Raw genomic sequence first — 72,089 nt, forward strand, 5'->3', positions numbered from 1 at the left:
TCTCCTGGAAATAACAACAACAAAAAATAGAATTGAATGTGTCCCTTGGAAACATGAAATGAAATCTTTCGTATTAGTAGTTAAAAAATTATTACTAGACAAAAATGTAAACATAAAACAAATGTTTCCTGTGGAAACACACAAATAAAAGTTTCCTCTGGAAACACACAAAACAAATGTTTCCCCTGGAAACACACAAAACATGTTTCCCCTGGAAACACAAAATAAAGTTTCCCCTGGAAACACCAACTAAAAAATGTTTCCCCTGGAAACCCCCCCAAAAAAATGCTTCCCCTGGAAACACAAAATAAAGTTTCCCCTGGAAACACCAACAAAAAAAAATTCCCCTGGAAAAACACAAAAAACAGTTTGCCCTGAAAACACCATAAACAATGTTTCCCCTGGAACACAAACACAAAAATGTTTCACCTGGAACACAAACAAAAAGGTTTCCCCTGGAAACACAAAAATAAATGTTTCCCCTGGAAAAACAAAAAAAAATAGATTGCCCTGGAAACACCCTAAAAAAATGTTTCCCCTGGAAACAAAGAAAAAATGTTCCTCCTGGAAACACGGAAACTGATTAGAATTAAATCTGTCCTTAAAACATGAAAATGAAATCTTTCAGAAGCAGAGAAACCAATACTAGACGACATCATTATAGATTAACAAGTAGTTAAACAATAATTACTAGACAAGTCTGGAAACACAAAAAAAAATGTGTTCCCCGTGCCAAACACATAAAAAAGAATGAAATGTGTTCCTTGGAAACACTAAAAATTTCTGAGATAAATTAGGAGGGGGAAACATTGACAATTAGTTAAAAAAAAATCTAGACAAACCCTGGAAACATAACAAAATGTTTCCTCTGGAAACACAAAAAAAATATGTTTCCACTGGAAACACAAAATATGACCCCCTCCTAGTAATATTATGAGAGTTCATAGTTTATATCAAATATCTAATAAATATATTCAAACATGAGGATAAAATGTTTGGAAAATTGTACTGACGGACAGAATGACAAACTAGTAATCACTAGTGAATGCATACTTGTTTGACATAAACAATGTTTCCCCTTCTATATACTAGAATCATTAAGTAAATAATTAATCAATCTATGAAAAATGAATATCACCCCTTTTCTTAAAATTTAAACATTATTAATAAATTATCTGTGATTTGTGTTACGTAATGTAATCAGTATACAGTGTCTGCGAAAATAGAATAACGGTGCACTATTTTGTGCGTATGGTTTTAATTTTTTTTTAAATTACATTGTTTCCCGGGGAAATTGTTTCTCAGGGAAATAAATTGACGACAACTTTAGTCAGCTGCAACTGAGATACTCGATTATCTCCCTTACACACTTCCTGTACAGCAAACAACAACATTGAGGATTGCAGACGATTTACAAGATTTTTGCAGCAATTAGATACTGTGCATACAATATGAACAACAATTATGGCACAACAATCAGGTAATTTGAAAAATATTAACCACCACACTGCAACCATTCATTTTTTTAGGTACAAATAAAAAATATGAGCACTGTCTAAATCACAAGCTGTTTTGCCATAAAATTTCTGGATATATACTGCCTTACTGGGTTGACTGGAGGATAAAAATGACTTTTCAATTTCCATAGAGATAAAGATAGTACAGGAAGTTCCCACTCATAAATTGTCCTGTCATTTTCAACTGAAATTGACATTCTTGAAAAAGATATTGCAAATACAAAAATGTTACTTCAAGTCAAGACCACAAGACCCAGTTTTATAAAATAAATACCAAAACAGAAATTTAAAAGTTTTATTATTCATTTGGCCATTAATTTAGTCAGACTCGTTTACATTTTCTCGCAAGATGAGAACAAATGCAGGGCAGAATTTTTTCTGGATGTGTATAATATCACTTTTTCTATATTAAAGCAGCTTTTTTTTTTTTGCCGTGCAACTATTCATTTCAGTGGCTGATACAGGAACGTTCATAAGAGGGGGCCACTCCAGTCATGGTTCCAGGGTTACCCCTGGGTCAATTATTTTTTTCACCAGCTCTTTCGCCAAAACAATATATTTTTCGCCACTCTATTATTTTTTTCGCCAAGTAACACAAACATATTTTTCTTTTAAAATTATCCTTTTTTTCCAGCCCCCCCCCCCTCCCCCAAAAAAAAAAAAAAAAAAAAAATAAGAAGTGGTTTTTGGAAAGTTTGCTATAGCTTGCTATTGCTACTTTCCACAGCCATCGGCCTCAAACTTATGGTGACAGATTATTGCCATTTATTTTGATCCGAGATAATTTAGTACTAGTGTTTGAATTCTGATTCTAAATTAAATCTTGGAAGGTTCTTTTAAATTTTTTAGTAACTTCTCATTTGACTGAAAAGATTACAGCTTTAATAAAAAAAGAATTGAATGTTCACCGACGATTCAGATGAATTTAACTTCATTTTGAAAATGAGTATCTCAAACATCGCAGATCTGCCATACGCTGAAGAGAAAATCACAAAATATCTACGCCAGATTGCGTCAGTTTCATTCATGAAACTTTCATGAATGAACATTTTCCGCTCTACTTTTACCTGTTTACTATGTACGTACGTAAAAGTTGTAAAAGCCCGAGAGTATCGAAAATATCGGGAATGAGGTGACAAGTGATAATGGTTTGTTAAAACAAAACACAGGTGATAGAATATAAAACACTCGGTAATAATATATCTAATGTCTAATGTCTCAGTAATGGACGAGTATAGGTAAATACGGTACCGGCTTTCATAATAAAGAATAATTTAAAAAAATTAAATGCATTGTTTTTGTCTAAACATCGATCGAAACTTCAAAGGTTTGATGCCAAAAATCATTTGAAAACTTTTTTAAATACATTCCAATGTGGATATAAGGGCCTTTACTCGTTCAGCATGCTCAAGTGGATCAAACTGACAACAGAAAAAACATTGAACAACATCAATTTTCTTCAATCTTCTTCCAATAATTTACATCATACCACGTCTGGTGTATTATCGCAAATTCGTATCATATAGCATCCATAGTAAAAGCAACCAGGTCAGCATCTACTTCTTGAATAACATAGCTCATGGTATGAAGACAAGTGCTGTAGAAATGATTAAGGTTCTTGAAATTATGATGATGTGTACCCTTTGGCTTGAATGGCTGCATTTCACCTCAAAATTTATATAGATTACAGACAAACATGTGCATAGCATACCCTATTTAAATAGAAATTCAATTGCTTTGTCATCCAAACACAGAGGCAATGATTACCATAATATATCAAACGAATGGCTAACAACAAAAAATGTATGAATCTAGCGTATATATATAAACCTTTTATTCATGTGGTCATACTGCTATTGTTTATATGCTCCCACCGTATTGACTTTTAACCTTGTTCTTCTGTAAGTATGTACATTCTTCCCTTACTTATAAGTACCTCCGTATATATCCCAAAATTCGTTTCTGTTCTCTTACTTTAGATTGCCTGAATCAAATTGTATGAAACTGATACGCAATGCTTATAACCACAATTCACAAGTCAACTTTGAATTTTTGTTGCGTAACTTGTACCATTCTAGCGTTTAATGCGACTTTACAAAAAGAAAAGTTGCTGGAAATTTAAGTTTCTGTTCTCTAATTAGTATAGTTTGTCTTAACCAAATGTTATGAAACTTATACACAATTCTCATTACCACAAACACTGATCAAGTTTGAATTTGTGGATTTAGTTTTACTGCTCTAGGTTTGTGCTTTGTTACAAATGAAACCAGATGCTCTGCAGGGCACAGCTTTATACGACCGCAAAAGTCGAACCCTGAACAGTTGGGACAGTATGGGCACAACATTCAAGCTCTGAATTTGGATTGCGATCAAATTGTTGTCATAACATATTGGTTTCTGACACAAAACAAATGTCAAGATCTTACAATTCTATTGCACAATACTGTATAATTAGAATGAATACACAATGTTTATTAACCCATAATTCAAATCAAGTAAAAATTTTGGTGGTGTCACATTTACAGTTCATTAGTTTATAACGTTAATGCTAGCGAAGGCATCATTTGAGTCCCATGGACATGTTCCCTATTTTTGATAAAAGCCTTTATTATAAATTCACTTTCTTTACAGTTGTATTGATTTAAGTGACTGTAACGGTCTTATTTATAAGTAAGGGTGCAGTATTTTTTGCAAAGAACCAATGCTATCCAAAAGAGTTCAAAGAATGAAAATGTATTAATAACTATAGGCCACTATAAAGGTCGTCAATAATGAGAAATGTTTGTACCATATACATGTAGAAAGCTTTAACCGATATGAAACATGTGGAACAATTCAAACAAAAAAAACAACTTGCGTGTTAATTTAGTAAAAACAAATACGAAGGACTTAAACCAATAGAGAAATACTAATTCACAGGCCCTTGAAGTTGACATGGCATGGGTACTTAACGAAATTAACAGAGCTTTCTGCATGCATATATTTCATTATTTTAGATCTACAGTCATGACAGTTTAAGGTTGCAATCATGAGAAAATATCATAACTTTTTATGATAAACATAAAAAAGAGATTTTTGAAAATTACTGACGAGACAATGGTTTAGTTTAAAACATCAAAGCTGTGATGAAATACATATTTGAAATAATACACGTCTATAACCTTTTTGAAATAATACACAGCTAAAGTTGCAAACTTTCCAGAGGTGCTATCCAGCACTTTGATTACAACAAAACGAAGCATCTTATCACTTGGAATTGATCCCTCGTGTAAGGTGTAGTCGTTACATCTCATGCCAAGCTTTTGAATAGATTTCATCATAACGAGTCGACAGTTTTCTTTCAAGTTCTAGACAATCGTAAATAAGTAAAACTATATGCTTGAAACATGTGTCACTGAAACGACTTTGAAGTACCCACTCAAATCAATGTTCTATATGAAAGTTAAATGATAAAGTTTTAAATCAGAGACCTTTCTTGTTTTTGAACATTTTTCGTCATAACAACTTTTTTATTTTCTGGACTATCATTAAAGAAGGAGAGAGGAAGCGTAAAAAATTTGTCCAAACAAATAAATCCCTTTTGTGACATGTGACAGAAGTCATTTAACCATATCATTTTGTCATATCATACAATCAACACCTTTATTAATTAGTCCTTTGATGTCCATAGCTATGAATGCAATCAGCTGATTATTGATTTTCTGTCAAAATCTTAACGAGTTCAAGGTGAATTCAGAGTATTGTCTGATTGGTAAAGTCAGAGAAACCAGAAAAAGTAAATAAACAAGATGGCTGAAAATAAATCGTTATATATATTTCTTTCACCAAATTCTTTCGCCAATGACTAATTTTAATCGCCACAATTATTATTTTTTCGCAAATGGCGAACTCAGCAGAAACCCTGCATGCTTCAATGATTCCCTATATTATTATATTTAATCAGCCAATTTTTTTCCTCAAAAGGGGGCCTGGGCCCCTGAAAAACCCTCCAAATCTGCTTTCCCATTTTCAGCCCCTTATACAACTTAAACCAGAGTTTTCCTGTAGTATCTATAGAGAAAAGATTATTAATATTATTTATTTTTTCCTTAGCTGGGCTGAGTTACTTATTTTCAGCTTTTTCCAGGACAAGTTATTTATTTCTGTCCCATATCTCTCCTTCCCCCTAGAATATCAATGTTTGTCCCTTTACAAAGCATGTAAAAATACTTTATGAGACACTAAAGGTGTTATTGTACATGTTGTATGTAACAGGTACTGCAATCCCACTTGGAGTGTACATGGTGTATATTCAGTTTGCAGTCTTTAAACATAGTCTTCATTTGTGGACACGGCATAAAACACATACTACATGTATACTGTTTAATAAAGTATTTATATTTGGCAATTTTTAATTTAAAACACAACACACGCCATATATCCCCAAGTGGGAGTGCTCTGATATAACGGAGGAATCTACCTGAACAGAACAGAACAGAACAGAACATACCTATAAAAAATCATCCATAATTTGGCCATTTTTATAAATATAAAACACAACACACGTTGATATGTATATCTAATATTTGAACATGTTGAATATTATATATGAAGTTACAACAGAGGCAGAAATTTCAAATCAAAGTGTAAACTATACACTGGCAATATAAGCTGTGTGCGTACGTTCCTGTAGGGTAGGCATCATGCAAGTTATTATTTAGAACTAAAACATAAAAGTTAATTCCTTAAAAGGGCTGGACTGCAGTTGAAAGGGTCCTCGGCATTTTATACTTCTACTGATAAAAAAATGTGATATATATATGTTGTTATGATGTTCAACATATAGGAACAATATTTCCCCTTGAAACACGTCACCTACAGACCCGTCAAACTCGAAGTGTTCTTGCAATGGTTTATTATATGTTGAGTGTTCGTCACAATTTCTAAATGAGCCAACATGTTTAAATTACGTCCTTCTTTTATCAAATCAAAAGTTGCTGAATATTTATACATACCGCATATATATATATTCAAAAGGATATGTAAACATAAAATATCAGTTAAACCTAAATTTTACTGTGTCCATCAGATATACAAATGTAAAATGCAATAGTCTATCATGTAAAAAAAACAACATTTTAAGGCATTTAATTTGATGGTGCAGCAGTTAGCATGCTTGTCATGCATTCGGGAAATCTATGGAATATTTTATTAGGGTCAAATTATGAACTTTAAAATTTTAATTTGTTTTGGACGCAGAATTATTAAGTAAAAAAAAGTACACCAATTTTTATTTAAAAGTTAAATGGAGCATATTTGAAATTGAGAATGGAAATGGGGAATGTGTCAAAGAGACAACAACCCGACCATAGAAAAAACAACAGCAGAAGGTCTCCAACAGGTCTGCAATGTAGCGAGAAATTCAAATTCCCGCGTCCTTCGGCTGGCCCCTAAACAAAAATATACTAGTTCAGTGATAATGAACGCCATACTAATTTCCAAATTGTACACAAGAAACTAAAATTAAAATAATTACAAGACTAACAAAGGCCAGAGGCTCCTGACTTGGGAAAGGCGCAAAAAATATTGACTTGAATATTTAGATAAACAGTAAACAATTTTTGTTTTGAAGGTCTGTGTAAATTCATCGTTTAGCTTCATCCAAGTCACAATGTATAAAAAGTAAACAATTATAGATCGGCCTTTGACACAGAGAATTAGCTCACACCAAACAGCGTGCAATATGAGGATCCCTAAATGACCAGTGGAACACAATTCAAACCGGAAAACCAACGGTCTAATCTATTTACAAAACATTTATTTGAATTCTTTCCTTAATCAAAAATCTTCTATTCCCTTACAGAAAAATAAGGCTTCTTGCAAATATTTGCGGCAATATTGCTGCAAATTTTCCTTTTTTCGTATGCAAATAAGTTTTCTTGCAAACAGTTGCTGCAACATTGCTGCAAATGTTTGCGGGAAAATCAGTAGCTGTGATTGTTGCAGCAATATTGCGGCAAGTTTATTAGCTGCAATGTTGCAGCAATATTGCAGGAAAATTGATTTCTTGCAATATTGCGGCAACATTGCAGCAAATCTTTTAACAATTCAATTGAAAAATTTGGAATTAAAAACTAAGCATTTAAAAATTTATGAATTAATAATTAAAAAAAATGGTCTCTGTCCTCTATAGATAGGTTGAAAATTGTCTCTGTCCTCTTTAGGTTGAAAACTGTCTCTGTCCTCTATAGGTTGAAAATTGTCTCTGTCCTCTGAAGGTTGTCGTGTTACATCTGTGTAGCTTTTAGTTCTGTTTCTCTGTACTCACTGTCCTTCAAGATTTCAAATACTTCAAAATAAAAGTTGAAGAATTTTAATTAGTAGACATAAAAAAAATAACTAAACAATATAAAGATATAAATTACTACTATATAATTTAGTTTTGGATGTAACATGTCTTCTGATTGGCTGAAGTTATTTTGTTATGAGCCCATAGACATAATTTAGTCATGTGACTGTGACGTCATCAACATTTTTTCATGGTTTTTCACAGTTTAAAATGGAATTTAAAATTAAATTATAAGAAATAACTGTGATATTTTTTTCTGTCTATATTTGTGAATATTTGTTTTTCATTGAACTATAACATAATTGGTCTTGTCTATTCTTTAAAATGATAATTTTTGTGATAAGTTGTGTATATATGAAAGCTATACATTGTCATTGTTGCCATTTGTTGACAAATCTCTTATTGGCAGTGAAATCACAGATCTCTAATTTAATACCAAACTGCTTTTATTAGAAGATTTCTTATTTCAATTTACATGTAAGTAATATTTTTTTTGAAACATACAGTCTTAAAAAGATTTTTAAAAATATCTCCCATCTTACACAATTTTGATGATATTCATGTGCATAAATCTATTGTCTAATACTTTTGCAAACTCTATTAAATTAAGAAGACTCTTTATTTATCACTATTTTGAACTGTTAAAGAGCATGCACTTATTCAAAATGGTGGACATTCAACTCCATTGTACTTACCAAAAGATGTTGTCCAAATTATGTGTAAACACCAATCTTTCTGAATCCAAGAGTCATGTCAACTGAAGGCTATCATCTGCACTACCCAGTGTCAATAGAATCAATTGGAACTTTTGGATCTGACATGTCTAAATCCATTGTAATATTCATATTACTTTCGTTCCTGATAGAAGACATCTTTGTTTGTTATATGCATGTTCATGTCCAGTTCAAATTTTGAATATATATGTTGATCAAGGTTGCTTTAATAGGGTATTGTTTCAATGTGATCCCTTTGAAATTTGCCAATATCAATTGCCTAAATCTTGAATATTTGTTATTTATTATAATAAAAAAATAATTATAAATACATTTTTTTTATCTTTGATGTTAATATTAGTTATAATGGAAATATATACAAAGAAGAAATGCTATACCCTTAATTTGGCCTCAATCTCTGTGTGTACATTAATTTATGGTACTTCCTGTCTTTACCACTACACAGAGATAAATTAATGAAAACCAGATGGGCATGGCACATTACATTTCTATCACCAGCTCATATTACTTATTGAGATGAGAAAGATAATTTGTGTAAAAATAATTTTTAAATAATGATATTAAGAAATTAAACTACAGGTGAGGCTAAATTCATTTGATGGAAAAAATTATAATTATAAAAATATTGTTCATAGAAAAATGTCACAAAAAGTGACAAAAAGGCATAATAATTAATACATATAGAACAAAAATTATTATGACTCAATTATTTAGATAAAATTTGTTGAAATAAATACCAAAGTATTTTTTCCTTATAAAATATCATATAATTGTAATAAACGTGCAGTTTAGGAATTCTTTATAAGCATTAATTGTTATTAGAATATTATTTAAAAGAAATTATTCAAATATCCATGCAGATATATCTGAGTAAAATAAAGTATGACCATAATTTTTTTTAGATAATTTGAAGTATCCATAACCGAATGTTCGAAGAGACCATATGTTTTGTATTATTTGAACCTTAAATTTAAAAAAAAAAAAATGTAATATTTTAAAATGCTTGAAATATTGGTGCATTACTATCATATCTGACATTATTAAAGAAACTTTTCTTGCAAAGTTGTTGCAAATAGTCATTCCTTAAATAATAAAAGAAAAGGTTCCTGCAACTTTCTGGCAAACAAATTCTTTCTTGCAACATTGTAGCAAACTTGCTGCAATTTTCTTGCAAACAAACTCTGTTGCAGTAACATTGCAGGAATATTGCAGGTAGCTGCAACAACCTGCAACTTTCTTGCAAACACTTCTTGCAAACAAATTTGTTTGCTGCAATATTGCTGCTATATTGTTGCAATATTGCAGCAAACTTTTCATTTCTTTAAAGGTTCCTACCTACCAATCCTTTAGTTGTATTTCAAGAAGGTGAAGTTTTTAAAATTGTTTTTGAAAGTGTTATTTAATGTTGTATTTGAAAACATCAGACCAAAGCACAACAGCAACACCATTGCACTATGCTTCCCCATCACACCACTGAGTCCTACATGTATAAAAAAGAAGATGTGGTATGATTGCCAATGAGACATTGCTTTCTCTAAGAGACCAACATGAAACAGAAATTACAATAACAGGTAACCATACGGTCTTTAACAATGAGCAAAGCACATACCACATAGTGACTAGTCAGTTATATAAGGCCCCTATATGAAAATGTAAAACAATTCAAACGAGACAACTAATGGCCTTATATTTATATAAAGAAATGAACGAAAAACAAATATGTAACACATAAACAAACGACAACCACTGAATTAATGGCTCTTGACTTGGTACAGGCACACAAAAAGGGGGAGGGGCAGTTATTCAATATAACTTCAAATTTGAATTTGATGCTTGAATTACCAGAAAAAGGTTCTATTTTTGATATTCTTGCTTAAGTTTCCCAATTTTAAAGTTTTGGCTCCAACAAGTCCATTTCAATGTTAGAGTTTTGTGCAAATAAGAGTCACTGAATATGCATAATATCATTTTCTTTTCCTGAATATACATTTATTTTAACCTGCCACTCTACTGTTTTTAAACAATTATCCATCCAATAACTTAACAATATGGTCATGGGAATTATTTTATTTTTTGTATGTTATTTATGATATTATAGACCTTTTACAGTCATTTAAATTTTGAGGTCAGAAATATTTTTTTGGTTTTGGAAAATTAATTTAACTTTTGATATAAGACACGTGTTAGATATGTTTGCTGAAAAAGCGATATTTCACTATTGATTTTTTCTAACTTTATTGATAAATGATTCTATTTTTTTGCAGGTGGAAATCCTTTATGCTGTAGCTTTGGAGAATTTACTAGTGTAAATAATATATTTTGTGAGTCAAATGCTAAAGCTGATTGTAACAAAGTTCTACCTCTGATATCATGCAACAAATCCATTGAATCTCACTGCAGACGTTTTCATATAAACTTTAAAGATGTCAATAATGAAGCTGACTTATTAAAATATTGTGGAGGATTGTTTGATATACCAACAGAGCAATGCACAATTTGTCCAAACCATAGGTACAGATTAGGCTTAGGATGGAGAAGCAGTCAGTTATGCATGCTGAAATATTGTTCAAGGGGAAAAGAAACACAAAAAAAGAAAGAAGCCTCTTTTGAAGGGAACTAATGCTTTGTGTCAGTCCCTTTATCTGTGGAAACAAAGACACCAATTAATACAGATTGGATCAGGTAACAATCTATTTAAAGAATAAGTCTAATGAACCAATATTCAAACTATGAATAACAAACCTTTGAACCTCCTCATGGGGTTATTGATTATAAATGTGATTATTTGGCCATTTGTTACTGATTATTTGATTACTAAACCAAATATTACATGATTTTTTGATTACAGACTCTGAGTTTAAAGAAATAGTTAATGATAAATGTGAGTATGGGAACTCCCCCATGTGGGGCCTTACTTTTCACTCTGTAATCATGTCAGGATTTACTTTCCCTGATAATACATTAAAACATCATCAATCAATCATATAAACCAAATCCAAACAACATAATAAATTGTAACTAACCCATGCTGTATATTATTTGTATGTATTTGACCTATGCTTTGAATGATTTTTAGTCATGAACAGTTATATGACATCCTCCACTTCAATATAAAGTAAAGTTTTGCTTACAGGGTTGTGTACTTTTTGTAGGAAAGAAATAGTGAAAGAATTAAAGGACCATGAAACAAAGGATAATAATGATTATGAATGCCAGCTGAATGTAAGAATCAATTATAAAAATATAAAAAAGAAGATATGGTGTGATTGCCAATGACTGAATGAGACAACTATTCACAAGAGATCAAATGACACAGAAATTAACAACTAAAGGTCACCATACAATCTTCAACAATAAGCAAAGCCCATACTGCATAGTCAGCTGTAAAAGGCCCTGAAACGACAAATGTAAAACAATTAAAACGAGAAAACTTACGGCCTCATTAATCTACCAAAAAGATTAACTAAAATTAAATATGTAACACAGCAAACGGCAACCACTGAATTTCAGGCTCCTGACTTGGGATATGCACATACATACATAATGTGGTGGGGTTAAATATGTTAGCTGGATCCCAACCCAACCCCTGACTTGAGACACAGGGGTGTAGCAGTACAACATAGGAACGAACTATAATAATCAGTTGGAAAAAGCTTAACTCATCAGATGAATACAAAAAGAAATAAATCTAAAAAAAAACACACTGTGGACGTGGCTTGGTACTTGTATATCCCAACAACAAAAAGAATTAGTACAGATCTGAGAGTACTCGCAGCAGTTACTTATCATGCCAGCTAGTTCAAGTTAAAATCACAAAAAAAATTCTGAAATCATTTACTTATTTTAAAGAAGCAAATCACTTACAAATTGCTTTCAAATTATATATAAACAAATTGTTTTTCATTCTTTACCATTTATTGAGACTTCATCATAACAATTGATCTACAATGAAGCCACATCAGGAAATCCTTATATTGGTGGTGTTCAAACTCCAACTTGGCCAAAAGGCCAAAATGAAGAAGAAAAAAAAATTATGGATGAGCTGTCTAGTACAATACCTTCCAGTTTTGGTCCTTTTATCATGATATAAATATTGATAGGGTTACTGGGTATCCTCATTTTTATATGATTTCCAAAAACATAGTAGATTCAGTTATTTTCCATATATATATATTTAAATGATGCAGCCAGATTGGAATTGGTTTATTTATTTCAATTTTTTTCCAGAATGAAACTTGTATTGAAAGAGATCTAGAGACAAATATGGAGTTGCACAGTCAGTTTTACCTAGCAGATCAACTAGAATACCTTATGGAAGAATCACAATCATTAGAAGAAAGTGAGAGATATGAAATTACAGTAAGTCAGCTGTTTATAATGTACATGTATATATCAAGTCATATTTGACAGAGCTTTTATGTTTTTATGCAACACTTGTTGATAAACAGGTAATATGCATAAGCCTTATCTGTCTGTACATTTGTATGTCATTCCCCAAATGATTTCCATTCTCTAACTTAAATTTTCCTCAAACAAAAAATATAGAACTTATACATAATGCTTATAACCACAAAACATAGATCAAGTTCCAATTTGGTTGGCGTTACCTTTACCAATCCTTAATTGTATGCCTCTTAAGTTATTATATCTGAACGAGGGCATCATCTGTGTCACAGTCTCAATTTATTATATAAGTGGGGTACAAAAGGTCAGCACCTATTGTGAAGCTTTCTATTTCAAATCTGACTGTTATGCCTCCGCTGCTATGTTAATGGGGCATTATGTTTTACCCATGTCTGTCTGTATGTATATGTTCTTATGAAGATCCCAAAATTGGCTTCCATTCTCTGACTTTAGTTTAAAAGTTAATGAATTATTTTGTCAACTTTGCTGTCATATAAATTCTGGTATGGAAGTGTTGAGAGATTTTTTTTTCAGAAAATTAAAAATGGCAAATATTTTGCATAGAGCTCATTAAAAAAAAAAGGTCTTATAGAATCTTTATTTTTTTAACTAGATTTTCAAAAAAAGATCATGTAATTGATATTTTGGTTGTATGTATTCTATGGCACACAGGCAGGTTAGTTGGTAAGCCAGCAGCTCTGGTCCAGTGTCTATGTATAATGATAACCTTTGAACTGTTGCTTATATTATGTCATGGTTATAGATTTAAAAGTGGTGTGATACAAAAAAAGAAAAAACAAGACTGGTTTAATTACCCTCATTGTGTTATTCTTGTTTCTTTTTGTTTTTAATTTAAGAATAAAATAGAATTAAAATAAATCTCTTTTTTTATAGAATGAAATGTATGTGAAAAACAAGCAGAAAGTGGAATGCAGCAGTCCTGGTTACCTTGCAGAATTCGACAAATTTGTAGAAAATGAATCAGTAAAAGAAAGTGAGACAACTGAAATTACAGTAAGTTTAAAACTAAAACACTTTGATGTGAGTTTAAAACTAATCTAATGTTAATATCAGCAATATTACATTATATTCAAGATGACTTATTTACTCTATCATCCGTTGTTAGTGATTTATATGTTGCCTGCGTCAGTGTCTTCATCGTAGGAGTCACAAAAACTTTTGTCACACTTTTCTCATCAACATAACATTGGGCACAATCTTTATATATGGCTTAAAGCTTTAACATTGTGTTATAGTGTGTGTATTTATTTCATTGCCTTTCAACTTCCTGTTGAAACTTGTCACTTCTTGGCAACATATTATGTTTTCCATGGAAATATAAAAAAAGAAAGATGTGGTATGATTGCCAATGAGACAATTATCCACAAAAGACCAAAATGACACAGACATTAACAACTATAGGTAACCATACAGTCTTCAACAATGAGCAAAGCTCATAACACATAGTCAGCTATAAAAGGCCTTGATAAGACAATGTAAAACAATTCAAACGATAAAACTAATGTCCATATTTATGTAAAAAAATGAACAAGAAAAAAATAAATGTAACACATAAACAAACGACAACCACTGAATTACAGGCTCCTGACTTGGGACAGGCACATACATAAATAATTTGGCGGGGTTAAACATGTTAGCGAGATCCCAACCCTCCCCTAACCTGGGACAGTGGTATAACAGTACAACATAAGAACGAACTATAAAAATCAGTTGAAAAAGGCTTAAATCATCAGATGGAAACTCACATCTAATGTTATTTTTAATCCTCCTTGCACTTTTGCTGGGACATAGAAATACTGGGTGTCCAGTTTTGTTAGTGCTCCCAAAGGAGGAATTCTTGTGAGGTTTTTTGTATGTAACTTACACTAGTAATAAAGGTTTATATCAGCAATATCTCGGACAAGTTCTAAAATCAACTTTTTTTAAAAAGAGTTGCCTGCTTGGAAATATTAATATTATGGAAAATTACCTCGTTAACACTCTCATAGGTATAAATTCATTAAATGTGTATATTAGCTATACCTCGATCAAATTTTAAGTTCAGCACTAAATGTTATAACACTTAATTTTTTTAAATATTTATAATCAGTGCAAGATTTTTTATTAAAAAATTGATATAAACATATTCTTTGTAGAGTTTTCCCAGACAGATTTTACAGATGATGAATCTCAGGGTAGTGTTTGGCAGCCTGACAGCCAAGAGTCTGTGCCTGAAAATGACTAAAAAAGAAAAGCCCTGGATTATTTTTTGACTGTTTGTGGTCTAGATCCAGTCAGCCAGCTACAATGTAATTGGGAGGAAGCGTCTGAGCGCACTAGAAGAAATCACACAAATACAGCAACTTCAATCTTTCAAGAAGTTTTGAATGTTATTGCTCCTGGACAAGTGTCTTCTTTATCAAATGCTGTGCTACAAAGATTGTCTTCAACACAATCAGATGACAATAATATGCTTGAAGTTTTATCTGCAGCATATAACCAAGCTACAGATTGGGGAACACAAAGACAGATTTTATCTCTGTTTGGGGGAAATTACTCCTTGAACGCAATTTAGGAATTTATTCCTGACTTGTCAAAATACAAGTACACCACAGCTAGAAAACATTCTTCAATGATTGGTACTGGACAACCTGTTAGTAAAACATCATGTAGTCGAGAGGGTTTGACAGATGAGCAGATAAGCCATTTCATGGACTTCATTATGAGTCCATCCATAATGACAGATGCACCATATGGAGAGACACATCTCAAGATTTCATCAGGGGAAGTGTTTCATGTGCCAAAAATAATATTGAACAGTGTAAGAACCCGTGTTATTGAAAAATATGAATCCTATTGTAAATACACACATTTTGATGCCACAGCAAGTTCAAGATCCTATTTGAGAATAATGGAGGCAGTTGAACCAAACATTAGAAAGTGCATGAAGGGGTTGGACAACTATGCTGCTGATGGAGCCAAAGCATTTGAAGATCTAAAAAAAGTTGCAGAATAAATTGGAAAACTGGGGAAGGGAGCACCATGGCAAGAGTCTATCCAGAAATCCTTAACCTTGGGGAAGCAGTACCTCAAAATAGAATACAAGGTAATTAAGGATGTTCGCTACTCATTATTTTGACACAGTTTGCGCACCGTAGTTGAGAACGAATGCCCTAATATATTTTTTATTTTTCATAAATTTCAAACAATGTATTTGACTCAAAGTTATCAGATATTATATCTTACCTTATTTTTAGTGAAAGTTTAATTTTAAAACAATTTTAAATGTCAAATTAATCCAGAATATACGACAATAATATTTACGTGGCATTTCGCCTAATTCCGGCAATTGTTTACATTGACACCAGACGACATCAGAAGACCCGTCAACAGATCGTTTACCAGTATATTTGAACATTTTTTAACCATTTTACGTCAAACTTTTATATCTTAATTACTTTTAATATACATCGTAGCTATTTTTATAAGATCTTTATTCAAAGGGAAGGTTTAGACGGGGATTTCTGTCTTGTAAACAGAAACAGAAAATCGAGTCAATAAGAAAGGGTCAGAACATCAGACAAACGGCTCGCACTGTATTACTAGATCATGCATATACAACTTCATATTCCTTATCTTCATATAAACAACCAGACTTGTCAAATTTTATACACGAGGAAGTCGTAGATGAAAACAATGTAAACATAACATCAGACGATAGTTGGAGAAATTGAAGAAGTTGTTTAAATATAACAACATGTGGCCTGGCTGCTGTCTTGAAAGTTTTATGTGTCAACCAAAGTTGTAGAAACATCAATGTCATACCAACAGGAAAACAGCACAACAGAATATGGGATGTAAATACAAAGTTAGCAGCAGGTAAATATAATCATTGCATTCATTCAAAGATGTCTTACTTTATAAATTCTTGATAAGTTGAACCAAGGATTTGTATAGTATAGTAAGACTTATCCTTGGTTAAACAAAACAAGTCTATAAGATAACCCATTTGAATGGTTTTACATGCATGACATGTACATGTACACTAATAATTTTGGGGACCTTTATAGCTTGTTGTTCGGTGTTAGTCAATGTCCTGTGTTGAAGGCCGTACATTGACCTATAATGGTTTACCTTTTTTAAAATTGTTATTTGGATGGAGAGTTGTCTCATTGGCACTTACACCACATGTTCCTATATCTATATAAATTGATAATCAGGCTGAAAGAAAAGATATGTGCGTTGCTTGTTCACCAGTAGCTATAATGTATATGTACAATCCCCTATTTTTTATCTCTCAAATATGTGTAACATATTATATTACATGTATGGATATTTTTGACTGAGCGTGTACATTGTAGTGACTGTTAAACTTCATATCTGATATACATGTATATCTAATCCTTATTCTCTCTGACAATCATGTTTTTTTTTCTTTAAAAAAATTCTGATCCCATACATGCCATATTTGATAAAAACAAATATTGTAGTCAAATAGATGACAAAAAAACATTCAGAATCTTGCTTTCCCCATGCCTTATACAGGTAACATGTAGCAGGGGCGGATCCAGCCATTTAAAAAAGGGTGTGTTCCTAACCCAAGACAAAAGGGGGGAGGGTTCAGTGAACTACATCATGTACATGTCCCCATTCAAATGCATTGATTGTCAAAAAAATGGGGGGTCCAACCCCTGAACAACCCCCCATCCCTGGATCCGAGCCTGTGTAGTGTTAATTTTGATAAACATAATTTGATTGAAAACTAAAAATAATTTTTACACTTTGTGTTGAAAAAAAATCTGACTTGGACAAGCAGCCATAACAATGTCACCCCCTTTGAATTTGATTAAATTGGTTGCTTCCCTAGCAAAAAATTTACTGTAAATTCAGAAATTATTGAGAAAAAATGTGACAGAGTTGTAAATAATTTAAACTTGCATTTTGAAATATTTTACATGAATTAAAACATGATTTTTCTCAAAATCATGAACATTTAAATACCGTTTAAGTCTAAAAAAACAAAATTGCAATTATAATGAATGTTCAAAGTAATTTCTGAATTTACAGTACATGTAGTTTAAATTATTTAAAACTTGTACATGAATCATAATTTTAATTGCACAAGTAACTACATATATGTATTGACCATTATTGGGAATTCCAGATATTTTCATCCGTCCAAACATCTAATTTTAAATCTAAAAGGTTTAATAATACAAAGACACTTATAACCACACCAATTCTGACTTAGGACAAGCACAAATAATTTGCAATGAGTTTAAACTGAGTTTAAAACTGTTAGATTTAAACCTTCCCATTTTTTATTAAAAAAAAGATGTGGTACATGTATGATTGCAAATGGGACAACTCTCCACAAGAGACAAAATGACACAGAAATTACAAATTCAGGTCACTGTATGTCCTTCAACAATGAGCAAATCCGGTACCTCACAATAAACTATAAAAGACCCTGAAATTACAAAGAGAAACTAATTATTATCCAGGCCGAGTTCATGTACACAAAAATGAAAGGAAAACAAATTAATGATGAAGCCATATCAACAAACGACAACCACTGAATTACAGGCTCCTAACTTGTATAACATACAGAATATGTGGTGCGGTTAACCATGTAATTAGCCATGTTAGATATGAAAGAGTAAAAAGGTTATATAGGGGAAAACTAAGGCCCAACTTCTTTTTTTTAGCATCAATTCATACGTACTGGTCTTGGTGAATGACAGGTAAATGGATTTCTATCCACATTAAACATACCTCCTGTCAGCCACAGAATGTTTGATGAACGGCAAAAAAGGAAATTGGATCAGTACTAGAAGGAATTGCAGAGAAATCGATGAAAGAATGGACAGAGAAAGAGAAAAGTATGACGAAAGAGTAAGTTAATAGAAATGATTTTGGAGTGTGAGGAATAGTAAATTCAGAAATTATTGAGTGCATTTATCTATTATTGGGATTTTGTTAATTTAGACTAAAATGTGATTTAAATTTTTGCAATGTTAAGAAAATTCCTTTTTTACATATAAATAAATAATGATAAATTTCAAAATTTGAGTTTGAATAATTGCCATATATAACTAAACCTGTTACAATTTTTTTGCAATAATAAAAACAATGCAAGTAGTACTTCAATTTTATTGAAAGAAATTATTTAGTCTTCTTATAAATATAAATTGAAATTTGTATTGATAAGTGGTTCTTTTATATCTAGTCACTCATGCAGGTTTCATGCTACATCTGAAGACCCTATGGTGGCCTTAAAGTTATACAACACATCTAAATTTCAGGTATAAATCAATGTTTAAAGTCAATTTAGAATTTGATAAAAAGGGCAGTTTTTAAGGTTACTTTAAAAATGGTGCATGAATACAATAACATAATGTCTTGAAATTATTTAAAGAGTATTAATTATAGTTTATCCCAGTTGCCATAAAATGATGAACATGTATCCATGTGTCATAATTTTACATTATTTTTACTTAAAGATGTAGTGGAAACGAGGACATAACCGTAGCAGTTGACGCCGTGTGGCAAAAGAGAGGAAGTGGCAGATCTTATGATAGTCTCACAGGTAAGTTAAAGGAATTTTTATGTGTTTTATTACTTTGAATGACAAAAACTTTATACAAAGAAAACTATACATAGATTTTCAAGCGATACACATATAACCAATTAAACATACACCAGTGATCGGGAAGGACGTGCGCCCTGCGCCTATAGCGCATATTCACCAGAAATGGCGCATAGAGTGACAAATGTAAGCGCCCACGTGGCGCACGATATTTTTCACATCGTTTCGAAACGTTTAGATATCGTCAAATAGATTTCCGATCGTGTTCCGTGCCACATGTGTGTGGAAACAACTGTAAAATGTTCCTCCAATCATTGGAGCACCTATATATTTTTAGGACGTCTCGGGTGTTTTCCTATGGTAATAGAACCATGCGGTTTAACGTCTTGGGTGTTTTCCTATGGTTATAATAGAACCATGCGGTTTAACTGATAACCCAAAAAACGCAATTAAATGATATAATTTTTTATAAACAACTTTACATTTGTGAAATTTGGCTATTACAGACGAGATTTAACTCTAATATATAATCTTTTGATTTAGTTTAGCTTGCTATTATTTCGATTGAAAACCCCTGAAGCCATTTTATGAATATAGTTTTTGTCTCCATTATAGGCGCTTAAATGTCCTTGTCATTTTTTGGTCTTTGGCTCGTTTTGACATTTTGTAAACATGACTTCAGCGAATTATTATTTTGTTCTATCAATTAATGGTACTCTCTACTGTTATTCTTGGCATCTTGATGAAGCAATAATAATAATACAAGAAGTGCACAGGACGTTCCTGAAATGTCCTCTAATACGGAACGTCTGGAATGAGTATGGTATCGACGAAGACCCAAATTTAATGTTAAAAAAAACATGAACATGAAAACAAGTCAACAGTAACATGTTAAACATTGTAAATAAAGGTTTATCTTTAATATTGTCCTTTTTGGAAGAAGTTATTGTATATTCATTGAAATTACAGAATCACATTAACAATATTATTTAAAATCATAATTTTTAGGTAAATTTGTACCAACACCTCTTTTCCAAAACATGGGAAAATAATGATACTTTTTATTTTTTTACAGAAGTCAATTCAAATGGCCCACTCATTTGACAACATGGCCCATTATTTTTTAAAATGGCCCATTGAATTTATTTTTGAGGGGCCCTGGGCCCATAGTGAAAAAAACCTTCCAGATCACTGATACACCTGGGAATTTTTTCTTAATACTACTCCACATGAAAATTTTCATACAAATAATTATGTCTGGTGTCTCAGCTGAGGGGGTATTTAGTGTTATATATCCTTATCCTTTGGTAAGAGTCGGCTGTACTGTAGATATCTGTCTGTCTGTTACATTGTCAGTCTATTTATATTTACTTATTCGTTTTACATTGTCTTATCGGGCCCTTTTATAGCTGACTATGTGGTATGGGCTTTGCCCATTGTTGAAGGCCGAACGGTGACCTATAGTTGTTAATGTCTGTGTCATTTTGGTCTTTTGTGGATAGTTATCTAATTGGCAATCATACCACATCTTCTTTTTTATATAAATCAAATGTTTTCAAATTTGAAAACAATTATTATGATCATAATACACTTTAAGTTTGATTTTCAGTCTGATAACCTGTAGGGTTTTTAAATAGCAGGCCTGGGGCCATTACATTGCAATGTAATGCATTACATTACAATTACTTTGTGATTCTTCCATTACAATTACAATTACAATTACATTTTTTCTCACATGTAATGCATTACATTACAATTACTTTGCCTGTGTAATGCATTACATTACACATTACTTTTTCAATATAAAAACAAAAAACATTTCAAAAACAGAGGTATATATACATATGTATACAGTGATAGGAACATAGACTTCAAATACTGGTTAATTAATATGTCCATTGCACTTTATCATCATAAGTTGTTTAAATGTGATGCCATTAAGAGAACAGCGATCAGTTCTTTTTTCACCTTTCTGGCAATCCTTTAAAGCCTTTCTACAGGAAAGTGGGAAATGGCTAAATACTTGATAGCTGTATTAGCCAAAGAAGAAAGGCACACCGAATTTGACTTTCATTATTCCAGTGCATTGATTGAAATTTCTTCACATGGCTCAGACAAGTAGATGTCAACATCATGTACTGCACCGTACCTGTGTCTATATATACCCTTTGATTGAGTAGTAGGAGGCATAAAACTGAAAAAGTCACTTTCAAGTTTCTTATGATGTTAGGTGGTGGTAAAAAATAAATAAATTATCATATAATTTTGTTTCTTACATTTATCACTTAATCATTAAGACATCATTAAGGATTTCAAAGGGATATAATAAATGTGTCATTGAAGGATTATCTTGTTAAATGCCTAAGGGCTCTGTGAAGACAAACATAAGTTGAAAAGATTTGATTGCAATAAAAACATTATGATATTAATTAGGTGAAATATCAACACAGACAGGACCCAAACCACAGTTTGGTTTTAAAAATGTTGTTTGATATATTCAATATTTCATTGAAATACATGTAAGGTGTGTATAGAATTATGAAATTTTCATCTTCATATATTTTTCATGGATCTATATAGTTTTGTTTGATAATTTTTTAATAAGATTTTTCATAGACCACCAAACACCAAAATATTCTCATACAATATTTAACAAATATCAGAAACCAAGATCAAAGACTTGATATTTTTTACCATTTTATATTTCTTACCTTAATGTGTGTTTTAAAGATAGATGTCATTTATTTAATACAGTAATTAACTGTGACAAAAATTTGATTCCATACTTTCTTTTATTTTTGTTAATATTTTATTTTTATTATACAATATTCTTCAATTTTATCTATTTTTCCAATTTGTAATGAAAAGTATTGTACTGTAATGGAGGCATTACATCAATTTTTAACTAAAGTAATCATTACATTACATGTAATTGTAATGCAGAAAATGTGTATTACAAATTACTTTGCATTACATCCAAAAAATGTAATATTACAATGCATTACAATTACAAATTACCATTACCCCAGGCCTGTTAAATAGGAGCCTTTGTGTCCTTTGATACAGTCTTCTTTTATTTTTATAAAATGTAAATTATTCTCCAATTTGAATGAATTGATTTATTGTATGAATTATTGTACAGGTCATTGCTCAATGATTGGAACAAGAACAGGCATGATTTTAGATTATAGTTTAAGATCAAGAACATGCAGAGTATGTGTAACAGCTAGAAGAATGAAAAAGATACCTAAAGTACATACTTGCAGAAAGAATTACAGTGGGAGTTCCAAAGCAATGGAAGCTGACATGGTGGTACAAATGGTAGCAGATGCAAGAATAAAAGGTACAAACATTATGACCATAGTTGGAGATGAGGATGCTACAACCATAGCCAGACTGAGAAATAAAGTAGACAAGTCAATCATAAAGCTTTCTAATAGTAATCATGTTAAGAAAACGATAGGAAAGAGTCTTTTTGCTCTGAGAAATAAACATTCTCGCCTTACTACAAAGATCATTTACTATTTTATGAAATGTTTTAATTTCTTGTTTGCACAAGCAAGAGGAAGACCAGAAGAAATATAAAAGAATTTACCTGCACTATCTAAACACCCCTTTGGTGAACACACCAGTTGCGATCCCAGTTGGTGCCAGTCTTTTGAAGACTCTAGTATGAAATTTCGCTCTTTACCATATAGTAAACCTCTAAAAGAAAGCAACCGCAGGCCTCATTGAGCACATTATTCAGTAATTACATAACTCAGTCTGAAAAGCTAGCTAAAGTTGAGAGTACACAAGGCAATGAAAGCTTTAATAATACAGTGGCTTCAAAAGCACCGAAAAACAGACATTATGGTAGTTCTGGAAGTCTTGGCTATAGGGTTGCTGCAAGTGTCATTCAAAAAAATAAAGGTCACAAGTACCTTGTAGATGTAAGAACAAAATTGAAAGCATAATTGAATTGTTGTTAGTCTCCTAAACAAGCTTGAACACTGAATTTAATAAGTTTCTACTAGAATCATATGAATACTTGTACATTGTAGCCATTCAGATCCACTGAAACTAGATTTATACATAAACCAGCTGAAGCAAACTATTTAGTAATAATAGTTTACATATTTGAAAAGTTATTTGTCTTAATATTCAACACAAAATTAAGTACCTCTCCAGCTTAGAATTGTGCAATAGGAAAAACATTGAATTTCAATTAACTTGGACAAAGGGAGATAACTCTCAAATTTGTAATAAAGTACAAACAGAATAAATTTATAGTTCACATTTAAAGGTCAAATATGTCCTGTAATCAAGCAGAACTGCCACTTTGGAATACATTTAATTATTTTAGTTTAATTCTGTATATAGAGCTATAACATAGAATAAATGGGTACTAAATAACTTATTTCCCAAATTGCATGATTCTTAGATCTAAGAATCATGCAATTTGGGAAATAAGTTATTTAGTACCCATTTATTCATACAGTATATAGATATATGGGTCTGCTTCTTCAAGTTTGGCATAGAATAAAAAATTATCACAATTCATGTTTGTTTGGGAGACTCTTTATTTTCCTATCTATTGACAGGACATACTACGGTATACATTTCTGTCTGTCTTTGTAAATTGAGTCTAAATTATAGATTTTTTTTGGAACTAGTCTGAGAATTAATACTAACTGAAAATAAAATTTCTCCTATAAAACCACAAAAATAAACCATTTCATGGATAATCGGGTACCATATTTGCCTCTGGCCAATCTGTTTATTATGATTATGACATTGTATCATTATTTAATGTTTTTTTTCTCGTTAATTGTTCACCTGTGAAAGGAAAGTTAGAGAGAAATAGGAAAGCAATATTTTTTCTACTTTTAGTTTTTCTAAAGAATTTGACGAATGCTGGCTTATTGTCTTGAACACTATATGACTTATTTAAAAGTTTGATAGAATGTTAACCAACAAAATAAACATGATAAAAGGAATTACATTTTGCTCCAATTTTCATTCCTTTCCTTTGACAAAATAAAACAAATTGACAATTTATATATTGATTGCCACATTGCATTTTTGATTATATATTCATAATTTTGTTCTTGTTATTTCTTATGATATTAGATTACTTTAAGTTCAAATTACTTATATTAGGCCAATGGCAATGGAGAATAAACTACATAACACTTAACAGAAAAACATATATTTTTATTAAAATAATTGTAATGTCATTAAAATCAGTATATATTGCTTTGTAATGGAATGATAACAATATTTTCACACTAGAATAAAATAGTTTTTCAGTTCACAAATCAATGGGTGATAACTCTTTTCATGCCAGGTTAACTTAGTATATTACATTCAGCCAAAAATATAAATATTTTACTTTTCATATAAAGTTGGAAGGAATTTACTAACTCATTACAATGAATGAACAAATATTTATTTATATATATAAATACATTACAGGCAAATAGAACAGCTGGTCTTCCACCTGGTGTTCACACATCAAAAGTTAGCACGCTGAGAGATCTCCAGTACAAAAAGAGAAAGGCAATTGCAATTACGAAGAAGGCTAAACTGAGAAGATTAAAGTTGAAGACAGAACGGTAATTTGAAAGATGCATTTACATGATAGATTAAAATATAAAGAGCCTGTTCAATTTTCTTCAAAGTTTCTTTTTAAAAATATATTGATATAGATGTTTAAGAGACCTAAATCCCCAAAATAAAAGGAGTCCAAATCAACCATCAGCTATTTAGTACATAATATTTTTGCCCCTATCAGAAAGTGTTGAATGGTCATTATAACGGTAGCTGTCTGTTTTAAATCTTTATTTTATTGTGGCTTTTGTCATGTCAGTTAAAAAGAAACTTATTTTAAAAGTAAAATATTTAGTTTGCACTGAATTTTGACAGTCACCTACAAATCTATTTAAAACTTTTTCTAAAATTTGATAGTCTCCTTTAAATATTTTTTGAACTTTTTCAAAATCAGCTTGGATTTTCATCAAACTTTTCAGCTATCTTTATTACATATTTATCTTACAGAATGTCAGGTTGTTTTGTATTTTGGTGAATTGCTGTCAAATTTATGAACTAAGTTTATATGTATAAAAAAACAGAAATTTTCAGTTTTGACTAAATTCAGAGTGATAACTTTAATAAACCAAATTACCCCCAAAAAGGTTTTTTTCTAAGAAAAATATATAATGAAGATATCTGTAAATTTGATGAAAATCCTAGTTGCTTTGAAAAAGTTATAATTTTTTAGACTTTTGTGGGAACTGCACATTCTATTTTATTTTTACCTAGATTAATTAAATCCTTAAATTTGACAGCAATACTCAGCCAATAGTCTTAACTTCATAACAAGCTAGGATTCAGTAAGATCCATATATAACTGAAATAGCAGTAAAATTTTATGAAAATCCAAGTTAATTTGAAAAAAATAGTAAACTAATTTAAAGTTGACTATCTAAATTAAGTCTGACTGAAAATTTTCTCACATTCTATACTACCTATTTATTAAATCCTCATATTTTACTGCATAAATCAAACTTCCAAACAACCTGGCATTTTTTAAGGTCAATGTATAATTGAGAAAAATGTAGAGTTTCATATTCATTGTTGAAAATATATTTTTCAGTAAGTCAAGATATATCAAGCTGTGAAGTGAGGGAAGGAATCAGTTACCAGTCAGGCATAGCTATGGAAGAATCTAGATTGGATCCAGAAATACCCCCTCCTAGAACTTCAAGAATAGAAGCCTCACCAAAGCATTATTCTGTTACAGAAATTTTCTTTGATATAGAAGCTACAGGACTAAGTATGTTATAATAAAAAACTTTTTTTTTCAATACATTTATTGTCCACGCCACAACGTGATGGAGAGACCTAAAAAGTGATGCTCCTTGTCTGTCTATTGGTCAGTCAGTTACTTTATTAGGTCATTCAAATTTTGCAAAGCTGTTAGTCAATATATGTACTAGATCTTTTTACAACTGCCATTTATAATAATGATTTAACACAACTTAATGGAGATATAAGACGTTGATGTTTTTGACAATTCTACACTATACTAACACTTTGTAAATGCAACTCCACAGAAAGTTATGGAACTTGATTTTTTTTAGCTTCAAGATCTAAACTATATATGGACACAAAGTCTGGCATGTACCTTGAAATAAAAGAAATTTAGTTTGGTATGTTCCTTGCAACACATGCAATGCATATTTTTGGCTTGTGGATTTCTTGTGTAAAAACTTGTACTCATTGATATACATTTTGTGGTGAAATTGGTAAACTTATTCTAATACAGAACCTTAACAAATACTAATACATGAAATTCTTATGTGGTAATCTAGGAACTGGAATAAGTTGTACTTATATTTCTTTTTTAGGTAGATCATCCCATATCACACAATTAGCAGCAAAGAGTGCAGCAGAATCTTTTTCCAGATTTGTCCTACCCCAGCACCAAATAACACTAAAGGCGGCAGAGATTACTGGATTGACATTTGAAAATGGGCAGTTTTTATCAAATGGAAATGTGTTGCCTGCTGTCCATATCAAAAAGTGCCTCAATGACTTTATTTCTTTTCTTGAAAAAACTAAGAACAATGTTTTAATTGGCCATAATGTTCAAACATATGACTGTGTGTTATTGTACACCTCACTACAAAAATGTAATTTGCTTGATAAATTCAAGTCAACTGTGATAGGTTTTATTGACACATTGCCATTATTTAAACTTTCACATCCAGGTCTGAATTCTTATTCACAGACAAATTTGTTTGAAACATTTATGAGCAAATCATATGATGCCCACAGGGCTGATGAAGATGTTGATGCACTATGCACGCTTGTAAATAAGAATATTGAATTAAATGTTCACTTTGAAAAAGTATATATACCAGAATGTGTCATATCAGACAAATTCATATCTATGAAAGAATTGCATAAAAATTTGCCTTCTTTGAAGTTGTTGATTGATCGTAAGATACTATCATTAGGAATGGCACGAATTATTGCCAGTAGTGGACTGTGCTTGGAGCACTTGAAGTTGGCCTTTTCTAGGAATGGTGGTAAAGGTATAAAAGATCTTTTCACAGAAAAGAGTGGTTCAGGGGTACCTGTCACAAAATCAGAAAAGATCATAAGACAGGTTTCAGATTTTTTGAAAGAATAATGTAATTTTCATGAACTTTCTGATGTTGTTTTGAATGTTTTTCAGTCCTTAGTTATGTATTTGAAAATGTTATTGAATGAAAAAAGGTCTTTGTTATACCAAGTATACAGTGATCTTGATTTAAAACAAATTATTTGGTTAAAAAAGATAAAAATATTTGGTAAATTGACATATATGTAATAAAAAATGTCTAAATTTAAATTTCCCGTAGTTTTTCATGGAATTTTGAACTTTTTTCAGCTCTAATTCAAAATTTTGCACATTGACCTATACTTTTCTATTAATAATATCTTAGAATAAAGTCTTGTGAATAATTTCTAAATTGTTTTGAAAATTTCTTGTTATTTTTTTAAGGTTAAATTAAAGGTTTCATTTGGATGTCATTCTCTTTCCCGTACTTTTTTGTTTATTTTTTTATTACGGGAAAAACACATTGACTATATTCCTTGAATGCACAATTTTTTGTAGAAATTAAAATAAAAGTATAGTTTTATTGATATTGAAATAAAATATGTTTACATTTGTATGAATTGTTGTTATAATTGAAACTTCAATGCAGATGTTCCTATTCTTTGAAAATAACGGATTTTGCAATACTGACATTATGAGTGACCATAAATGCCATCCTTACAAAAAATAAAGCGCATTGACCTATATTTTTTTTTTCATTTTTCCACTCCCATATAAAAGAAGTTTTAAAAAAACACAACAGGAAAACTTTCTTGCTATTTTGAATTTCAGCGAACCTCCTTAACTTATTATTTCAAAGAAATGTCATGTTGTGTATCAATGTAAAAACAAAATGAGAATATTATGCACATCTAAATTTTCCATTAATAAATATGAATTTCTGAATTCCATAAAAAAAAAATTCTCCAATATTTGAGGACATTGTAGACCAGTAACTCTTAAACACAACTGTGCTAACAATACCGAGTAGCTACACATTCAAGAAACTCTTTCTTAACTTCCAGACTTTCCTCTCAGTTGCAAAATAAATGAAGATAATTATAACATGATTTTTTTTATTCTTTTCAGTTGCATATTTCCAAAGAATCTGAAACTGCAGACCATTGTTGTAACTTCGCCTTATCAGATCAAAAGAATATAATGCTTCTTGTCAACATGAGCACAACCAAGTGTGTAAGAAATGTGATGATTTAACAGAAACCCTAGTAAAAATAGAGAAATCATCAGATGAAGTATTATATGAGTCAGCTGATCAAGAAGATGACACCATATACATGGCTGAACAGGTAAAAAATCCCATTGTATATTTGCTGATATCTCGCAATTACCCATAAAGCACCTTACCGCTGAAGCTGAAGTGGAATTAGGGATTTCACTCTGTCTGTCTGATAAATCAGTTTTCCACATTTTTAGCTCACCTGGCCTGAAGGGCCAAGTGAGCTTTTCTCATCACTTGGCGTCCGTCGTCCGTCTTCGTTAACTTTTACAAAAATCTTCTCCTCTGAAACTACTGGGTCAAATAAAACCAAACTTGGCCACAATCAGCATTAGGGTATTTATTTTAAAAATTGTGTCCTGTGACCCGGCCACCGAACCAAGATGGCCGCCATGGCTAAAAATAGAACATAGGGGTAAAACACAGTTTTTGGCTTATAACTCAAAAACCAAAGCATTTAGAGCAAATTTGACTGAGTTTAATTGATAATCAGTTCAAAATCTATCTGCCCTGAAATTTGCAGATGAATTGAACAACTGGTTGTTAGGTTGCTGCCCCTGAATTGGTAATTTTAAGAAAATTTTGCTGTTTTTTGTTATTATCTTGAATATTATTATATATAGATTTAAAGGTAAACCGCAAAAATGTTCAGCAAAGTAAGATTTACAAATAAGTCAACAGGACCAAAATGGTCAGTCAACCCCTTAAGGAGTTATTGCCCTTTATAGTCAATTTTTAACCATTTTTCATAAATCTTCGTTATCTTTTACAAAAATCCTCTTCTCTAAAACTACTGGGCCAAATTAAACCTTGGCCACAATCTTCATTGGGGGATTGAGATTAAAATTTGTGTCCGGTGACCCGGCCAACTGACCGCCATGGCTGCCATGGCTAAAAATAGAACATAGGGGTAAAATGCAGTTTTTGGCTTAAAACTCAAAAACCGAAGCATTTAGAGCAAATCTGATAGAGTTTGATATTGTTTATCAGGTCAAGATCTATCTGCTCTAAAATTTTCAGATGAAGTGGACAACTGGTTGTTAGGTTGCTGCCCCTGAATTGGTAATTTTAAGGAGTTTTGCTGTTTTTTGTTTTTATCTTGAATATTATTATAGATAGAGATAAACTGTTAACAGCAATAATTTACAGCAAAGTAAGATATAAAAATAAGTCAACATGACCAAAATTGTCGATTGACCCCGTAAGGAGTTATTGTCAATAGTCAATTTTTAACAATTTTCATAAAATTTGTAAATTTTTACTAACATTTTCCACTGAAACCGATCATTATAGATAGGGATAATTGTACACAGCAAGAATGTTCAGTAAAGTAAGATCTACAAAGACATCACCATCACTATAAACACAGTTTTGTCATGAATCCATCTGTGTCCTTTGTTGAATATTCACATAGACCAAGGTGAGCAACACAGGCTCTTTCGAGCCTCTAGTTTTAAGTCATTCTTGAATATATTGATTTTATAGTTGGTGTATAGTTTAACCATGACAAATTACAGATAAATTTCCAATTCTGCTGTGGTCTGATGATTTTTGCAAAGTTCTGGTTCTTGGACTTAGGAAATTAGGAAACTAAAAAACGTAATCAGTCTTTGACACTTTTTTCATCATGTTTAAAGATTTTGATATTATATTTGGTATATAATATAGTTTAAATATGACAACTGATACATCAAGTTCCAATTTTGTTTTGGTAGAATAAATTGTCAATCCTTAGGGACTATTTATTGCCATATGCTATAGTCTTAGAATGGTTGATACTATTCATGCTGGTTTGTGTCCACACTTGTTCATTAATAATATTTCACAGAGTATTCATCTGTATACGTATATCTATTCTGCATATCATAATGAAAAAAAACATGTGAATGAGGGTAAATGTTTATTACACAAAAGTCCATCTTAATAAAATTGAGAATGGAAATGGGGAATGTGTCAAAGAGACAACAACCCGACCATAGAAAAAAACAACAGCAGAAGGTCACCAACAGGTCTTCAATGTAGCGAGAAATCTTAATACCAGGATAAGATAAAACTGGTATGAAATGATGCTGCGATTTTTTTTCTTCATCTAAAAGTCAAATTCCAAAAAAAAAAAGAACTGAGTAACTGTATTAAATGAAAACATATTGTATTACACGTCAAGTAAAGGGAAATACTGAAATCACATAGTGCAAGAGATCAAACAAATTAGGTTATCTATCATCAACATTTTTTTTGTAATACATATACCTTAATATCCATATGAAACACAGTGAAGTAAAAAATGATACTGAATATTCATTACAAAAAGAAAGAAAGTAATAATGTCAATCACTAGAAATATAAATGAATCTAATTTCAAATTAGCTACAAGCAAGCATTTTTCTTACACCTATGTGAGAACCATCAAATAGTGTTCTTATTTTACAATAAAAGAACATTATAAATAATAAACTCCTTTTGAAATTACAGCTCTAAACCGAACTTTAACTTATAAAGTGCACCATTTCTCATATTTACTAATATTCATGAACCTTTATAATATTTTATATTTCAGAGTATAAAGGCCGTGCAAGAGTGGAAGAAACACCTCCTGAGATCCTATAACCAGGACACAGCAAGAAGTGAAATTCTGCATAAATTATCAAAAGATGAAGTTTTGGTAGAGAGAGACTGGGCTATGAAATTCCTGCCCATGCGCTATAGAGAGTCTCAGTCTAAATGGTTTGGCAAAAGAGGGTTTAATTGGCATGTTAGTGTAGGATCATATCATACTTCGGATACTGATGACCTAAAAATGCAAACCATTATCCATGTCTTTGATAATGCTTCCCAAGATGCAAGAAAATCAAATGCTGTACTAAGAAACACTCTCCAACAATTTCAACAAATGAATCCTTCCCTTAAAAAGGCTTACATAAGGTCAGACAATGCTGGATGTTTCCATGTTTTTTTTGGCAGTCAGTGAAATAGCACTTATCAATGAAGAAGAAAACATTAAGGTTGTTCAAATAGATTTTGCTGATCCTCAAGGAGGAAAATCTATCTGTGACAGGAGGGCTGCACACATAAAATCAGCAATTAGAAAATATGTGAATGAAGGACATGATGTGTGCACTGCAGCTGTTTTTTGTTTTTATCTTGAATATTATTATAGATAGAGATAAACTGTTAACAGCAATAATTTACAGCAAAGTAAGATATAAAAATAAGTCAACATGACCAAAATTGTCGATTGACCCCGTAAGGAGTTATTGTCAATAGTCAATTTTTAACAATTTTCATAAAATTTGTTAATTTTTACTAACATTTTCCACTGAAACCGATCATTATAGATAGGGATAATTGTACACAGCAAGAATGTTCAGTAAAGTAAGATCTACAAAGACATCACCATCACTATAAACACAGTTTTGTCATGAATCCATCTGTGTCCTTTGTTGAATATTCACATAGACCAAGGTGAGCAACACAGGCTCTTTCGAGCCTCTAGTTTTAAGTCATTCTTGAATATATTGATTTTATAGTTGGTGTATAGTTTAACCATGACAAATTACAGATAAATTTCCAATTCTGCTGTGGTCTGATGATTTTTGCAAAGTTCTGGTTCTTGGACTTAGGAAATTAGGAAACTAAAAAACGTAATCAGTCTCCTGGATATTTTGACAATACTGAGCTACCTCTTATTTGTTATATTTACAAGAAATCTACCCGGAAATTTGTGTTTAATTATAGTCAATTGTGTAAAGATGTTAATATCAGTGAAAATACACCTACTTCATGTAATTGCAGTAATTCCGAATATATTTATGGACCCATTTCCCATGTTATAACAGGAGATCTTAACATCGTTCAAGACCGAGAGTTAAAATCATTTCTCAGTAAAGGACCTAAATATCGTCCCCCGTCAATTATTAATTGGAATGAATGTCGTAATATCATCCACGACTCACTCCTTACTTACTGTATGAAATGGATAAAACGGGAAAAAGCTGACAAAAAATCTTTGGACTCTTTTTTTAATTCAGTAATGAAGATAGTTGATATACGTATTCAACATTTTAAAGAACATTTTACTATTAACAATAACCACAATAAACCTATTTCTCGTATCAAACATAAACTAAAAGAACTAGCCAAGGAATTTGTTTTTGTCCCGGCCGATAAAGCTGCTAATAATATTATTATTGTTTGACGTAAATTTTACATCGAGGTTCTGAAAAAGGAAATCACCAATTCACCAACATTCCAACTGACTCCATTTTCAGAAAACGAAATCTGTAACAAACATAAACTTTTAGCCACCGCTTTACAAGCAGAGCCAAATACAATGAAAGTTCCAACTATGTATTGGCTTCCGAAGCTACACAAAACCCCTTACAAATATAGATTTATTTCGTCTTCAAGCCATTGTTCAACTACTAAATTGTCTATTATTCTTACCAGCACACTTGGTACAATTAAAAACCTTATAATAAATTGTTCAAATAAGGCCTTCGAAAATAGTGGAATAAATTACTTTTGGAGTGTCAAGAACTCGTTGGAAGTACTTGATAAATTGCATGCTTATATTGGTGATTTTGAATCTGTTCAAAGTTTTGATTTTTCTACCCTGTATACCACATTGCCTCACATTCTCATTAAGAAAAAATTCACACATCTAATTAAATGGGCATTCAAAAAATCAGAATGTGAATATATATGTTCAAACTCTTTTAGGTCATTTTTTAGTAGCAATAAACAAAAAAACTATGTTAATTGGACATGCTTTGATACTTTATATGCCCTTGAATTTTTACTAGATAACATTTTTGTTCGCTTTGGGGATTCCGTATATCGTCAGATTATCGGAATTCCAATGGGGACTAACTGTGCACCACTTATTGCGGACCTCTTTTTGTATTGTTACGAGTTACAATTTATGACAAAAATAAGCAAAGACCCATCAAAACAACATCTGATAAACAAATTTAATAATACTTTTAGATATTTGGATGATATTTTGGCTCTCAATAATGACGACTTCAGTATGTATATTAATGAAATTTATCCTGGTGAACTCACTTTAAATAAAGCTAATACTAACAATGACCACTGCCCTATCCTCGATCTTGATATCTATATCACTAACGGAAAGCTGAATACTAAAATTTATGATAAAAGGGATGATTTTTCATTTCCTATCGTTAATTATCCGTTTTTAGATGGTGACGTTCCCTTGTCACCATCTTACGGTGTTTATATATCTCAACTTGTACGATTCGCTCGTGTATGTAACAATGTTTTAGATTTTAACGAGAGAAATTTATGTATTACTGAAAAATTATTACACCAGGGTTTTCGATATCACAAACTAGTCAAAACATTTACTAAATTTTATCATCGGTATAAAGACATCATTCGTAAATATAGCTCAACATGCAGACTTTTTATACGTTCAGGTATTTCACATCCAATTTTTTATGGAAATATTCTTTATAAAGCACAAAGGTGTCAGTATTCACCTCATAAACTTACAAAACCTTTGAATAGACTTATTAAGAAGGGATATAATTACGATACTGTTGTCAAGTCATTAAAGATTGCATATTTTGGCGTTAATATTGAGTCACTGATAAGGTCTTTGCGTCGGAACTAAACACATTTATTCTAAAAACAGTTGTTGGCATGACACGGGTTATGTTCTTCTCATATATGTTATGATTGTATGATACTAAACCCCTTACGGGAAGGATTGTGCCTGATGTTCATATGATGAAATCATAATCTTTCAGTCAGTTTAATTGAAGTCTGGAGCTGGCATGTCAGTTAACTGCTAGTAGTCTGTTGTTATTTATGTATTATTGTCATTTTGTTTATTTTCTTTGGTTACATCTTCTGACATCAGACTCGGACTTCTCTTGAACTGAATTTTAATGTGCGTATTGTTATGCTTTTACTTTTCTTCACTGGTTAGAGGTATAGGGGGAGGGTTGAGATCTCACAAACATGTTTAACCCCGCCGCATTTTTGCGCCTGTCCCAAGTCAGGAGCCTCTGGCCTTTGTTAGTCTTGTATTATTTAAATTTTAGTTTCTTGTGTACAATTTGGAAATTAGTATGGCGTTCATTATCACTGAACTAGTATATATTTGTTTAGGGGCCAGCTGAAGGACGCCTCCGGGTGCGGGAATTTCTCGCTACATTGAAGACCTGTTGGTGACCTTCTGCTGTTGTGTTTTTTTTATTTTGGTCGGGTTGTTGTCTCTTTGACACATTCCCCATTTCCATTCTCAATTTTATTTGACACTTTTTTCATCATGTTTAAAGATTTTGATGTTATATTTGGTATATAATATAGTTTAAATATGACAACTGATACATCAAGTTCCAATTTTGTTTTGGTAGAATAAATTGTCAATCCTTAGGGACTATTTATTGCCATATGCTATAGTCTTAGAATGGTTGATACTATTCATGCTGGTTTGTGTCCACACTTGTTCATTAATAATATTTCACAGAGTATTCATCTGTATACGTATATCTATTCTGCATATCATAATGAAAAAAAACATGTGAATGAGGGTAAATGTTTATTACACAAAAGTCCATCTTAATAAAATTGAGAATGGAAATGGGGAATGTGTCAAAGAGACAACAACCCGACCATAGAAAAAAACAACAGCAGAAGGTCACCAACAGGTCTTCAATGTAGCGAGAAATCTTAATACCAGGATAAGATAAAACTGGTATGAAATGATGCTGCGATTTTTTTTCTTCATCTAAAAGTCAAATTCCAAAAAAAAAAAGAACTGAGTAACTGTATTAAATGAAAACATATTGTATTACACGTCAAGTAAAGGGAAATACTGAAATCACATAGTGCAAGAGATCAAACAAATTAGGTTATCTATCATCAACATTTTTTTTGTAATACATATACCTTAATATCCATATGAAACACAGTGAAGTAAAAAATGATACTGAATATTCATTACAAAAAGAAAGAAAGTAATAATGTCAATCACTAGAAATATAAATGAATCTAATTTCAAATTAGCTACAAGCAAGCATTTTTCTTACACCTATGTGAGAACCATCAAATAGTGTTCTTATTTTACAATAAAAGAACATTATAAATAATAAACTCCTTTTGAAATTACAGCTCTAAACCGAACTTTAACTTATAAAGTGCACCATTTCTCATATTTACTAATATTCATGAACCTTTATAATATTTTATATTTCAGAGTATAAAGGCCGTGCAAGAGTGGAAGAAACACCTCCTGAGATCCTATAACCAGGACACAGCAAGAAGTGAAATTCTGCATAAATTATCAAAAGATGAAGTTTTGGTAGAGAGAGACTGGGCTATGAAATTCCTGCCCATGCGCTATAGAGAGTCTCAGTCTAAATGGTTTGGCAAAAGAGGGTTTAATTGGCATGTTAGTGTAGGATCATATCATACTTCGGATACTGATGACCTAAAAATGCAAACCATTATCCATGTCTTTGATAATGCTTCCCAAGATGCAAGAAAATCAAATGCTGTACTAAGAAACACTCTCCAACAATTTCAACAAATGAATCCTTCCCTTAAAAAGGCTTACATAAGGTCAGACAATGCTGGATGTTTCCATGTTTTTTTTGGCAGTCAGTGAAATAGCACTTATCAATGAAGAAGAAAACATTAAGGTTGTTCAAATAGATTTTGCTGATCCTCAAGGAGGAAAATCTATCTGTGACAGGAGGGCTGCACACATAAAATCAGCAATTAGAAAATATGTGAATGTGGTTGTTGCACTACCTCCAGAGAGCAGTAACAAGAAAGAGATCAAATCTCAAATTAATAATATTACAACCACTTTGCCTACAAACAAACAGGTATAAGGGTGTTCAGACAGTATGGCATAGGGGAAATTCATCACTAAAGCTGCAGTTGTTGAGTTGCAGTAATATTACAGTCGTAGAAGCTTTGCTGGCCACCTTACTTCAATTCCATCCAGAACAGCCAGGCAAGGTGTTATAGTTCAAGAATGCAGAAATGAAACATCAAATATTGCAGTAGATCAATCCGATGTTTATATTGAGGAAGAGGTTGATGATATTGGGAGCAACCTGTTTACCTGTTCAGAACCAAATTGTCTATCAACGTTTAGCAAGTATGGTAATTTGATCAGACATTTGGATGTTGGTTCTCATAGAATAAAACCAATGGTTTCATCTTTAATTGATAAGTCTAAGATACAATATGCTAGTAAAATTGAACAGAAATTGGTTGTTTAACCTAGCTGTTGCCACGAAACTACAGAACGTGAAAATTCCTGCAAATTGTGTGAAGGATGGGGTCTAAAACAAAGAGGAACTGTAAAAAAATTCACGACCACACAAATTTCTTTCTTGAAGGAAAAATTTTCAAAGGGAGAAAGAACTGGACACAAGTGTGACCCAGAAGAAGTTTCCCTAGAAATGAGAAGTGCTAAAAGCAGCCTTGGAAAAAGATTTTTTTTCCAAAGATGATTTTTTATCAGCTACTCAGATTGCTTCATATTTTAGTAGACTTGTTTTAGAGAAGAGAAAAACAGCATGCAATTCTTATGATGAAGAAGATATGGAAGCTGGAATAGCTGCAGAGACATTGGAAGAGTTACAAGTGTTGGCCAGGAACTAACTTTACCACTAACTTTGTTATATTCAATTTGTAGTCTATGCTCAATTATGGTATTTCTGTTTAATTGTCTTTCTTAAACTCTTTTGGGTTCCAATTGGTATATAGAAAATAGCCTGTTTTTAAATATTTCTGTATTATTATAAGATAAAAAAGATGATATTTATTGTTAGATCCCTCTCTGTCTTTCCATCATTATCATTTTGGTGTCTTTAACTTTTGGGGGAAAAAATCATTCAATAAGCAAAACATGATTTGCAGAACAGGATGCAACCCTCTGGCGCACTGTGAAAAGTCGTAAGGTTGTAAGTCACTGGCGTAGATGGAATAAGCTCGTAAACTTGATCTGCTGCAATTCAAATCTTGCTTATAGTGTAAATGTATTCATTGTTATAAATTCATGTCTTTTGATAAGGTACATCATAAATATTCTATGTTAATTTTATGTTTAAAAACTCTCATTCATGGCTTACTGACTGAATTATGTCCATGGTTTAAGTTTATGACAAGGTTATATTGTAAGAAAACCTATTTTGTCTAGTCAATGATGTTTGGTATGTAGTTGAATAACCATTGACATGTATATATATACAATAGTATCCATGAAACTATATGACCCGACACCTTCAGACATGGCTCATTGACTTTTTAAGTTCAAAGTTAGGCATCTATGGTGCTCAGGAAGGGTAAGAATGGCTTGCATCTTGCATGAAACATACATATGTTTCTCACAATGGTTATGTTCTGGAATGGAGAAATGGGATTATGAGTATGTGTTTGTCATTCAGTAAATTATTACAACTGTTGTTAGCTGAAAAATCCTCACTTTTCTGATTTGTCATATAAGGTTGTCAATACAATTTGATTTATTAACCTATATCAAAGTTGTCTTGGTTAGAATGATAGAAATATAAATGATCTGGCTAAGCTTTGTGTTGCAAAATTCAAAATTCTTCTTACTTTTTAGTAAATGTTATCGCTCCAAGATTTTTTTTAACCTTTTTAGCACTTTAAAAAAAATGTTTAATGAATAAGGTACAGCCAGCAATAATTGACATTGGTAAACAATTATATACCCATCTTTAATCATAAAAAAAAATATTCTGTTCTCAAAACTTGATAAAAAGTAATAATAAAATAGGTTGCTATGGCCTTTATTTGGTTGCTATGCAACATTTTTCTTCAAAATATTGATATTTTGAATCTGATTATGTGTGAAACATATTAAGTGTTGTTTATATATATGTTAATTCTCGTGGTATAATAAAACATTGGTATTTTTAAGTCTATTCTGGAAAATAAGATTATTTTTTTTTGTTTTTCCTAAAATTTTCACCAACATGACCAATGCTAAAAAAAAAATTTTTAATTTTTTGCTTCCCATTTTTAGCTCACCTGGCCCAAAGGGCCAAGTGAGCTTTTCCCATCACTTTGCGTCCATTGTCCGTCGTTGTTGTTAACTTTTACAAAAATCTTCTCCTCTGAAACTTATTACGGGGCCATATTAACATGATTAAGGATGTACACCTCTGAGGAGCCAAAAAATTCTGGAAGTAAACTTTTTTTCTTAACCTGATTTTTTGGTTTATAAGACTGTAACAAAATAATTGGTGAAGAGACAATCATATGGTGGTGCACTTCTTTTTTTGCTACGGTCCTTTGAAAATGACCAATTTTGATGATTTTCCCATTTTTCATCGATTTTTACCTATTTTTGGGCTATTATCGTGAAAAAAATCACAGTTCCACAATTAAACTTTTTTTCAAACTTTCTAAAAAGATGAAGTGGACCAATCTGAATATGTTTTACTTACAAAAACTATAGGTAGGTGTTAATATAAGAAAGTTCTATCATATTTTGATGCTTTTTTGTGTAAAATTTACCATGCTGTCAATTTTGTATTTTTGTGATTTTTCTCAGTTTGAAGAACAAAATGCATATTATTTCAACTTTTTTTTTTTATAAATGATTGAAAAGATACATATCTAAGAAATTAGAAAGACCAAAATGATATGGGATGTACATGAATCTTGTAAAATCATTTTTTGCATCCCTCATCCATTTTCTCAAAATTTTGGCTAAAAATATTGACTTGATTGGTCGTAATATTTGAAAACTGGATTACTCAAAAACCATTCATTGTACATACAATTTTTTTTTCACAGATTCAGGTTTGATTATAATATTTTTGAAATTCATTGATATTTTCCACTTCTATCACATGTTTTGGAAATAATTCAAGAACGAGATTTCAACGGGACTGAACGAGACTGAAAAGTCAGAAGAATACATCCTTAAACCAAACTTGGCCACAATCATCATTGGGGTATCTAGTTTAAAAAATGTGTCCGGTGACACGGCCAACCAACCAAGATGGCCGCAATGGCTAAAAATAGAACATAGGGGTAAAATGCAGTTTTTGGGTTATAACTCAATAACCAAAGCATTTAGAGCAAAATTGACGGAATAAAAATGTTTATCAGGTCAACATCTATCTGCCCTGAAATTTTCAGATGAATCGTACATTTCGTTGTTGGGTTGCTGCCCCTGAATTGGTAATTTTAAGGAAATTTTGCTGTTTTTGGTTATTATCTTGAATATTATTATAGATAGAGATAAACTGTAAACAGCAATAATGTTCAGCAAAGTAAGATTTACAAATAAGTCAACATGATCATAATGGTCAGTTGACCCTTTTAGGAGTTATTGCCCTTTATTGTCAAATTTTAACCATTTTTAGCTCACCTGACCTGAAAGGTCAAGTGAGCTTTTCTCATCACTTGGCGTCCGTCATCCGTCGTCCGTCATCCGTCGTCCATAAACTTTTACAAAAATCTTCTCCTCTGAAACTACAGGGCCAAATTTAACAAAAGATTTACAAATAAGTCAACATGACCAAAATTGTCAGTCAACCCCTTAAGGAGTTATTGCCCTTTATAGTCAATTTTTAACAAATTTTCGTCAGTTTTTGTAACTTGTACAAAAATCTTCTTCTCTGAAACTACATGGCCAAATTCAACCAAACTTGGCCATAATTATCATTGTGGTATATAGTTTAAAAAATTTGTCCGATGACACCACTTTCCAAACAAAATGGCCGACATGGCTAAAATTAGAACATAGTGGTAAAATGCAGTTTTTGATTTATATCTTTAAAACTAAGACATTTAGGGCAAATCTTTCAAGATTTAAATGTCAATCAGAAAAAGATATACCCCCTCGCAAATTTTCAGATGAATCTGACAACTCGTTGTTGGGTTGCTGCCCTAAAATTGGTAATTTTAAGGAAATTTCCCAGTTTTTGGTTATTATCTTGAATACTATTATAGATAGGGATAAACTGTAAACAGCAATTTTGTTCAGCAAAGTAAGATCTACAAATAAGTCAAACATGATAAAAATTGTAAGAGTACCCCTTAAGGAGTTATTGCCCTTTATAGTCAATTTTGAACAACTTTTCGTCATTTTTGTAACTTGAAATCTTCTTTTCTAAAACTATGGGCCATATTAAACTAAATGTGGCCACAATCATTACTATGGTATCTATTTAAAAAAAGTGTCTAATGACCCCACCTACTAAACAAGATGATCGACATCAGTAAATACAGTAACAGGTGAGCGACACAGGCTCTTGAGAGCCTCTAGTTCGTAAATCTTGGTTATCATTTACAAAAATCTTCTCCTCTGAAACTACTGGGCCAAATTAATCCAAACTTGGCCACAATCATCTTTGGGGTATCTAGATTAAAAAATGTGTCCGGTGACCCGGCCTTCAAATCAGTATGGCCACCACAGCTAAAAATAGAACATAGGGGTAAAATGCAGTTTTTGGCTTATAACTCAAAAACCAAAGCATTTAGAGCAAATCTGACATGTAAAATTGTTTATCAGGTCAACATCTATCTGCCCTGAAATTTTCAGATGAATCACACAACCTGTTGTTGGGTTGCTGTCCCTGAATCGGTAATTTTAAAGAAATTTTTCTCATTTTGGGTATTTATGTTCAGCAAAGTAAGATTTACAAATAAGTCAAAATGACCGAAATGGTCAATTGACCCCCTAAGGAGTTATTGTCCTTTATAGTCAATTTTTAACAATTTTCATAAAATTTGTAAATTTTTATTAACTTTTTCAACTGAAACTACTGGGCCAAGTTCATTATAGATAGAGATAATTGTAAGCAGCAAGACTGTTTAGTAAAGTAAGATGTACAAACACATCACTATCACCAAAACACAATTTTGTCATGAATCCATCTGCTTCCTTTGTTTAATACATGTATTCACATAGACCAAGGTGAGCGACACAGGCTCTTTAGAGCCTCTAGTTTTTTATTAAAATAAATGATTATACTATAAATGAACAGAGAATTAGAAAGAACTTCAAATTGACTGTTGCGATTTTTTTTAATTGGCATAGGAAAAATGGTGTTTTTCGCATTTATTATTATTATCAAAAAGTTGTAAGTTTTATGTAACCATAGCAACAGAAAAAAATTATTGTTCACTTAATTTTTTTTTTTTATTTTATTTATAAAATAAATAATTAAGCAATGATAACTTATAAGATACCATATGCTTCAGCTTTTTGTTCTTTTCAAAGCTGAAAAAGTTGTATATTTTGTTTAAATTATTGCATTTTTAGTCCGTATAAAGTGTATTGTATTTAGTTGCTATATGGAATTTTCCTATTTTGTATTTTAGCCAAATAAAACTTACGATGATCCTATCTTTTCTTTTGAAATTCTCAAAGCATTGTCTGAAAGCTATCTTTTCCTTAAGTATCTAACAATTCTATCATATTGTATAGTTTCTAACCACAAAATGGTGTTTTTTCCTGTATAATCCTTACAAAATAAAATGTGTCATTTTGTCGCGTCCTAAAGCTTTAGAAAATGCACGGTGACCTATCATTTTATTATATATTTCAGCATATATCAATAGATACTACGTTTTGGCAAAGTATGAACAAATTCTATCATTTTTATTTTAGACTCCCATACCACCTTAAGTATTCCTAATCAAATTTACAAATATAAACTTACATTTTCAAATGAATCAGATTTTTTTTTTTAAACAAAATCATTTGCATGAAGTACACAATCCATGAAAATTCTTATAACTATGTTCAAGATTTGTAAAAAAAATATTAATTTGTAAAAATGTGTCTTTGTGCACATTCATCAGCAACATTTTGAATGGAAAAATAAAACAAATGTGAACCTGTACAATTTTAAGTGAAATAATATACAGTAATGAACAGAATATTTACAAACAATTCAACACTTGGTTCATCAAATATTTTGAAAGCTTTGTTATGATACATATCCAAATTTATAATAAAAATAACTATTGTGTCATATGGCACTTCATTTTCATACTGGTTTACATACATAATTACTTCTCTTAATTTAGTCTGCATTACAGATGTTCAGAAAGTGTCCATATGATAATCTATTTTTTTTCATATTTATCAATCTTATTACATGTAATACATTTTAAAGTTTTCTAAATTGCTAAGCACATTGCAAGGTGTTGAACTTGAAAAGTGATTGAAATGAATTACATAGATTCAACCCGAGTAGTGTAGTGTGCTCTCTTTATGATTAGAGGCCCCAGGAGCTGGTATTGGTCAATTGTCAACATATCTATATGAGCTTAAACAATCATGATTAATTACATTTCCTGGAAAGAAACCAATAAGCTGATCAAAATTTCTACAGGAACAAAGGAGTAGGTCCAGTAAGACCCCTTTTTGGCCCTAAAATATAGCAGTTTTACAAAATTGTTAAAATGTAAACTTTTAGTTAGTTATTGTACAGTAGAATGATTCTGCTACATGAATATGAGCTGTTTTTGAAAATACAATGCGCATATATCAGGTACTAGCACCATTATGTCAAGCTAAATAACTGAAATCTTTACAATTCTAGCATTTTAGTTAAAGGACTAGGGGATATAAGGGCCATTTTTGGCCCCACCCCCAAATTTCATTTAATTTGTCATGTTGTAAGTCTAAACCATAGACCTTCTGAAAATAATCAAATTTTGAGTCTAGCTCGTTTATTCTGTTGCCTAGTAACCACTAAAATGGCGGAGTTAAACTCATCAAATATGATTATTATACAGCTTTAATATATCTATATTTGAAATTAAACCTGTTTAGCATGTAGTGAATTAACCCTTGTACACTATTTAAATATTACATAATTAATTGCACATTTTTGCCAAATTCACTGTTGTTTCTCCCTAGCAACACACCTGTGCCCATGGCAACTGCGATTTGTTTTTAAGAAAATTATCAGATATATATGATATAACTGTTTTTCCTACGCAATTCATGAAAGGGTATATATTTTTAAAATGTAAAACTGGGTAAAGTGACAAACCAGCGGCACCCCTATCAATTAAGTATTGAAGTACACCCCCTTCCCACCCTACCCCCTCTAGACTTATGTAAAGGATCATTAGGGTTGACTTTTCGAAATTCATCTTATTTTTATTATCTTTTTCAGTCATCCAGACTTATGACCATATCATTCTATAGAATTACAAAACTGGAACATGCTACTATATCAAATAAATCTGTATTCTTAGATTTTTTTCTATATTCATTATATATATATATATATATATATATAGATATTATTTGTTTTATTATAGTTTTTGTCAATGTGACTAGTTTACTTTTCGCCTTCACTAATCTTAGTGTCGTATGACTTGGTCTTTGATCATCATGACAATATTCATTTTATATTCGTGAAAATTATTGAAAACAAGAATGTGTCTTTAGTACATGGATGCCCAAATCGCAAGACTAACAATGGCCAGGAAATCCTAGGTTAGGACAGGCCCAAAAAATCGGCAGATTTAAACATGTTATTTTTGCGATCTCAAACCCCCTCTCCCTTTACCTCTAGGCAAAGTAGAAAAAAATCAAACACACAATACACACAGTAAAATTTACTTCAAAAAAGGTCCGAGTCTGATGTCAGATTCAACTACCTTGACCAAAACTTAAACTTGAAGCGAGACACAAGGACAATCGGACGAACAGACTGATATACGCACGGATGAACAGACGCATAGATCAGAAAACATAATGCCCACAAATGGGGCTCAACAACAAAGCCGGGTCACATTTTAAAATTTTCACTTCATTTGCATGCATGATTATAAAACTATTCAAAACATAGCCTTTAAAAAGGTAACAGACATGTAGTATGCTTAAAGACTTCAGGCTCTTGTTTCTATACATGGAAAGGTCAATTATCCATATATACTAGTATATACATTTACAAATTTACAGATCTTACATTGTTGGGTTGATGTTTAGACGAGTTAATTGTATATACATTATGTACACAGCCATGTATCACCATCATTGATGGGGATCCAATGGATAAATCTGTTGTAGAGTTGTCACAGGCTCAGGCGTACTTATATATTTATATATATATACATGTTTATACGGATATATGGGTAGTCTACCTTATGCCGTATCCGTTTTTTTACCATCATATTTTATAGAACTTGTTCTCTGTGCACATTACCCACAAAGACACATCCAATTGGAATATAGGTAGTTTCATTTTGAAATAAATCTCGTGTTTCTCGCCAATTATGGAAATTTAAGTAAAATACGCCCCCCCCCTTTTGTTACATAAATCATGATTCTGACCCTAATACCAGAGAGAGAAGATTGCCCCATTCAAACAACAAATTTTGAATTTATAATTAGCAAAAAGATCAGAAATGTACAGATTTTGTTATATTGAAGGTCTATCTAAAATTTCATATTTAAAAAAAAATGCCTTCAAAGTTGTTATTGACTCCCTTACACATGAAGTTCATTGCTGTCGGATTTTTTTAAAGAAATTTAACTAGATAAGCTGACGGAAATATAATTAGGAATACACTTTACATTCATAAACCAAAAAAAAATAAGTTTATATAGGCATAAGAATGTATAAACTAAACTTTGTCAGATGAAAAGGTCCAATTTGGACGGCAAATTTCAGCTTTTTATTGCTCCGCTTGGCTATGAAAAATATAAATTAAACTATCGCACCAACCTTGCACCAAAAAGATTTTTTATCCGAAGTTTGATATGTATGAACTTGTCAAGATGTTAAAATTTCTTATTGGTGCAAGCTTGGTGCGGTGGTCAAAATTTAGAAAAAACATCAAATTTTCGGTATTTTTGCTTATTTTCCCAATTATGACGTCATTTGCACCTACCATTGTGACGTCATTGAACTTTTTTTTGTTAAATAAAAACATTTTTTTAAAATCATTTACTCATATTCTAATAATTTATGGAGAAAAATCTGCTCTGTTAGAATTTTTATTATCTTGTAAATCTGGGGCCATTTTAGGCCATTAAAGCCCCTACTCCTTTTAGACGGTTTTCCTGTGAAATGAAAGTGGCCGCATTCGTGCTCATCCTTTATATTAAAATGTAAGTTGTATTTTATGATATTGCATAACATATATAAAGAATGAGGATGAACACGGATGGGGCTAGACTTGCTACATGTCCCTTCCTAATGTTTTTTCTTCTTTTTTTCAATTTTGCCCCTTTAATAGTTTTACTGCTATAACTAGGAGATTACAATTATACTGACATCTGGAGGAGGAAGGGACTTGTAAAGTTTGTCTGAGGCTTGACCAAACTGTTAATCTTAGAGTAATTAAGATTGACATTTATTGATAAGAATTTCAGATAACAGTTGGGAAGTGAAACTTGATATTCCAGTGTTGTGCAAATACTGTTATTTATTTTCATTGTATAACTTACTAGAAAGATAAGGTCACTGAACTTATACATATGATCAAACATCACATCATTGTGAGAGTTTATGTTGTTCCGATGGCAGAAAGTTCTACTCCCAAAAAGTTTTTTAGATTTATAAAATTTACTCCAACAACTAAAAAAACTCTTTGTGTAATTTGTGGAAACAGAATTGAAAAAAGTGATTACAGGAGAAAATTATTTCATGGCAGCATCAAATCTGAATACTGTATTCTTATTGAAAAATATCTGGAAATAAATATTACAGAAGAGACACATGCAGATACTGCATGTAGAAAATGTGTTAGAGAACTGCAAAAAATTGACAGTGTTTTCACAACATTTAAATCGTCTTATCAGAATACTTTGGCAAAACTACGTGAAACACATGGACATAACTCGGTTTCATTCAAAAGACAATTTTCCGAGGATGGTAGTGCAACTGTTAATAGTAGGAAATCGTTGTTTCCTAGAGATGAGGGAAAAGAAGAAGACCCTGAATTCAATATTGACACTGAAACTGACACAGAACTGAAGGTATGTTTGTAAAGTACATTATTGTAAAAACAGAGAAAATAAGAAAGGAATGTCCTTTCATAAGAAACATGTATCCTATAACCAACAGAAACGAGCAAAGAAAGTGTACAATCTCATTTTGATTTATTGATTTCTTGATATTTTTTTCCTCCAGTGGCAAATATTTCATGTGTTTCTAGATTAAAACTATGATTCAAGCATAGTTATTTTCAGTTTTGAAAACAAAATTTTTAAAAAGCATATTTCTTGAGTAGCATATTTATAAAGACTATTAATTATATCTTTATGTATACGTTAGATTTATTTTTTTATACACTTATTCATACATAAATATTGAAATTAAACATGAAACAGTACAACTAATGAAAACATTAGTTTAATGAGGAAACAATCATTTTTTGAGAGGGGAATAGTGGGTATGATTATTTTTCTGAAGAACTAATAATCTATTTATGAAAACTTTTGGGCCCTCCCGAAAAAAAAAAGAAACACACACACTCAAAAACAACAGTTTATACCAATGTTATTGTTAAATTAAATAAAACATTAGGTTTTTTTTCAAAATGTGAAAATTACATTACTTGTATGTCAAAGTTTTAGACATGATAATCTTTGCTCATTGTTGAAGGCAGTATGGTAACCTGAAATTGTTAATTTCTGTGTCGTTTTGGTCTCTTGAGGAAAGTTGTCTCATCTGCAATCATAACACATCTTCTTTTTTTAGGTTATAATATGCCGTGGATTAAAAAATGAAATACGGTGCATGTCTGCGAAGCACTTTCCAATTCTTGATGCCTTAACCTCTGGTGATATGCCTACAGTTGGTTTGTTAATTTCAAAAATCCCAGATTTGCAAGATGTTTTCCAAGAGACAGTGTTTGATACCATCAAAGGAGAAATTAAAACTTTGGCACTAAGAGAGAATAACTCAATTTTACGTAAACATGACAAGATAAAGTCTCTTACATTTGCCAGAGTTATAGATGAATGGAGACAGAAGGCTCCTACTTTTTTAAAATCACTTGAAGCAGCGGTAGCAAACCCAGCACATCAGTTTAATAAGTATAAAAAGGGCGAAGCTTTAATACCAGGCATAGTGACTGCTGGCTGTAAACTTTTGACCCTGTACAGCAAAGATTTAAATGCTTTTCAACATTTTAATAGCTATATTTTGTGGAAAGGTGGTTGCAAAAAGTCTGCATTTTCTCGACTGAATGCCACATACGACTGCTTAAGCTACCAATCAACGCTTAGTTTGGCAGACAAGTTAGGGAATGACTGGGACAAGGATCTTGTTGCCATGCAAGAACTAGTAACAACTGAAACGTCACATGAATTGGTGTTACTTCAGAACATACAGATGATCAAAGAGTCCATTGATTTGGTAAATGGAGATGCTGATACAATGGTACAACGAATTCTTGAACTTTCTAATGCGGAAAATGATTTGCATCAGTACAGAGATTTAATGCACCCTGGCTTTTACTTTGTAGGAGATAATGTAGATATGCGTACAAAAGTCAGGAATATGACAATCTATAACCAACACAAAGACCATCATATGTACCAAATATGTGCCTATGAAAACAGGATTTCAGGGAACCACCTAGACAACACTGTTGCCAAAGGAGATGCAAATACAGTGCCCTTCACTACTTTCATACCGAGTCAGTTAGAATTGGACAGTATAGCAAGTGACTTCACTTTCTTAGTAGCGAAAATATGGAGTCAGCATATTCCACACTTCAACATATTTGCACCAGTCCTTCCCGAGTATATTGAGCATCAGTACATGAAAGAAATGAAGCAAAAAACAGCAAGAGTAAGTTGATATTGTATGTGTTATTGATGTGATCCATTATTGTTAAAAATTGGCAGTGGCAAATATTCCATGCATATTACAAACAAGGACAAGGATGTAACATAAACATTTATATAACTTTGATCAATCTTTGACTTTGGTTCACAAAGGAAAAAGGCTACCCTATATGTATGTGTTTAAAAATGGTAACTTTCAAATCCTGCATCTTAATTAAGTCTTCGAAAATTACTGTTTGTTATGGTGTCCTTCATTTTATCTCTTGATATTTAGCAAAAAAACTATTTATACAACATATTTCAATAAACCCACAATAAGTTTAAGTTTTGTTGATATATGTTAAAAATCAAGTAATAGCATATATAAAACTTAATCGAAAAGATTATAACCCTAAAAAGTAATAATATGCTTAACTGGGCTCATTGTTGAAGGCCGTACAGTAACCTATAGTTGTTAATTTCTAAGTCATTTGGTCTCTTGTGGAGTGTTGTCTCATTGGCAATCATAACCGCATCTTTTTTTTTTATATTAAAAAGTATTAATACTCAAGTACAAAACATATAATTTTTACTATACATGCATATACATGTAATATTATTATAAGAATTATATTTGATTGTGTTTAATTTCATGTACCTCATTTTGCTTTTAATAGATAAATATGGGAGTTTTGATGAAAAGTGAGCAATACAACGAAGATATGACAGACATTTGTGAATTTATGCACAAGTATGTACCTGGACACAATGAAACAGATGACTGGACAAAACAGCCACAAAAAGTCTTGAGTGGCGGAGACTATTTAACTTTTGAGAGACACAAACAGGCGCAGTCATCCAAACGAAATGGTCGAACTCCAACAAAAAGATTAGAGGGACTGGTACCTAAAATGGAAGAATTTCACAACCAGGGAGAGTTGCTAAAGGTAATGTCTACAATACTCTAAGATGCATGATTTTTTATTAGTTGCAAGTGGCTTTGAACTAGCTGTCAGATAACTGAGAGTACTCCCAGAAATGTTTCTAGTGTCTTTTTGTTGTCAAGATGTACAAGTACCTGGCCACGTCCAATTGTATTTTTGTCCATCTGATGAGTTAAGCCTTTTTTAACTGATTTTTATACGACCGCAAATTTTGAAAAAATTTCGTCGTATATTGCTATCACGTTGGCGTCGTCGTCGTCGTCGTCGTCGTCGTCGTCCGAATACTTTTAGTTTTCGCACTCTAACTTTAGTAAAAGTGAATAGAAATCTATGAAATTTTAACACAAGGTTTATGACCATAAAAGGAAGGTTGGTATTGATTTTGGGAGTTTTGCTCCCAACATTTTAGGAATTAGGGGCCAAAAAGGGCCCAAATAAGCATTTTCTTGGTTTTCGCACTATAACTTTAGTTTAAGTTAATAGAAATCTATGAAATTTTGACACAAGGTTGATGATCACAAAAGAAAGGTTGGGATTGATTTTGGGAGTTTTGGTTTCAACAGTTTAGGAATTAGGGGCCAAAAAGGGCCCAAATAAGCATTATTCTGGGTTTTCGCACAATAACTTTAGTTTAAGTAAATAGAAATCAATGAAATTTAAACATAATGTTTATGACCACAAAAGGAAGATTGGTATTGATTTTGGGAGTTTAGGTCCCAACAGTTTAGGAATTAGGGGCCAAAAAGGGACCCAAATAAGCATTTTTCTTGGTTTTCGCACCATAACGTTAGTATAAGTAAATAGAAATCTATGAAATTTAAACACAAGGTTATTGACCATAAAAGGAAAGTTGGTATTGATTTTGGGAGTTTTGGTCCCAACAGTTTAGGAAAAAAGGGGCCCAAAGGGTCCAAAATTAAACTTTGTTTGATTTCATCAAAATTGAATAATTGGAGTTCTTTGATATGCCGAATCTAACTGTGTATGTAGATTCTTAACTTTTGGTCCCGTTTTCAAATTGGTCTACATTAAGGTCCAAAGGGTCCAAAATTAAACTTAGTTTGATTTTAACAAAAATTGAATCCTTGGGGTTCTTTGATATGCTGAATCTAAAAATGAACTTAGATTTTTTATTACTGGCCCAGTTTTCAAGTTGGCCCAAATCGGGGTCCAAAATTAAACGTTTTTGATTTCATCAAAAATTGAAAAAATGGGGTTCTTTGATATGCCAAATCTAACTGTGTATGTGGATTCTTCATTTTTGGTCTTGTTTTCAAATTGGCCTACATTAAGGTCCAAAGAATCCAAAATTAAACTAAGATTGACTTTAACAAAAATTAAATTCTTGGGCCTCTTTGATTTGCTGAATCTAAACATGTACTTAGATTTTTGATTATGGGCCCAGTTTTCAAGTTGGTCCAAATCAGGATCTAAAATTATTATATTAAGTATTGTGGAATAGCAAGTCTTTTCAATTGCACAGTATTGTGCAATGGCAAGAAATACCTAATTTCACAATATTGTGAAATAGCAAATTTTTTTTTAATAAGAGTTATCTTTCTTTGTCCAAAATAGTAAGCAAGAAATATCTTATTGCAAGATTTTTTTTTAATTGGAGTTATCTTTCTTTGTCCAGAATCAACTTAAATCTTTGTTATATACAATATACAATGTATATTCACTTTTTACTACCAACTGATAAATTTAAATAATCTTTACCATTCAGTGATAACAAGCAGTTTTTTTACATCTTAATATTTTATGATGTATTTAAATGAGTAGTTATTGTTGCAAACTCCATTAGAATATTTTAATTGAGATTAGTTTTGGAATAAGGGAAAGGGGGGATGTGATTAAAAAATTGGGTTCAATTTTTCTCATTTGAAATATCATAAATAAAAAGAAAATTTCTTCAAACATTTTTTGAGAGGATTAATATTGAACAGCATAGTGAATTGCTCTAAGAGAAAACAAAAATTTTAAGTTCATTAGAACACATTCATTCTGTGTCAGAAACCTATGCTGTGTCAACTATTTAATCACAATCCAAATTTAGAGCTGAATCCAGCTTGAATGTTGTGTCCATACTTGCCCCAACTGTTCAGGGTTCAACCTCTGCGGTCGTATAAAGCTACGCCCTGCGAAGCATCTGGTTATAGTTCGTTCTTATGTTGTACTGTTATACCACTGTCCCAGGTTAGGAGGAGGGTTGGGATCCGCTTACATGACGTTTAACCCTGCCATATTATTTATGCATGTGCCTGTCCCAAGTCAGGAGCCTGTAATTGTGGTTGTCGTTTGTTTATGTGTTACCTATGTGTTTTGTTTTACATTGTCATATCGGGGCCTTTTATAGCTGACTATATATATGCGGTATGGGCTTTGTATGCTCATTGTTGAAGACCGTACGGTGACCTATAGTTGTTAATGTCTGTGTCATTTTGGTCTCTTGTGGACAGTTGTCTCATTGGTAACCATACCACATCTTCTTTTTTAAATCTACATAAGAAAGATAATTTGAAATAGATTATGTCGTATGTTGATATTTATTTTTAATATATTTTTTTAGAAAAACACTTTTATTTTTTGAGAAATGCATATTTTTTCATTGTTAAACCCGTAATCTGTCTGATTGCTTCAATTTCAGGTCATTTGGAAGTTGTTGTACTCAACCTCGTCAGCTAGAGACCAGGGAACTCTGTATGCAGCACGCAATACCATAAATGCAAGAAATGTTACCCAAGATCCGGCCGATGATTTTTATGCAGCTTCTGATCTTGTTGAGAAAGTTACCACAGCATATATTATAACAGGTGGTCTTACTCATTTTGAAATGGAAAGCATAGACTCTTTACCCTGTAAAAATGTGTATGAGGGTGCAGTTGGGAATACAAATGAAATGAAGGAATATATTTTTGAAATAATAGAAAGGGAATTGTAGCAAGTCTAGGATGGGGCCACTTTCATTTTTGACTAGACTTGCTACAATTCCCTTTCTATTATTTTTCTCTTACTAATTTATATGTTTACTGATAAGTGCTAGCCTACTGATTGCCCTTGGAGAAAGGGACTTGTATAATAACATTTTATACCGACCAGATACTGGTCGGTAAGAGGTTATAATTTCACATCTGTTGATAATAGATAATTAAGCTGTCATGTGTATATATCCCATGCTGTTCTCCCATATTTTATCTCAAGTAGATTACAATTTCACTTTTCTTATGATTCCAACATCAAAATGGATACAGATGTCATATCTGCTGCAATAGATTTTGGATTACAAAAGTTGTCATTTACTGAAATCAAAATTAACCAGAGAAAAGTTGTAGAAAGCTTTTTGGCAGGCAAAGATGTATTTTTCTGTTCACCAACTGGAAGTGGCAAATCACTAACTTTTGAAATAGCACCTTTTGTATTTAAATATTTACAGAAGAATGATATGTGTATTGTACTTGTTATTTCGCCTCTAACATCTTTAATGCGAACACAGACTCAAGCATTGAATAGAAAAGGGATTAAAGCAGTATATTTGAAGGACATTACCTCACCATCTAATTTTGAAGACAGCCTAACAAATCTTTCCTTAGGAGATGTGAAGGAAGGAAAAATTGACATTATTTTCTCCAGTCCAGAGTCACTTATTGGACACGAAAGAAAATTACTGTTGGATTTGGCAAAGAAAAATTTTATCAAGACAGTATTTGTAGATGAAGCTCACTGCATAAAAAAGTTGTAAGTATTTATTTTTGTACATGTAACAAACAAAAAAGATATAATACTAAAGTAGAAAAACAAATAATCTGAATCGCTCAAACATAAGAAATAACATACATAAGAATAAATATGTATATCTTTAAAATAGTACATGCATACTAAAGAAAAAAACACATCATATATTTATAAATGTATATATATATCTGTACATGCACTAACTATTTAATGTTTATTTATTCAAAACATTCTCATTTAATTTTACTTTTAATATTAATCACCCTTTTAATTGAATATTTCTGTTACTATTATAAAAGATTATTCTGCCAATGGTGTCAAATTAAAAACTTTCAATTCATATTGTGATGTTTTGAAAGATGTATGAAATATTTGCTACTGGACTGTTGGATATCTACAATAATTAAGATTATATAAATATGTTTTCTTTGGTGCTTACATAATTTATCTTATGAAATACTTCTTTGTAAAGCTAAGGCATTTTTATGAGACCTATGCAGATTTATATTGCATTATGATTAATTAATTTTTTTCAGTGGGCTTCCAGATAAAAAGAAGAAGAAATTGGCATATAGACCATGTTATGGCCGACTTGACGAAATTCGTTCACTTGTTGGGGGTCATGTACCAGTAGTGGCTCTAACAGCAACAGCTACAGAGGAAACCAAAGCCGTCATTAAAAAGCAACTTTGTATGGATAACTGCTCTGAGATTATGGTAAATCCTGACAAAAAGAATGTGACATACTGGGTACATAATTTACCTTCAGATGATATTTGCACCAATTTTAGATGGTTAGTAAATTTATTAAGAGGATATAAGCAGGCCACTTCAAGGATGATTATATTCTTTAGGCAAATCAAACACATGGCAGACGTATACGAATATCTTGAAACATCCCTTAAGCATGATGCTTACATAGACTTCAAAGAGGGAGGACCAAATGATAACAGGAATCGCCTTTTTGACATGTTCCACATGAAAACCGATGATGACGTAAAAGATTTTATTTGTACATCCTACATGAATCCAAATGGTAATATTAGAGTTGTTCTATGTTCAACATCTTTTAGCATGGGTCTAGATGTAAAAGGTGTGGATACAGTTATACATTATGGTCCAGCTAATGATGTTGATGACTATGTACAAGAATCTGGTCGTGCTGGTAGGGAACTTTCGCAACAATGCAATGCTATTCTACTTACTTACAAAAGATGTTTAGGAAGTCAAAATATATTCCCATCTATGAAAGAATATGTTAAATCTAAAACCTGTAGACGGGCGTTTATTCTAAATATATTTAAAACAATTGTTGAACATGCACATATACCTCACTTTTGTTGTGATATTTGTCGTCTCTCGTGCAAATGTGCATGCAGTTGTGAAGATGAATGTGTATGTACAAACACTTGCAATCAAGTTCTCCCTAAAATAAACACAGCTATTATGTCAAATGAGGACAATGATGATAGTGATGATAACGATGACAATGACATTACAGAACTCGATGATATGACTTTTACAACAGTTAGATTGTGATATAATATTTTGAAGATGATATATACAAGGAATCACAATATAAATGTTGTGTATAGACATTTTACAACAGTTAGATTGTGATATAATATTTGTAAGATGATATATACAAGGAATCACAATCTAACTGTTGTAAATTGACATTTTACAACAGTTAGATTGTGATATATAATATTTCACAACATTTTACAACAGTTAGATTGTGAAATATAATATTTTAAGATGATATATACAAGGAATCACAATCTAAATGTTGTGTAGAGACATTTTACAACAGTTAAATTGTGATATAATATTTTTAAGATCATATATACAAGGAATCACAATCTAAATGTTGTATATAGACATTTTACAACAGTTAGATTGTGATATAATATTTTAAAGATGATATATACAAGGAATCACAATCTAAATGTTGTGTATAGACATTTTACAACAGTTAGATTGTGATATAATATTTCTAAGATAAAATATACAAGGAATCACAATCTAAATGTTGTGTATAGACATTTTACAACAGTTAGATTGTGATATAATATTTCTAAGATGATATATACAAGGAATCACAATCTAAAAGTTGTGTATAGACATTTTACAACAGTTATATTATGATATAATATTTCTAAGATGATATATACAAGGAATCACAATATAAATGTTGTGTATAGACATTTTACAACAGCTAGATTGTGATATAATATTTCTAAGATAAAATATACAAGGAATCACAATCTAACTGTTGTGTATAGACATTTTACAACAGTTAGATTGTGATATAATATTTCTAAGATGATATATACAAGGAATCACAATCTAAAAGTTGTGTATAGACATTTTACAACAGTTATATTATGATATAATATTTCTAAGATGATATATACAAGGAATCACAATATAAATGTTGTGTATAGACATTTTACAACAGCTAGATTGTGATATAATATTTGTAAGATGATATATACAAGGAATCACAATCTAAATGTTGTATATAGACATTTTACAACAGTTTCATTGTGATATAATATTTCTAAGATGATATATACAAGGAATCACAATATAAATGTTGTGTATAGACATTTTACAACAGCTAGATTGTGATATAATATTTGTAAGATGATATATACAAGGAATCACAATCTAAATGTTGTATATAGACATTTTACAATAGTTAGATTGTGATATAATATTTGTTAGACAATATATACAAGGAATCACAATATAAATTTTGTGTATAGACATTTTACAACAGTTTCATTGTGATATAATATTTCTAAGATGATATATACAAGGAATCACAATATAAATGTTGTGTATAGACATTTTACAACAGCTAGATTGTGATATAATATTTGTAAGATGATATATACAAGGAATCACAATCTAAATGTTTTATATAGACATTTTACAACAGTTTCATTGTGATATAATATTTCTAAGCTGATATATACAAGGAATCACAATATAAATGTTGTGTATAGACATTTTACAACAGTTAGATTGTGATATAATATTTTTAAGATGATATATACAAGGAATCACAATATAAATGTTGTGTATAGACATTTTACAACAGTTAGATTGTGATATAATATTTTTAAGATGATATATACAAGGAATCACAATCTAAATGTTGTATATATCCATTTTACAATAGTTAGATTGTGATACAATATTTTTAAGATGATATATACAAGGAATCACAATCTAAATGTTGTATAAAGACATTTTACGACAGTTTCATTGTGATATAATATTTCTAAGATGATATATACAAGGAATCACAATATAAATGTTGTGTATAGACATTTTACAACAGCTAGATTGTGATATAATATTTGTAAGATGATATATACAAGGAATCACAATCTAAATGTTGTATATAGACATTTTACAATAGTTAGATTGTGATATAATATTTGTTAGACAATATATACAAGGAATCACAATATAAATTTTGTGTATAGACATTTTACAACAGTTTCATTGTGATATAATATTTCTAAGATGATATATACAAGGAATCACAATCTAAATGTTGTATATAGACATTTTACAACAGTTTCATTGTGATATAATATTTCTAAGATGATATATACAAGGAATCACAATATAAATGTTGTGTATAGACATTTTACAACAGCTAGATTGTGATATAATATTTGTAAGATGATATATACAAGGAATCACAATCTAAATGTTGTATATAGACATTTTACAATAGTTAGATTGTGATATAATATTTGTTAGACAATATATACAAGGAATCACAATATAAATGTTTTGTATAGACATTTTACAACAGCTAGATTGTGATATAATATTTCTAAGATGATATATACAAGGAATCACAATCTAAATGTTGTATATAGACATTTTACAACAGTTTCATTGTGATATAATATTTCTAAGATGATATATACAAGGAATCACAATATAAATGTTGTGTATAGACATTTTACAACAGCTAGATTGTGATATAATATTTGTAAGATGATATATACAAGGAATCACAATCTAAATGTTGTATATAGACATTTTACAATAGTTAGATTGTGATATAATATTTGTTAGACAATATATACAAGGAATCACAATATAAATGTTTTGTATAGACATTTTACAACAGCTAGATTGTGATATAATATTTCTAAGATGATATATACAAGGAATCACAATCTAAATGTTGTATATAGACATTTTACAACAGTTTCATTGTGATATAATATTTCTAAGATGATATATACAAGGAATCACAATATAAATGTTGTGTATAGACATTTTACAACAGCTAGATTGTGATATAATATTTGTAAGATGATATATACAAGGAATCACAATCTAAATGTTGTATATAGACATTTTACAATAGTTAGATTGTGATATAATATATCAATATGATATATACAAGGAATCACAATCTAAATGTTGTATATAGACATTTTACCACAGTTAGATTGTGATATAATATTTCAAGATGATATATACAAGGAATCACAATCTAAATGTTGTATATAGACATTTTACAACAGTTAGATTGTAATATAATACATTCTGAGATGATATATACAAGGAATCATAATCTAAATGTTGTATATAGACATTTTATAACAGTTAGATTGTGATATACTATTTGTTAGATGGTATATACAAGGAATCACAATCTAATTATTGTATATTGACATTTTACAACAGTTAGATTGTGATATAATATTTTGAAGATGATATATACAAGGAATCACAATCAAAATGTTGTGTATAGACATTTTACAACAGTTAGATTGTGATATAATATTTTGAAGATGATATATACAAGGAATCACAATATAAATGTTGTGTATAGACATTTTACAACAGTTAGATTGTGATATAATATTTGTAAGATGATATATACAAGGAATCACAATCTAACTGTTGTAAATTGACATTTTACAACAGTTAGATTGTGATATAATATTTCAAGATGATATATACAAGGAATCACAATCTAAATGTTGTATATAGACATTTTACAACAGTTAGATTGTAATATAATACATTCTGAGATGATATATACAAGGAATCATAATCTAAATGTTGTATATAGACATTTTATAACAGTTAGATTGTGATATACTATTTGTTAGATGGTATATACAAGGAATCACAATCTAATTATTGTATATTGACATTTTACAACAGTTAGATTGTGGTATAATATTTCTAAGATGATATTTACAAGGAATTACAATCTAAATGTTGTGTATAGACATTTTACAAAAGTTAGATTGTGATATACTATTTTTAAGATGATATATACAAGGAATCACAATCTAAATGTTGTATATAGACATTTTACAACAGTTAGATTGTGATATAATATTTCAAGATGATATATACAAGGAATCACAATCAAAATGTTGTGTATAGACATTTTACAACAGTTAGATTGTGATATAATATTTTGAAGATGATATATACAAGGAATCACAATATAAATGTTGTGTATAGACATTTTACAACAGTTAGATTGTGATATAATATTTGTAAGATGATATATACAAGGAATCACAATCTAACTGTTGTAAATTGACATTTTACAACAGTTAGATTGTGATATATAATATTTCACAACATTTTACAACAGTTAGATTGTGAAATATAATATTTTAAGATGATATATACAAGGAATCACAATCTAAATGTTGTGTAGAGACATTTTACAACAGTTAAATTGTGATATAATATTTTTAAGATCATATATACAAGGAATCACAATCTAAATGTTGTATATAGACATTTTACAACAGTTTCATTGTGATATAATATTTCTAAGATGATATATACAAGGAATCACAATATAAATGTTGTGTATAGACATTTTACAACAGCTAGATTGTGATATAATATTTGTAAGATGATATATACAAGGAATCACAATCTAAATGTTGTATATAGACATTTTACAATAGTTAGATTGTGATATAATATTTGTTAGACAATATATACAAGGAATCACAATATAAATTTTGTGTATAGACATTTTACAACAGTTTCATTGTGATATAATATTTCTAAGATGATATATACAAGGAATCACAATATAAATGTTGTGTATAGACATTTTACAACAGCTAGATTGTGATATAATATTTGTAAGATGATATATACAAGGAATCACAATCTAAATGTTTTATATAGACATTTTACAACAGTTTCATTGTGATATAATATTTCTAAGCTGATATATACAAGGAATCACAATATAAATGTTGTGTATAGACATTTTACAACAGCTAGATTGTGATATACTATTTGTAAGATGATATATACAAGGAATCACAATCTAAATGTTGTATATATCATTTTACAATAGTTAGATTGTGATATAATATTTGTTAGACGATATATACAAGGAATCACAATATAAATGTTGTGTATAGACATTTTACAACAGTTAGATTGTGATATAATATTTTTAAGATGATATATACAAGGAATCACAATATAAATGTTGTGTATAGACATTTTACAACAGTTAGATTGTGATATAATATTTTTAAGATGATATATACAAGGAATCACAATCTAAATGTTGTATATATCCATTTTACAATAGTTAGATTGTGATACAATATTTTTAAGATGATATATACAAGGAATCACAATCTAAATGTTGTATAAAGACATTTTACGACAGTTTCATTGTGATATAATATTTCTAAGATGATATATACAAGGAATCACAATATAAATGTTGTGTATAGACATTTTACAACAGCTAGATTGTGATATAATATTTCTAAGATGATATATACAAGGAATCACAATCTAAATGTTGTATATAGACATTTTACAACAGTTTCATTGTGATATAATATTTCTAAGATGATATATACAAGGAATCACAATATAAATGTTGTGTATAGACATTTTACAACAGCTAGATTGTGATATAATATTTGTAAGATGATATATACAAGGAATCACAATCTAAATGTTGTATATAGACATTTTACAATAGTTAGATTGTGATATGATATATCAATATGATATATACAAGGAATCACAATCTAAATGTTGTATATAGACATTTTACCACAGTTAGATTGTGATATAATATTTCAAGATGATATATACAAGGAATCACAATCTAAATGTTGTATATAGACATTTTACAACAGTTAGATTGTAATATAATACATTCTGAGATGATATATACAAGGAATCATAATCTAAATGTTGTATATAGACATTTTATAACAGTTAGATTGTGATATACTATTTGTTAGATGGTATATACAAGGAATCACAATCTAATTATTGTATATTGACATTTTACAACAGTTAGATTGTGATATAATATTTCAAGATGATATATACAAGGAATCACAATCAAAATGTTGTGTATAGACATTTTACAACAGTTAGATTGTGATATAATATTTTGAAGATGATATATACAAGGAATCACAATATAAATGTTGTGTATAGACATTTTACAACAGTTAGATTGTGATATAATATTTGTAAGATGATATATACAAGGAATCACAATCTAACTGTTATCAATTGACATTTTACAACAGTTAGATTGTGATATAATATTTCAAGATGATATATACAAGGAATCACAATCTAAATGTTGTATATAGACATTTTACAACAGTTAGATTGTAATATAATACATTCTGAGATGATATATACAAGGAATCATAATCTAAATGTTGTATATAGACATTTTATAACAGTTAGATTGTGATATACTATTTGTTAGATGGTATATACAAGGAATCACAATCTAATTATTGTATATTGACATTTTACAACAGTTAGATTGTGGTATAATATTTCTAAGATGATATTTACAAGGAATTACAATCTAAATGTTGTGTATAGACATTTTACAAAAGTTAGATTGTGATATACTATTTTTAAGATGATATATACAAGGAATCACAATCTAAATGTTGTATATAGACATTTTACAACAGTTAGATTGTGATATAATATTTCAAGATGATATATACAAGGAATCACAATCAAAATGTTGTGTATAGACATTTTACAACAGTTAGATTGTGATATAATATTTTGAAGATGATATATACAAGGAATCACAATATAAATGTTGTGTATAGACATTTTACAACAGTTAGATTGTGATATAATATTTGTAAGATGATATATACAAGGAATCACAATAACTGTTGTAAATTGACATTTTACAACAGTTAGATTGTGATATATAATATTTCACAACATTTTACAACAGTTAGATTGTGAAATATAATATTTTAAGATAAAATATACAAGGAATCACAATCTAAATGTTGTGTATAGACATTTTACAACAGTTAGATTGTGATATAATATTTCTAAGATGATATATACAAGGAATCACAATCTAAAAGTTGTGTATAGACATTTTACAACAGTTATATTATGATATAATATTTCTAAGATGATATATACAAGGAATCACAATATAAATGTTGTGTATAGACATTTTACAACAGCTAGATTGTGATATAATATTTCTAAGATAAAATATACAAGGAATCACAATCTAAATGTTGTGTATAGACATTTTACAACAGTTAGATTGTGATATAATATTTCTAAGATGATATATACAAGGAATCACAATCTAAAAGTTGTGTATAGACATTTTACAACAGTTATATTATGATATAATATTTCTAAGATGATATATACAAGGAATCACAATATAAATGTTGTGTATAGACATTTTACAACAGCTAGATTGTGATATAATATTTGTAAGATGATATATACAAGGAATCACAATCTAAATGTTGTATATAGACATTTTACAACAGTTTCATTGTGATATAATATTTCTAAGATGATATATACAAGGAATCACAATATAAATGTTGTGTATAGACATTTTACAACAGCTAGATTGTGATATAATATTTGTAAGATGATATATACAAGGAATCACAATCTAAATGTTGTATATAGACATTTTACAATAGTTAGATTGTGATATAATATTTGTTAGACAATATATACAAGGAATCACAATATAAATTTTGTGTATAGACATTTTACAACAGTTTCATTGTGATATAATATTTCTAAGATGATATATACAAGGAATCACAATATAAATGTTGTGTATAGACATTTTACAACAGCTAGATTGTGATATAATATTTGTAAGATGATATATACAAGGAATCACAATCTAAATGTTTTATATAGACATTTTACAACGGTTTCATTGTGATATAATATTTCTAAGCTGATATATACAAGGAATCACAATATAAATGTTGTGTATAGACATTTTACAACAGCTAGATTGTGATATACTATTTGTAAGATGATATATACAAGGAATCACAATCTAAATGTTGTATATATCATTTTACAATAGTTAGATTGTGATATAATATTTGTTAGACGATATATACAAGGAATCACAATATAAATGTTGTGTATAGACATTTTACAACAGTTAGATTGTGATATAATATTTTTAAGATGATATATACAAGGAATCACAATATAAATGTTGTGTATAGACATTTTACAACAGTTAGATTGTGATATAATATTTTTAAGATGATATATACAAGGAATCACAATCTAAATGTTGTATATATCCATTTTACAATAGTTAGATTGTGATACAATATTTTTAAGATGATATATACAAGGAATCACAATCTAAATGTTGTATATAGACATTTTACGACAGTTCCATTGTGATATAATATTTCTAAGATGATATATACAAGGAATCACAATATAAATGTTGTGTATAGACATTTTACAACAGCTAGATTGTGATATAATATTTCTAAGATGATATATACAAGGAATCACAATCTAAATGTTGTATATAGACATTTTACAACAGTTTCATTGTGATATAATATTTCTAAGATGATATATACAAGGAATCACAATATAAATGTTGTGTATAGACATTTTACAACAGCTAGATTGTGATATAATATTTGTAAGATGATATATACAAGGAATCACAATCTAAATGTTGTATATAGACATTTTACAATAGTTAGATTGTGATATAATATATCAATATGATATATACAAGGAATCACAATCTAAATGTTGTATATAGACATTTTACCACAGTTAGATTGTGATATAATATTTCAAGATGATATATACAAGGAATCACAATCTAAATGTTGTATATAGACATTTTACAACAGTTAGATTGTAATATAATACATTCTGAGATGATATATACAAGGAATCATAATCTAAATGTTGTATATAGACATTTTATAACAGTTAGATTGTGATATACTATTTGTTAGATGGTATTTACAAGGAATCACAATCTAATTATTGTATATTGACATTTTACAACAGTTAGATTGTGGTATAATATTTCTAAGATGATATTTACAAGGAATTACAATCTAAATGTTGTGTATAGACATTTTACAAAAGTTAGATTGTGATATACTATTTTTAAGATGATATATACAAGGAATCACAATCTAAATGTTGTATATAGACATTTTACAACAGTTAGATTGTGATATAATATTTCAAGATGATATATACAAGGAATCACAATCAAAATGTTGTGTATAGACATTTTACAACAGTTAGATTGTGATATAATATTTTGAAGATGATATATACAAGGAATCACAATATAAATGTTGTGTATAGACATTTTACAACAGTTAGATTGTGATATAATATTTGTAAGATGATATATACAAGGAATCACAATCTAACTGTTGTAAATTGACATTTTACAACAGTTAGATTGTGATATTATATTTCAAGATGATATATACAAGGAATCACAATCTAAATGTTGTATATAGACATTTTACAACAGTTAGATTGTAATATAATACATTCTGAGATGATATATACAAGGAATCATAATCTAAATGTTGTATATAGACATTTTATAACAGTTAGATTGTGATATACTATTTGTTAGATGGTATATACAAGGAATCACAATCTAATTATTGTATATTGACATTTTACAACAGTTAGATTGTGGTATAATATTTCTAAGATGATATTTACAAGGAATTACAATCTAAATGTTGTGTATAGACATTTTACAAAAGTTAGATTGTGATATACTATTTTTAAGATGATATATACAAGGAATCACAATCTAAATGTTGTATATAGACATTTTACAACAGTTAGATTGTGATATAATATTTCAAGATGATATATACAAGGAATCACAATCAAAATATTGTGTATAGACATTTTACAACAGTTAGATTGTGATATAATATTTTGAAGATGATATATACAAGGAATCACAATATAAATGTTGTGTATAGACATTTTACAACAGTTAGATTGTGATATAATATTTGTAAGATGATATATACAAGGAATCACAATCTAACTGTTGTAAATTGACATTTTACAACAGTTAGATTGTGATATATAATATTTCACAACATTTTACAACAGTTAGATTGTGAAATATAATATTTTAAGATGATATATACAAGGAATCACAATCTAAATGTTGTGTAGAGACATTTTACAACAGTTAAATTGTGATATAATATTTTTAAGATCATATATACAAGGAATCACAATCTAAATGTTGTATATAGACATTTTACAACAGTTAGATTGTGATATAATATTTTAAAGATGATATATACAAGGAATCACAATCTAAATGTTGTGTATAGACATTTTACAACAGTTAGATTGTGATATAATATTTCTAAGATAAAATATACAAGGAATCACAATCTAAATGTTGTGTATAGACATTTTACAACAGTTAGATTGTGATATAATATTTCTAAGATGATATATACAAGGAATCACAATCTAAAAGTTGTGTATAGACATTTTACAACAGTTATATTATGATATAATATTTCTAAGATGATATATACAAGGAATCACAATATAAATGTTGTGTATAGACATTTTACAACAGCAAGATTGTGATATAATATTTGTAAGATGATATATAAAGGCAACAGTAGTATACCGCTGTTCAAATCTCATAAATCCATGGACAAAAAACAAAATCGGGGCAACAAACCAAAACTGAGGGAAACGCATTAAATATAAGAGGAGAACAACGACACAACACCGAAACGCAACAGCACACAGAAACGGACCAAGCAACAGACAAAACACCACAAGAATAACAAATATAACATCAAAACCGATTACATGAATATGGGATAGACAAGTACCGTGCCACGTCTTATCTTATATATACAAGGAATCACAATCTAAATGTTGTATATAGACATTTTACAACAGTTTCATTGTGATATAATATTTCTAAGATGATATATACAAGGAATCACAATATAAATGTTGTGTATAGACATTTTACAACAGCTAGATTGTGATATAATATTTGTAAGATGATATATACAAGGAATCACAATCTAAATGTTGTATATAGACATTTTACAATAGTTAGATTGTGATATAATATTTGTTAGACAATATATACAAGGAATCACAATATAAATTTTGTGTATAGACATTTTACAACAGTTAGATTGTGATATAATATTTTTAAGATGATATATACAAGGAATCACAATATAAATGTTGTGTATAGACATTTTACAACAGTTAGATTGTGATATAATATTTTTAAGATGATATATACAAGGAATCACAATATAAATGTTGTGTATAGACATTTTACAACAGCTAGATTGTGATATAATATTTGTAAGATGATATATACAAGGAATCACAATCTAAATGTTTTATATAGACATTTTACAACAGTTTCATTGTGATATAATATTTCTAAGCTGATATATACAAGGAATCACAATATAAATGTTGTGTATAGACATTTTACAACAGCTAGATTGTGATATACTATTTGTAAGATGATATATACAAGGAATCACAATCTAAATGTTGTATATATCATTTTACAATAGTTAGATTGTGATATAATATTTGTTAGACGATATATACAAGGAATCACAATATAAATGTTGTGTATAGACATTTTACAACAGTTAGATTGTGATATAATATTTTTAAGATGATATATACAAGGAATCACAATATAAATGTTGTGTATAGACATTTTACAACAGCTAGATTGTGATATAATATTTCTAAGATAAAATATACAAGGAATCACAATCTAAATGTTGTGTATAGACATTTTACAACAGTTAGATTGTGATATAATATTTCTAAGATGATATATACAAGGAATCACAATCTAAAAGTTGTGTATAGACATTTTACAACAGTTATATTATGATATAATATTTCTAAGATGATATATACAAGGAATCACAATATAAATGTTGTGTATAGACATTTTACAACAGCTAGATTGTGATATAATATTTGTAAGATGATATATACAAGGAATCACAATCTAAATGTTGTATATAGACATTTTACAACAGTTTCATTGTGATATAATATTTCTAAGATGATATATACAAGGAATCACAATATAAATGTTGTGTATAGACATTTTACAACAGCTAGATTGTGATATAATATTTGTAAGATGATATATACAAGGAATCACAATCTAAATGTTGTATATAGACATTTTACAATAGTTAGATTGTGATATAATATATCAATATGATATATACAAGGAATCACAATCTAAATGTTGTATATAGACATTTTACCACAGTTAGATTGTGATATAATATTTCAAGATGATATATACAAGGAATCACAATCTAAATGTTGTATATAGACATTTTACAACAGTTAGATTGTAATATAATACATTCTGAGATGATATATACAAGGAATCATAATCTAAATGTTGTATATAGACATTTTATAACAGTTAGATTGTGATATACTATTTGTTAGATGGTATATACAAGGAATCACAATCTAATTATTGTATATTGACATTTTACAACAGTTAGATTGTGGTATAATATTTCTAAGATGATATTTACAAGGAATTACAATCTAAATGTTGTGTATAGACATTTTACAAAAGTTAGATTGTGATATACTATTTTTAAGATGATATATACAAGGAATCACAATCTAAATGTTGTATATAGACATTTTACAACAGTTAGATTGTGATATAATATTTCAAGATGATATATACAAGGAATCACAATCAAAATGTTGTGTATAGACATTTTACAACAGTTAGATTGTGATATAATATTTTGAAGATGATATATACAAGGAATCACAATATAAATGTTGTGTATAGACATTTTACAACAGTTAGATTGTGATATAATATTTGTAAGATGATATATACAAGGAATCACAATCTAACTGTTGTAAATTGACATTTTACAACAGTTAGATTGTGATATATAATATTTCACAACATTTTACAACAGTTAGATTGTGAAATATAATATTTTAAGATGATATATACAAGGAATCACAATCTAAATGTTGTGTAGAGACATTTTACAACAGTTAAATTGTGATATAATATTTTTAAGATCATATATACAAGGAATCACAATCTAAATGTTGTATATAGACATTTTACAACAGTTAGATTGTGATATAATATTTTAAAGATGATATATACAAGGAATCACAATCTAAATGTTGTGTATAGACATTTTACAACAGTTAGATTGTGATATAATATTTCTAAGATAAAATATACAAGGAATCACAATCTAAATGTTGTGTATAGACATTTTACAACAGTTAGATTGTGATATAATATTTCTAAGATGATATATACAAGGAATCACAATCTAAAAGTTGTGTATAGACATTTTACAACAGTTATATTATGATATAATATTTCTAAGATGATATATACAAGGAATCACAATATAAATGTTGTGTATAGACATTTTACAACAGCAAGATTGTGATATAATATTTGTAAGATGATATATAAAGGCAACAGTAGTATACCGCTGTTCAAATCTCATAAATCCATGGACAAAAAACAAAATCGGGGCAACAAACCAAAACTGAGGGAAACGCATTAAATATAAGAGGAGAACAACGACACAACACCGAAACGCAACAGCACACAGAAACGGACCAAGCAACAGACAAAACACCACAAGAATAACAAATATAACATCAAAACCGATTACATGAATATGGGATAGACAAGTACCGTGCCACGTCTTATCTTATATATACAAGGAATCACAATCTAAATGTTGTATATAGACATTTTACAACAGTTTCATTGTGATATAATATTTCTAAGATGATATATACAAGGAATCACAATATAAATGTTGTGTATAGACATTTTACAACAGCTAGATTGTGATATAATATTTGTAAGATGATATATACAAGGAATCACAATCTAAATGTTGTATATAGACATTTTACAATAGTTAGATTGTGATATAATATTTGTTAGACAATATATACAAGGAATCACAATATAAATTTTGTGTATAGACATTTTACAACAGTTAGATTGTGATATAATATTTTTAAGATGATATATACAAGGAATCACAATATAAATGTTGTGTATAGACATTTTACAACAGTTAGATTGTGATATAATATTTTTAAGATGATATATACAAGGAATCACAATATAAATGTTGTGTATAGACATTTTACAACAGCTAGATTGTGATATAATATTTGTAAGATGATATATACAAGGAATCACAATCTAAATGTTTTATATAGACATTTTACAACAGTTTCATTGTGATATAATATTTCTAAGCTGATATATACAAGGAATCACAATATAAATGTTGTGTATAGACATTTTACAACAGCTAGATTGTGATATACTATTTGTAAGATGATATATACAAGGAATCACAATCTAAATGTTGTATATATCATTTTACAATAGTTAGATTGTGATATAATATTTGTTAGACGATATATACAAGGAATCACAATATAAATGTTGTGTATAGACATTTTACAACAGTTAGATTGTGATATAATATTTTTAAGATGATATATACAAGGAATCACAATATAAATGTTGTGTATAGACATTTTACAACAGTTAGATTGTGATATAATATTTTTAAGATGATATATACAAGGAATCACAATCTAAATGTTGTATATATCCATTTTACAATAGTTAGATTGTGATACAATATTTTTAAGATGATATATACAAGGAATCACAATCTAAATGATGTATATAGACATTTTACGACAGTTTCATTGTGATATAATATTTCTAAGATGATATATACAAGGAATCACAATATAAATGTTGTGTATAGACATTTTACAACAGCTAGATTGTGATATAATATTTCTAAGATGATATATACAAGGAATCACAATCTAAATGTTGTATATAGACATTTTACAACAGTTTCATTGTGATATAATATTTTTAAGATGATATATACAAGGAATCACAATATAAATGTTGTGTATAGACATTTTACAACAGCTAGATTGTGATATAATATTTGTAAGATGATATATACAAGGAATCACAATCTAAATGTTGTATATAGACATTTTACAATAGTTAGATTGTGATATAATATTTGTTAGACGATATATACAAGGAATCACAATATAAATTTTGTGTATAGACATTTTACAACAGTTAGATTGTGATATAATATTTTTAAGATGATATATACAAGGAATCACAATATAAATGTTGTGTATAGACATTTTACAACAGTTAGATTGTGATATAATATTTTTAAGATGATATATACAAGGAATCACAATCTAAATGTTGTATATAGACATTTTACAACAGTTAGATTGTGATATAATATTTTTAAGATGATATATACAAGGAATCTCAATATAAATGTTGTATATAGACATTTTACAACAGTTAGATTGTGATATAATATTTTTAAGATGATATATACAAGGAATCACAATCTAAATGTTGTATATATCATTTTACAATAGTTAGATTGTTATTTAATATTTGTTAGACGATATATACAAGGAATCACAATATAAATGTTGTGTATAGACATTTTACAACAGTTAGATTGTGATATAATATTTTTAAGATGATATATACAAGGAATCACAATATAAATGTTGTGTATAGACATTTTACAACAGTTAGATTGTGATATAATATTTTTAAGATGATATATACAAGGAATCACAATCTAAATGTTGTATATATCCATTTTACAATAGTTAGATTGTGATACAATATTTTTAAGATGATATATACAAGGAATCACAATCTCAATGTTGTATATAGACATTTTACAACAGTTTCATTGTGATATAATATTTCTAAGATGATATATACAAGGAATCACAATATAAATGTTGTGTATAGACATTTTACAACAGCTAGATTGTGATATAATATTTCTAAGATGATATATACAAGGAATCACAATCTAAATGTTGTATATAGACATTTTACAACAGTTTCATTGTGATATAATATTTCTAAGATGATATATACAAGGAATCACAATATAAATGTTGTGTATAGACATTTTACAACAGCTAGATTGTGATATAATATTTGTAAGATGATATATACAAGGAATCACAATCTAAATGTTGTATATAGACATTTTACAATAGTTAGATTGTGATATAATATTTGTTAGACGATATATACAAGGAATCACAATATAAATTTTGTGTATAGACATTTTACAACAGTTAGATTGTGATATAATATTTTTAAGATGATATATACAAGGAATCACAATATAAATGTTGTGTATAGACATTTTACAACAGTTAGATTGTGATATAATATTTTTAAGATGATATATACAAGGAATCACAATCTAAATGTTGTATATAGACATTTTACAACAGTTAGATTGTGATATAATATTTTTAAGATGATATATACAAGGAATCTCAATATAAATGTTGTATATAGACATTTTACAACAGTTAGATTGTGATATAATATTTTTAAGATGATATATACAAGGAATCTCAATATAAATGTTGTATGTAGACATTTTACAACAGGTGGATTGTGGTATAATATTTCTTATACTTTATGTAGAGACTGGTGATATGGTATAATTGTACATGCATGAATTTGCGATATATGCTATATATCTGAAGATGACATCATTATTTATATTAATTCTCCTGAAGATAAAGTTTGTATATATATCAACAAATATCATGGTTTCCTTCTGCTTCTGAGTTTCTCTGATATATACAATTGATTATCATTTTAATATCACTTTATGGAGATGTTCATATTTTCAAAACTTTTAGTTTCCATAACTTTTCCAAAATATTTCTTTATTGGAAGTAGCATACACTATCAGTTAAAAAGAATATTATGTAAGTATCAAATGAGTTATCTTTTTCTCTGACAACTAATTTTCATGTACTTGTATTTTGTATTTTGATCAAGAAAAACATTTTGCAGGAATTACATGAAAGTAAGAAGTGAGAAAATAAAACAGGATGTTGATAGTAATTGGAAGAAAGGAAATTTAAAATCCAGTCAACAAAAAGATGGCCATAGCTGTGGACCATTTATTCTTATGGTAAAAATAACCAGGACATGATATACAAATGTTGACCAATTCTGATATTGGACACATTATTATTGAGTGCCACTGTTTGAGTGTTTTGTGAATAGTATATATTATAATCCTGGTACCTTTGATAACTATATATGGAACAACAAAATTAAGAAAACCACTTACAATTTACAGTGTATGATTGGTATAATATATTGACTTGGATGTTCCTGGTAACTTTTAAGTT

The 72,089-nt window shown here is 29.8% G+C and overlaps 4 protein-coding genes and 1 long non-coding RNA gene across 6 annotated transcripts; 4 read left to right on the forward strand and 1 right to left on the reverse strand.

Annotated features, from left to right (window-relative positions):
• Positions 1 to 1,378: 1,378 nt before the first annotated feature.
• On the forward strand, positions 1,379 to 16,151 carry LOC134686967 (uncharacterized). Its single transcript, XM_063546861.1, has 6 exons — positions 1,379 to 1,480; positions 10,844 to 11,261; positions 11,713 to 11,801; positions 12,807 to 12,938; positions 13,878 to 13,997; positions 15,140 to 16,151. Exons 4-6 carry the CDS (start codon positions 12,843 to 12,845, stop codon positions 15,254 to 15,256), a joined length of 333 nt encoding a protein of 110 aa, XP_063402931.1. The 5' UTR covers positions 1,379 to 1,480; positions 10,844 to 11,261; positions 11,713 to 11,801; positions 12,807 to 12,842; the 3' UTR covers positions 15,257 to 16,151.
• LOC134686968 (uncharacterized) lies at positions 7,749 to 8,768 on the reverse strand. The gene is made up of 2 exons (XR_010101710.1): positions 8,541 to 8,768; positions 7,749 to 7,845 (listed from the first exon to the last, which is right to left on the reverse strand). It is a non-coding gene; the product is annotated as an uncharacterized LOC134686968 (long non-coding RNA).
• Positions 16,152 to 16,162: 11 nt separating the features above from the next.
• Positions 16,163 to 27,882, forward strand: LOC134686966 (DNA polymerase III PolC-type-like). 2 transcript variants are annotated; one of them, XM_063546859.1, is made up of 7 exons: positions 16,163 to 16,862; positions 18,692 to 18,878; positions 19,487 to 19,572; positions 22,715 to 22,915; positions 25,030 to 25,169; positions 26,210 to 26,389; positions 26,964 to 27,882. In XM_063546859.1, exons 6-7 carry the CDS (start codon positions 26,272 to 26,274, stop codon positions 27,749 to 27,751), a joined length of 906 nt encoding a protein of 301 aa, XP_063402929.1. In that variant the 5' UTR covers positions 16,163 to 16,862; positions 18,692 to 18,878; positions 19,487 to 19,572; positions 22,715 to 22,915; positions 25,030 to 25,169; positions 26,210 to 26,271; the 3' UTR covers positions 27,752 to 27,882. The 2 variants fall into 2 exon arrangements, with proteins under 2 accessions (XP_063402929.1, XP_063402930.1); XM_063546860.1 differs by lacking the exons at positions 16,163 to 16,862; positions 18,692 to 18,878 and adding an exon at positions 19,225 to 19,288.
• An 18,558-nt stretch (positions 27,883 to 46,440) lies between these two features.
• Positions 46,441 to 52,596, forward strand: LOC134687728 (uncharacterized). Its single transcript, XM_063548185.1, has 4 exons — positions 46,441 to 46,914; positions 47,639 to 48,736; positions 49,389 to 49,658; positions 52,291 to 52,596. The coding sequence occupies exons 1-4, from the start codon at positions 46,456 to 46,458 to the stop codon at positions 52,594 to 52,596; spliced, it is 2,133 nt and encodes a 710-aa protein (XP_063404255.1). The 5' UTR covers positions 46,441 to 46,455.
• A 39-nt stretch (positions 52,597 to 52,635) lies between these two features.
• On the forward strand, positions 52,636 to 54,926 carry LOC134687729 (probable ATP-dependent DNA helicase RecS). Its single transcript, XM_063548186.1, has 2 exons — positions 52,636 to 53,390; positions 53,924 to 54,926. Exons 1-2 carry the CDS (start codon positions 52,897 to 52,899, stop codon positions 54,924 to 54,926), a joined length of 1,497 nt encoding a protein of 498 aa, XP_063404256.1. The 5' UTR covers positions 52,636 to 52,896.
• Positions 54,927 to 72,089: the final 17,163 nt, after the last annotated feature.

The sequence above is a fragment of the Mytilus trossulus genome, chromosome 10, assembly GCF_036588685.1.
Source record: "Mytilus trossulus isolate FHL-02 chromosome 10, PNRI_Mtr1.1.1.hap1, whole genome shotgun sequence".
Classification (NCBI taxonomy): Eukaryota; Metazoa; Mollusca; class Bivalvia; order Mytilida; family Mytilidae; genus Mytilus; species Mytilus trossulus.

Coding starts and splice junctions, on each gene's coding strand:
- LOC134686966 (XM_063546859.1), top strand. CDS start 26,272: ATGGAAGAATCTAGATTGGATCCAGAAATACCCCCTCCTAGAACTTCA. Junction 26,390..26,963: donor TATAGAAGCTACAGGACTAA/GTATGTTATAAT, acceptor TTTCTTTTTTAG/GTAGATCATCCCATATCACA.
- LOC134687729 (XM_063548186.1), top strand. CDS start 52,897: ATGGATACAGATGTCATATCTGCTGCAATAGATTTTGGATTACAAAAG. Junction 53,391..53,923: donor GCTCACTGCATAAAAAAGTT/GTAAGTATTTAT, acceptor AATTTTTTTCAG/TGGGCTTCCAGATAAAAAGA.
- LOC134686967 (XM_063546861.1), top strand. CDS start 12,843: ATGGAGTTGCACAGTCAGTTTTACCTAGCAGATCAACTAGAATACCTT. Junction 12,939..13,877: donor GTGAGAGATATGAAATTACA/GTAAGTCAGCTG, acceptor CTTTTTTTATAG/AATGAAATGTATGTGAAAAA. Junction 13,998..15,139: donor GTGAGACAACTGAAATTACA/GTAAGTTTAAAA, acceptor TATTCTTTGTAG/AGTTTTCCCAGACAGATTTT.
- LOC134687728 (XM_063548185.1), top strand. CDS start 46,456: ATGGCAGAAAGTTCTACTCCCAAAAAGTTTTTTAGATTTATAAAATTT. Junction 48,737..49,388: donor TGAAGCAAAAAACAGCAAGA/GTAAGTTGATAT, acceptor TGCTTTTAATAG/ATAAATATGGGAGTTTTGAT. Junction 49,659..52,290: donor ACCAGGGAGAGTTGCTAAAG/GTAATGTCTACA, acceptor TCTGTCTGATTG/CTTCAATTTCAGGTCATTTG.